The sequence below is a fragment of the Mirounga leonina genome, unplaced genomic scaffold, assembly GCF_011800145.1.
Source record: "Mirounga leonina isolate KUSES-001 unplaced genomic scaffold, KU_Mleo_1.0 Mir_174, whole genome shotgun sequence".
NCBI lineage: Eukaryota > Metazoa > Chordata > Mammalia > Carnivora > Phocidae > Mirounga > Mirounga leonina.
In genome coordinates this window covers 83,940,648-84,010,566 of record NW_023270451.1, presented here as the reverse complement: position 1 = coordinate 84,010,566, position 69,919 = coordinate 83,940,648, and the positions used below count along the sequence as shown (strand labels likewise).

Here is a 69,919-nt window from a genome sequence, read left to right as displayed (position 1 = left end):
CCAAGACCAGAGGCGTGGCTGAGAAATGCACCCCAAACAGCGGCCTCCCTGAGCGAAAAGCGTCCTGGAGTCAGGGGTGCTCAGGCCAAGGCGTAACTCCCAGCCCCTTCACGGCCTGGAAGTGGGGAAGTTTCGGCTGGAGCAGGGTAAGGGTGCGGGACAGCCCCTAGGAGAAGTGGCCAGGCTCGGGACAGCTTCAGCAGGACTGAGCTGATGAAGAAGGTGGTTAGGGGCCCCCCACCTCGGCGCGCTGTGTTCCCCACCCCACAGCTGCTCCTCAAAGGCTCTCTGGCCCCCCGCCATCAGGCTGTTTGGATCCTTGGGCTGGCTGCCGGCCCCAGGCGGCACCGCGGCTGCAAACTGCGGCTCTGCATCTACCCTGGCCGCAGAAGCCATCTGCGGGGGTAAAGCAGTAGGCACTGAAGGGGTGGGGGGACTCCGGTGACCCCCAGTGTGTCCAAGGGAAGCATGCACAGGCACCACGGCACGGCAGCTGCGTGCTGAGAGCGGCTGCTGGGAAGGGCTGGAGTTGGGCCCAGAAGGTTCTGCCGTGGGGGCATCTGGAGGCAGCTGAGATACCGGGCGGAACCTTCGGCAGGAGAGGCCTAAGACGTCACCAGCCCTGCCGCCTTCCGCCTGACCACGCAGGATCTTTGGTTTCGGCCTGGTGGGGCCCTTCTGTCTCCAGTAGGGGAGGTGTCTGTGAGCAGGGCCATGGGCCCAGCGAGGTCCCCGGGAGGGGGCCCACAGCCAGGAAGCCTGGCACTTTGGCCCAGGGCCCCGAGGGCGCCTCCCTAACCGATCCACCTGGGTCCTCATGGTGGCTACTTCCTGAGACAGGCCTGCCAGGGCCGCGGCAAGCCGATCCAGCTTCTCCGAGAGGGCGGCGCCAAGGCTGCGGAGCTCGGGCTGCAAGGAGCTTCCGCAGGGGCACGGCTGGGGGGGCGCCTGCGGCAAAGCCGGGCGGATGGCAGCTGCAGGGGGCGGCTCAGGCAGGCCTCTGGGAAGTGGCTTCCCGGGGGTCCCGGCTACAACCAAAGCAGGCACACAGGATGAGAGTTCACGGGCTGTCCGAACCTTTCTCTCCCGCCAGGGGACCCCTTCAGCATCCTCCCCACCCAATAAGGCCTGGCTTTAGATGGGACAGAAGTGACTCAGGCTTGAGAATATGGATGCCAGTGTTCACGACATCAAAGGTGGCACATCTCTTGGCTGCTCCCCAAATTCATGGACAGGATAAGCCACGGGCTGGTCTCAAGCTTTCCTAGGACAGTGAGTGGCCTTCCCACCTTCTGGGAGAAGGACCACTTTCCAGAGCAAATGGCATCCCAGACCACCTAACGCTGCCCTGCTGCATCAGTAGGCAGGGTCTGGAGAAAGCTCAGCAGACAGCGAGATGCCAAGGCCGTGGACGGCATCCGGGAGAGGGGCCCAAGAGGGCCAGAGCAGCGAGGGGCAGGGATGCTTCTAGTGATGCAGGGGCCTCCTCAGCACATCCATCCTGACCTCTACCCTCCCTATTCTGAGGTCAGAGTCATAGGATCTTAGATCTTAAATTACTTTTTTAAAAAATCACCTAATCCTTCACCGTAAAGCCCCGTGGAACTCGCCTCCATGCCAGACAAACCTCACAAGAAAGCCCGGTTACCGCCCCGGACTGGTGGGGCCGACCTGCTTTCCCCCAGTCCTCTGCACCCCAGCCCAGCTCTGCCCCCTCTTCAACACCTCCAGGTTCCAGACAGAAAGAAGTGACTTGTGGAGCACCGTGGGAACCCCCGATGGGCTAGAACGCTGCCTGGTCAGCTTCTTCAGGAAGGACCTAAGCTAAGGCCTGGCAACCTCTGGCCAGCTCGGTGCTCTCGTACAACGGCTGTGCCTGCAGAGAGGCGGAAGGGGCGAGCCAGCGACGGGCCCCAGCCAAGTGCTCGGGGGAGGGTCTCAGCACAGGCCCTATGGGGAGCCAGGAAGCCCAGCCCCACGCGCTCCCTCCGCGAGCCTCTGATAGGTACAGGAGGAGCTTGCTCAGGGTCGGGTGTGAGGCAGAACCCCGTCTCTCCGGATGCCCTTGGCCAGGTCGCTCAACACTATTGGGCCCGTTTCCTCATCTCTCTGGAAAGACTCCTCAAACCCCAGACTTTGAATCTGGGTGTTATCTACACTGGTAGGCTCGCCTCTAGAAAGTACTTTTATGAAAAAAACAGCTATTTCTGTGAGAAAACAATGAAATAGCAATCTGGAATTCGAGGGGAGACCCTTCCCGCCTATGACCCTATGAAGGCTGCTAGGTACAAGCCTCCCCCAGGCTTCCGGCCAGCCTGCCCCACGGGAAGGAGCTGAGCAGAAGGGAAGGCAGGTAGGGGGCCACCGCAGGCACTTATCCCCTGCCCACCCCATGCCCACAGGGCTCCTGATGACTTGAGGGGACAGGGAAGCCCCATGTTCACCTGCAACACTTGGTCTTCCATTTCCAGACCCTGGACCCCTGGATTCTTCACTGACCCTGGGCTTCCAGGACAGGGGCCCAGGGGCTGATCCAAGAGGCTGGCAGGGCCCCGGACCAGGCCTCTTCTCTGGCTGAGGCGCAGGGCAGGGGTTCCCAGCTGCCCCTGCAAAAAGAGCACAGAGCACCTGGGGCACGGATACCCCTTCTGACATGCGGATATTTGGACATGGCCTAAAAAAATTGAACTTTCAAACAATGGTTAAATGGGATGCAAGACAGATACACTTGGCCTGTCAGGGAGCCCAACCCTGGCTGAATGGCCCGCTGGGGCATGTGTGAGGAGGGCAGACTGGATTCGTTCTGGAGTCCTCTACAGCCAGGGCTGAAGCCTCTGGCTCACCCACAAGGTGAAGGCCGGAGGAAGCAGATGGAGAGGACCATGGTCTGCAGGCCCCACCCTGGTGAGGGGGGCGCCCTATGGGCCATGGGAAACTGGCCCGTGCCCAGCCCGCTCTGCCGTGTCCCACAGGAGGAACACGGGTACAGCCCGGCCAGTGCAGGGGCCAAGGACTGAGTTGGGAGGGAGCTCCCTTCCCCAACTGCTCACCACACCCCTACCTCCTCCAGCACTGCCCAGGGGGCCTTGCCGGCCCGGGGTTTCTGAGTACACGTCTCTCCAGGGCAACTGGGACCTGCCCCCTGTCTTCTCTTCTGCTTTTCCTGCGGGGAGAAATGCCGGGTCAGGCCTGGACTGAGGAGCGAGGCTGCCTGGGGGGGGCAGGCATTTCTTGACAGGATGACCTGGAAGTTCTCAGAAGACATCCATCTTGGGTAAACATACCGTCGGCTGCCCGACACAGCGATGAGCAAATCCTTCAGACATGGAACCAGGCTGCCCTGCCTGAGCCATGAAAGCCCCTTACTCAGAAGGCCCAGTGTCACGGAGATTTAGATAACTAGCCACTTGAGCGACCCCGCTCCCCCCTCCCTGTGCCGTAACTCCCGCTCAGATGCTTTAAACTCCCCAGTGAAGAGTGAACCCGCCGAACCTGGACACCCCCCTGGAGCCAAGTAAAGGCAGAGTCCCGGGCGCGTGCATTACTCTTGCTGTACCTCTCTACTGGGGACCCCACGGTGTGCCCCGCAGGGTCTGGGGTCATACATCCTGTCCCTCCAGGGTCCCTGATGGCTTTTGCTGACATGCGTCCTATGATTCTAAGAACCACAGGATTTACCCCAAGGGGGGGTAAATGTCCACGGGGCTCCCTACGAGTAACATGGGCTGGGAGAGCACCCCAGGCATCCCTCGCTGAGAGCATCACCTCTGATAGGCTGGGGACCAACACAACACTATATATGTATACAGACGTTATTAGCGCATACAACGTGTACGTGTTCGAGAGAGAGCATGTATATGTATTAGGTTCATTGCCCGGCTTTCTAATTCAACACACTTGTTGAACAATGCTGGGGCCCTGTGCCCTACGTTCTCTCTCAGACCTGGCTCAACCTGCAGGGAATTCAAGCATGATGAAAGCAGAGAACTTCCAGCAAGAGTCAGGCAAAGTGAAAATCCAGGCCCCCTCCCAGGAGTCCCCAGGCTCACCTGCACTGAGCCTGCAGTGGTCCGCGGGCTCTGCTCTCCCTGGGCCTTCACCAGGGCTGCTGCCGGTGGGGGCGCTGCCCAGGCGCGGGGACAGAGGGCCAGGAGCCTTGCAGCCAGGAAGACGGTCCCTCTCTGGCAACACAAAGCTGGTGTCAGGGCAGCGGCTGCACCCCGGGACGAGGGAGGGAATGGCTCCCTGGCCTCCTCTGTCCCCTGCAAGCTCACCCTGAGGGAGCAGCTGCCAGAGCTCGTCTCCTTCTGAGCTGCTGAAGCTGGAGCTGGGGCTGGGGCTGGGGCTGGGGCTGGGGCCTGCCAAGCAGGCGAAGCGCAGGGGCCTCCCAGGCAAGATCCCCTTCAGAGAGTTCTCCAGACAGTGGAGTGGGGAGGGCTTTGTGGCTGCGCCTGCACAAATGACAACAAAAGAACACCCCGTCCATCAGCCTGATGGCAGGCAGGAGGACCCTCTACCTTAGTACACAGGCACGCAGAGCTGGTCCCCCTGCAGGTCCACCAACGGCCCCACACAGGCTCTGGGAGACCCTACAGCTCCCACTCTGGCCAAGGAAGGTGGGGAGAAGCAAAGCCAGCGGGGAACTTTCCTGAAGTCTCAAGTCCCTGGTACCAGCCGCCAGCAGTCTGGCTCCAGACAGGCCCCGGGTGTTAGAGCCAGGCGGCCCCTACTTGCTTCACTCGGGACCAGCGGTCCAAGAGTAGAGACTCAGTCCTGTCCACAGGAAGTCCCCCAGAGCCAGTTCTCTTCTGCTGGGAACATTTAGAAATACCACATTTATCCAAATAAGCCAGACCCTTCCAGCCCACTCCAGCAGGGCAAGGAAGGAACACCGCTGTAAGCACAAATGAGCAGTGGCAAGAGCAGAGGGAGATCCCCCCATCCCTGTTACCCACCCCCACTGTGACCCCAGGCAACTACTACAATAAAGGAAATAACCAGTCGGCTCCCAGAGAAACCCCAAGGCCGCTGAAAACCGTCCCCCACCCTTCCTTTCAGCGACCCATTTACGGTCTTCTTCCAGCACACCTCGAGCACTGCAGCCAGGAGTCTGGGGAACGCTCACCCGCCCCAGCACGCGCCCAAGCACACGTCCCAGCCCGCAGCCCGAGGCGTGGGGCAGCCAGCACACTGCCCCAGCCCCAGCCGCCAGCCGGGTGCTGCGCTGGGGTGGAGGGAGCAGAGGAGAGGGAAGCGGGGACCTAGTCCCTCGTGGAAGGTTTTATTGGGAGGGAAGACATGCCACGGAACACCAGGACAGACGTCAGCTCACCATCTTGGGGCCACCTCCACGGCCCCGGCCTGGTGGCCCCATGGTCTTTGAGCCCTCGCTGGTAGCAGATGGGGACGCTGCTGGAGGTGAGCGCCTGGGGGCTGGCCAGCCGGCAGCTCCTGGTGGGTGCTTCCCCCGGACTCTGTCCCAGATGAGCTGGCTCACAGGCCTCGCCTCTCAGCCCTGTTTCGATGAGAAGCCAAGAGGCCTGTCAGCCCTGTGGGGCACTGAGACAAGGAAGTCAACAGACAGAGCACAGCTTCTGCCACTGTTGGCTTCTTGGGCACGTGCGCTCCAGGTATGGGACACACGCTAGGCCTACAGATGTTCCCGGGAGCCGCCCAAATCTTCCAGGACCTCTTTATCCCCAGACCCGGCCACCTGGAGTCCCGGGGCCCCACAGCTCAGAGAATGTGCCGGACACCAAGGTACTCAAAGCCGACACAGGATTGAAATATACTGTGCTGCTAAGGCCCTGGCTCAGGCCTGGACTCGAAGCAGCAGACGGCAGGGCTCGCAATCCACCTGCTTGGCACGTCCCAGCCCCCCAGCCCCGGCTCCAGCCCTGGCCCCGATGCAGCCCTGGGTATCCTGCCCTGACTCCACCCACCACTCAGAGGCTGGCGGCACTGTTTGGCTTCCTGGCCCCACACAAGCTTCTGCCCAGGCCATTTCCACAGCGTCTTCTCCCCTCAGGGCTGGAGGTGGGCCTGCCAACTGCGTGCGGGGACAGGGCCGGGGCTGGCCGTGTGAAAGTCGCCCTTCCCTGCTCTCTGACGCCGGGGCAGCCGTACTTTACCTTCCTTGTCTGCAGTCCAAGTCTTGGGCTCCGCTCTCTGGGACCCCCTGTCCCCTACTGAGGACCAGGACGAGGCTGACTGTGGCCTGAGCACAGGTATCTCTCTGAGACAGTTCTCCAGGCCCTGGAGCGGGGAGCTTCCCACTGGGCTTCCTGTGAAAACCCAACATTTGCAATCTTGGATGGTCAGAGCTCAGTCTCTGCAAAGCCTGGGAGCCTCGCCTCCACCCCTGTGGCCAGGGCAGCTGGGGCCACGGAGGAGGCTCAGAGGACCTGTCATGCCAGGCACCTGGTCCCCAACACGTGTCAGTCCCGGCTCTGGGCAGGCCCACTTGGGCTGGCACTGGAAGAAGCCAGCCTGTCTGAGCCATCTACACAGAACTGGTCAGTGGGCTGTGACAAGGGTGATCAGCCACAGGCATGACACCCTGCTCCACCCCTGGGAGGGAGGCCACCATGCTGCCTCGCCCGCAGACAGCCCTGAGGCTCCCCCCGCTAGGCAGAGGGAAACGCTAAAGGCGCCTTCACCTCCAGATACGATGTAGCAGGTTGAGAAGGCCAACACTAGTGTCGCAACTTGGGGAAAAAAGACAAGCCGCAAATACTGCATTTCTAGTAACAGAGCTGTGGAAGCAGCAGGAAGTAAAGGAGACAAAAGTCCAAAAAGGAAAGGCCCTTCCTGCGTGAGCTGACATCGTGGCCATGCTCTTTCCGGAAGGCATTTGCTGACGCCAGGCCAGGCAGGGCACGGAGAGAGAGTATCAGAGCTTTGGGCTGCCGCGTGGGGCTGGAACAGCAAAGTGCAACTACAAGAACCCCAAATGCAGTTTCCCTGAGTTCTACAGCAACAGAGAGAGCTGGGGAGCTGGGCTGGAAGCTTCTAAAAGGCAGCACCAACTCTCCTGTGGTTTGGGTTCCTTAGAAAGCTAAGTGCACCTACAGAGGCCGCCCAAACAAGCCATGTGCTAACCCCTATGGACGGGTACTGCGCAGTGGTTAGGAGGGATGGGGTGCTGCTAGGCTCCAAGAAACACGCAGACAAAATTCAGGAAGATGCCAGAGGTAGATGGTAAAACAAAAGGCAAGGTGGAAAGCTGCGTACAGAATGCTACCGCCTGTGTGAGGGAACCAGCAGCTGGGCCGCGCAGAGAATGCCCTTGAAAGGTGAGAGAACGCACGTGGGGACTCAGGGAGGGCGGGGGCTTGGGGGGGGTGGAGGGAGACATCATCTCTCCTCCGCAACCTTTTATAGCTTTTGAACAAAACCCTGTGATTGCCTATTAAAAACTAAAACTTAAAAAGAAAAGTTGGCTGCGCTGGGGGAGGAAAGGGCCCCCATAGCCTGGCAGGAATCCAGGCTGCCATGGGCACTGGGAGGCCCCAGAGCCCCACGGGCTCCAGCTAGCCGGGGGCAGAGTGCTGGGACAGCTCTAGGCCTTCCGCAGACAAGAGGATACAAAGGCGAGCCAACGGGGAACCCAGTGTCTGTGGACAAGGCAGACCAAGAGCGCCTGGATGATTCAAGTGAGGACAAAGGTCAAGAGGGGACACTACAGAGTCCTGCAAAATTCCAAAGAGGTGTGACAGCTCACCGTGGCCGCCTCTGCACCAGGCGGGGGGGCGCGGCGGGTGCTTGGAGAGACATAGGTCACCAAAGACACTCCTTAAGGTGCTTTTACATGAACCTCGGGACATTTTTTCTTAAGTCAGAGGTCAGTTTGATATTATAGGCGTTTCTTTGTGGCTGGGATAAGGAAAAAGTTGACACTAAAGGAGACCTCTTTCTATCTTGTAAGGGGTCTTAGCTGTTATCCTGCCCCTTCGGAGCTAAGTACCCCCCCACCCCCCGCCCCGCCCCACCGCCACCCTGCAACAAGTCCCGTGTCTGCTCCTGCCTCAACATCCCCAGCTCTGTTCCAGACAGTTCCATGGCAGCCTGCCCCGGTTGGGTCAGACATGACGGTAGGCAGGGTGCCTCTCATCCTTCCCCAGGACTGAGCCCCAGCCTCAGGCCTGCCAGCTCACCTTTTCCAGGCGGACGCCCCTGGCTGCCCCCAGGGCTCTGGAAATCCAGGTCCCCATCGGTGCTGCTGGATGAGGAGAAGCTGGGAGGGGTGCTGTGGGGACCTGAGGGGAGGGCAGGGCTGCCTCTCACACAGCCCTGCAGACTCAGAGCCAGAAAAGGCCCCCCAGTCACCTCTGCAGGAAACAGCACAGCTGACATCATGAGAAAGCCACCGGACAAGAGGTCCCCTGGGCCCTGGGCTGGGGGTGGGCAACCAGGACACCTACCCTAAAGGATCTCCCACAAGGGTCTCCCCTTAGGTTAGGGGCTCAAGCACTGGTTAAAAAACCCACGTGAACCCAACTGTTGGTCTCATGGGGCTGGAAAGTAAGTAAGAGCCCTCAGAGGGGGCAGTGGGCAGGAAGAGTCGGGCTTCCACCACATTCGGGAACTCTTCAGGGGGAGGCATCAATAAGGGGGCTACAGAAGGGCCTGCACCTCCAGAGGCCCAGGATGAGGAGCAGGGCACCTAACTATGGGCCCCGTCTACCTTCACTGTGTGATCTGCAGGGCTGCAGCTCGGGCCTCGGAGACCCGGGGTCTCCTGGCTGAGGGCTCTGGAATCCAGAGGTGGCCGGCGGCTGGGGAGGTAACGACCCACTCAGGGGAATGCCCTTCAGACAGGCCTCCAGGGCTTCCAGGGGTGAGCTCGAGGCACTGCCGGCTGGGACAGGGGAGATGGCCCTATCACCATCTCAGGCACGTTCCCCTGGCCCGGCCCTAGGCTGGCTGCCCCAACCTGCCTTCTGCAGGGGCGACAAGTCCTGCACCAGGCGTGGAGGCCTGCCAGGCAGGACACCCTGTGGGGGACTCTGATTCACTCCTTGTTCCTACAGCGCAATGACAAATCTGTACCCCAGCCCAGGGGTGGGGTGGAGAGACCCACATGTATGTAGTGACCAGCTTCCTGACAGGCAGGAAATCTCTGTAAACTAAAATCCTTACGATGGAAAGCTCCCAGGCCCTTGGATTAAGGAGGATGTAGGTGAAGAGAGGGGAGTCACTGCCTGAGAAGGACGGCCAGGGCCTCCCCCTGTGGGCTGGACCTGCTCCCTCCCCTGTGGGCTGGCAGAACCTTGCTGGTGGGGCTGAGAATCCCATTGGAGGACTTGAGAGATGCCCCCAGGCCTCACCTTGAGCTACGGGACCCCAGCTGGGCACTCGGGCCCCTCTGGTCTCTCCATTGCCCCCCTGGCTGCTGGCGGCAGAGGGGCTGTGGGTCCACTTGCGGAGCTGACAGGACACAGGCACGGGGGGGCTCTGGGCCCAGCTGTCCTCCATCTTCACCACAGAGGGCACGCTGCCAGCTCCTGGACCAGGCCCGGGAGGAGGGGTCTGCAGGGGTCTGGGCCCTGTGGGAAGCCCCCATGAGCCCGTTATAGGGTCAGGACAGGGCTCCCAAGACCCCTGGCCTCCACAGCAGTCTCTGGCTCCAAGGCGGTCACTGCTCAAACACTAGCCCATGGAGCAGCTCACACTCCCATCTTGGCCCAAGCCCTCTGGGGCGCCTCCAGAGGTTTCCACTGAGGGACGCCACATCAGGCTCCTCGGGGGGCACCAAATCAGGGTCTTTCCTCCAAGGCCAGCAAGTCTGTGTCAATTCGACTTTCTCAGCAGTCTGAGAAGCTACCGAGTATTGGTGAGCTACAGTGTGTGGAAACACTACCCAAGCCCACATGAACATGATGCGAGCACCCAATTCAAAATTATGCCCCAGGTGTCCACGGGCCATCTTCTGTTCTCGGGCCTCCCCCTCCCTACGCTCCATTCCTCCCCTCTGGAACTTTCAGCGCTACTCTAACAGCCAACCTGGATAGTGATCATGGACTGATGAAGCACCTCCTACAGGCCTAACTCCATTTACAGGGATGGTCCCTACCTAACATGTGGCAACTCCGACCTACACACAGAGGCGAGGGCCTAAGGGCCTAATGTGGAGGCCTGCTTGGAGCTGGAAAAGGAAATGGATATTGTCCTGGGGCCCTCCCTGCCCAGTCAGTGGCTTTTACCTCCAGAATTCCTTTGGCAGGCCCCTGGGTCCTCCTGTAGTGGTGGGTCCCCTACTCCCGAGGGGCTAGGATGCCTGTGCTGGGCCTCTGGGATCTCCTTCAGACAGTTCAGCAGACCCTGGAGGGGACAAGCCCCGGAAGCTGCCTCTGTCTTCACTATACAAAAGAGGAACGCATTTTCACCCTGAGCCCAGTCATGACAAACAACAAAAAGTAGACAGTCCAGATAAGGGCCAGAAATCTGGAAATGTGGGTCTTCTTGCAGTTCATTTAGACCCCCACAGGCCACTGTCTCCTTGGGCTTAGTTTACAAATGCCTGTCTTTGGCACCTGGGTGGCGCAGCTGTTGTGGGATGGAGCCCATGTTGGGTTCCGTGCGCAGCATAGAGCCTGCTTAAGACTCTCTCTCCTCCTCCCTCTGCCCCTTCCCCCCCACCTCTCTCTCCCCGCCACCTCTCTAAAAAAAAAAAAGACCTGTCTTCACACCTCCCTGAAGCAGGCGGCTGGAAGGAGGGAGATGAGAAGGAGCAGCATCAAGGTGGGGCACGTCCAGGGGGAAAGAAGCGAGCGGACAGGTTCCTACCTGCCCGTGGTTCCCTGGGCCCCAAGCAAAGCTTCTAAGGACCAAGCTTTTCACAAACACACACACACAAGTACGTTACTGTGTCTGAGACTCACTGTACCTGAAGATGGGAACAGTGATCCCCTTTCACAGATGGGGAAACCAAGGCTCAAAGGCTTCAGGAGGCTCTCACAGTCTTCACAGCTCCTGCCCCCAGCACGCCGCACCCCCCCACCGCCTACTCTAAGCGCCCACTTAAGAGTCAACACAGTGATAACTTGGCAGCTCATCCTCAAGGTCCCGTATTAGGACGAGTAAAAAACAAAAGGATCCAGGCCAAGTCTGTTTTTGAGTTTCCTTCTACCAGCTGACCAAATGTCATTCTCCTAAAAAAGCCACCCGGCTCCAGCAACAGGCCACCAATGACAGTAGGGCAGCCGTGTTGGGAATGGTCCTTTGGGAAGACATTGTATTTGCAGAGAAACAGCTACAGAAAGGCAGTTTGAGCTTTTCTGGGGCTTCAGAAACCTTGGCCTGAGGAGACAGGTCCGCAGGGGACTCACCTGCCCAGGGTGGGCTCTCAGGCCCCAGCTCTGCTCCGGTTAGCTGAGAGGTGCCCTGGCCGGGGACAGGAGGCAGCAAGCCTCGGGACACCTCAGGGTGCTGGGGTCCAGGCACAAGGATTTCCTTCAGGCAGTTGATAAGGCCTTGCAAGGGGCTGCTCCCAGGAGAGATTCCTACAGCACCTGCAAGACCAGCCAAGGTCAGGGCCGCCCTGATGATGGCAGCTATGGGACTCTCAGAAGGTCTGAGATTCCCACCTGTGTGAACAGGGACACCTGCCATGTAGGGCTGTCAGGGGGCCAAGATGAGAGAGCCACCTGACAGGCTTGTGTGAACCGAGCATGCCTCCATTTCCCTCCCCCGCTCAGCTCCAGGGCACACCCCGCTCTCAGCAGAGCCAGCCTCTCACCTGTCCCCAGGGTCCCTCTCTCCTGTCTTCCGTGGCCCTTCTTCCTGCTGGGGCTATAGGTAGGAGGGCTGGGCTCCCCACCTGGGGCTTCTGGGCCTTCCTTCTCTGTAGGTCTTGGTTTGTCAGGAGTTTCTGTTATAGGAGAGACAGAAAGGTCTTTCTAGCCCTGGCTCCTGGCCCTGAGGAACTGCCCCAGATTGGTCCCCATAGAGGACAGGCCCCTCAGCCCCCCACACATCCCTGGGGGGCAGCCAAGTCCTGGAAACTTGGATTTGTGGCAGAGTCAGCTCCTGCAGGCTTGTCCTAGGAATCCGTCCTGGCAAAGGCAGGGCTCCTTTCCCTGTTTCCTTCTGGTATCATTGTAAACACCAAGACTGCTTGCTCTGAATAACACGGAACCCCCCAACTCCAGCCTCTGACTTTGGCTCAATAAGTGAGTCCGGCAGCCTTAACACGCAGGGCCCAATCTTGTACTCATGCTTCTCAAATCTGAGCATGTGGACCCCCAAAGCAAATCTGCCAGGTGATACCTAAAATGGGGTCTGTTTTTCAGGAGAGCCAATTTTAGTCCACATTCATTTAAAATATTTTAAATGAAAGATATTCCAACAAATGCAAAATTTGCAAGAATTTTTAGAAATACAATGAGACCCCAGAGAAATTCTAGTTGCCCTCCTCCGCTCTTAGGGCTGCCTTGGTGAGAAGGTCTGAGACTCAGGTCAGGCGCACACAGGGGTGTCCCTTGCCAACAGGCCGGCATGTTGGAAACTGCCTTCCACTCCCTGTGCATGATCACACAGGACTCTGCAAGCAGGGCTGGGAGAGAGCTGCTCAGGGACCGAGTATCACACTTCCTCTCTGCTCTACAGACAGAGGCCCTTGTCCTGCTCTCTGGGGAGCGAGCCCGCTTTAGCAATAAGAGAAACTGAGTCCTAGAGATAATGAAGAGGGCACAGAGTCCAGTCCCCCTGCCTCCAGGGTCAGAGCCCTGCCCCTGCTGGGTCGCACTCACTGATGGTGACGGGGCTCCCCTGGCCCCCGGCTCCAGGCAGGCTGCTGGACGATGAGCCGCTGCTAGATGTGGTGGCCAGGTGGGGCCAGCCAGTAGGCGTGTTTGGAAGGCAGCCGAGCAGGCCTTGGAGAGGGCAAGTCTCCACAGTCACAGCTGCTATTGGGGAGGAGGGAGAGGACACTCAAAACTAGACTTAAGCCCAGCAGTGGGTAAAATGCCCCCACCATTGTCCCATCCGGGCCCTTCCTTGCCCTGTGCCATTGACAATGACCCGGATGTCAGTATCCTCTGCATTGTCATTCCCGGGCTCTGAAACATACATCCATAGCCCCAGTCTCGTTCTGATAAGATCCTGCCCACCCCACTTTCTGTGCCATTTGCCACTGAGAAGGCTCAAAGGCCAGGGCTGGTGGGGACAGACTTCTTGAGGAAGTATGGTCTGAGCTGAAAGCACCCGGTGAGCAGAGCAGGGGGAAGGACCAAGAGTCTGGGGATGTGGGCAGAGCACAGGCTGGGGGACTGGGCCCCACTGGCCATGCAGACTGGGCAGGGCTTCCTTCTCATCACCAGAACAGGACCTGGCCTCACCCACCACACAGGGCACGATGCGACAGGTAGAAACCAGCATGAGAAAGGCCGGGAGCCCTGTCTCCGCACTACCCATGCCTTCTCAGGGGCAGACGTGCTACCAGGGAATTCGTGACCCAGACCACTCCACCTAGGGTCTAGCAGGGGCTGGGCAGGCCCACGGCACCCAGCTTGAACTTGATATTGTCCGACTTACCCTCGGGGCTCCCCCGCTCCCCGTCCAGGCTGACTGCCCCGCTCCCACTCTCACTCTCCGGGCTGACCTCCCCAAACAGGAACTCCGGAATCTCCTTGACCAGCTGCACCAGGGCAGTGAGGTGCAGGCTGTGCGGGGGTGCGCCTCCTGCCGAAGAGGCCGCAGTGAACCCCCACACCCTCAGCTCAGCACTCACGCTTCTGCACACGACTGCTAACCAGAGTTTCATGTCATCCTCCTACCACGTGGGTAGCAGCCCAGGGGAGACTGACGTCCGGGAAGTAAAAAGAATCTGCCCCAGGCACAGCCGGGACTAGGGGCTGGGGACTCTAGGTAGTGTCCCTCATTACCTGGTACTTCTCCAGGGGAACGCCACGGAGGGCAGCCTCCCCACCCCTCCCACCGGCCGGGCCCTCTGCCCTTCCTGGCACCCCTGCCCTTGCGGCCCCACCCAGGCTGGGCCCGTGGGCCATATCCAGCATCTGAGGTCAGCCCTGTGGCAGCACCCTCGGAAGCTGCAGGCTGGCCCTGCACATTAGTGGCAGGAAGGAGGCTTGAATAGGGGATGCTCTCCACGGGTGACCCCAGGTTTCTTCCTAGCATGGCATACAACAGGCAACAGTGTGCCAGGTTCACAGCCCAGGGGGGCAAAGGGTGAAAGGTCACAGAGAGATTTGGGTATAGAGTGTGGCAAGGGCTGAGGGCACAGTGTTCCCTGAGGAGTAAAGCCAGCGGCTGAGGACTGCATAGTGGAAGGGACTAGAGTGAGTCCACCTGGGCCCCGGACACCCAACGGGGCCTGACCCTCAACTATCAAAATTACTCACCCAGGGGGCCTCCTCCCCTAGGAGGCTCCTGCCCCTCACCAGCGTAGCTCCTGCCTTCCGTGGCTCCTCCAGGCTCCGTAGGAGACAGGAAGGCAGAGAGGGGGAGCAGCTCATCTGTCCCTGTGAAAGAAAAGAGGGAGGGACAGCCCCTGGGAATGGAAGCTGGCCTCCACCTACCACAATCACACATGCACCTGTTTACATGTGTGTTCACGTGATCACCCAAACCCCAAGAACTGCGGGGCCACCGGAGGCTCAGAGACCAGGTTGCTCAGTGTTTTGCCCGTTCTGGGGTGCCCCAAATGAATGTTACTCACAACCCTGGTGCAGACTATGGAAACAACAATGGCATAAAAGATCTGCGAGGCCCTCAGCTCAGCCTGAGGCTCTAGGAACACCACCTCAAACGGTGTTCATTTTGTAGTTAAGACTCAGGCCTGGCGGGCTCAGGGTGACTCAGGACCTACCTGGTCCTGGATCCCACCTCCCTTCACTTTTCCTTGGGGCTGGGGCGGGCTCCTTACCTAGGGAGCGCAGCGTCTCATAGTTCTCCCGCATCACGTCGCGGTAGAGTGTCCTCTGCCCTTCCCCCAGCAGCTGCCACTCCTCCTCGGAGAACCTCACGGCCAGGTCCTGGAAGGCCACGGACACCTGTGGGCACAATCTCCGGGGAGTTGGTGGCTCCCTCCCAGCGCTGCCAGCCTCACTGTGTCTCCAGGGGTACACCAGGGAGTGGGGAGCAGTGAGAGTGTGGCGGGGGCCTGACACATGGGAGTAGGTGAAGGAGTGGCAGGAATCTGCTCACGGGACAGAGATGGGGTTTGGACTGTGTCCACAAAAAGGTATGCTGAAGTCCCTACCCTCGTCCCCCATGAACGTGGCCCTATTTGGAAATAGGGTCCTTGCAGATGTAGTTAGGGTGAGGTCAGACTGGAGTAGGGTGGGCCCCTAACCCGGTATGACCAGTGTCCTCATAAGAAGAGAAGACACATAGTCACACGGGGAGGAGAAGGCCCAGTGACAATGGAGGCAGAGAATGAAGTGACACAGCCACAAGCCAAGGAAACGTGGGACCACCGGAGGCTAGAGGAGAGGAGGAGAGGAGTAGAGCACCCTCTGCCCCTCCCCTAGAGCCTTCAGAGGGGGCATAGCCCCCTACCGCCCTGGTTGGGGTTCCCTCGCCTCCAGCACAGTGAGAGGATCCACCTGCTGGTGAAGCCTGCCAGTTTGTGGTACTTCGTTACAGGTACCCCCCCCCCTCAGAAGCCCTCACAGTCCGTGGCCCTCAGCCTGGGCCTAAGAAAAGGCCAACTCCAGGGGGAAGCCCAGCCAGCTCTAAATTCACCATGGGAGAGTCACTGGAGTTAATAAGCAAACTTCGCCTCGACCGTGCAAGGACCTGAGGTCCTATCGCTACGGCATTTAAACAAGATCATAGATAAAACGGATAGTAAGTACGACAAAGAACAAAACACTCCATACTTTTTAGTGGGGATGACCCAACAGTCAGGAATCAAGCAAGCAAAATGCTTATGTGGCTCCTCCCAGCCCCACCCCAAGAAAGAGAGCAAGAGAGAACACTTCAAACAGCCTGGGACGTCTCAAGGAGGCCAGGCCTCCCATACCAGGGCAGATGACCGTGCAACCGGGAATGAAGAACAGCAGTCGATGCACCCGTGCTCACTGGTGGCCCTTGATCTTCAGACCCCAAATCCTACGGCCACAGTGCTTCTACAGACCCTCTGGCCCGGCTGCTCTGCCAGACTCCAGGCTCGTGCTGGGCTGAGCCTGCCCTCACTTTCCCAGTCTCACTTGACCTTCAGGGCCCCGGCCTGCCACCGTGATCCCCATGGCCATGACCCATGGCATTTACCACCAAGCCCGTGCAGCACGTGGGTACTATGCTCTGCAGGAGCCCTTCCAGGCCACCAGGTAGGCCTCTTTCCCCTGTCCCCACTCCCCCACCCCAGCCCACTCCTGGGCCTCTCCACTCTGCACCCCTGTGGGCTTGCAGCCTGGTACGTTGTGGCCTACTCTGCAGGGAAGGGCTTGGAAGAGACGTGGAATCACCCTTGGACGGCATCCCCTGCTTTGTAAGATACACGAAACATTCTGTCCTAACTTCTTTAAAAATCCTCACTAAGTGGGCTTTAAAATGGCCATCAGACCTCAAAAGATTACCAGCATCTGATAGGCATGTATTTAAAATTACAGCAAAAATTAGCTTTGTGCAAATTAAGCAAACAGAATGTAAAATATGGGAAGGGTCCTTCTGGTGTAGAAACAGATGCTAAACTATTTGTAAGAAAAATGACTGAATAAAATGAAAACACTCCTAATAAAGAAGTTAATCTACTGCCTTGTTTCGTCAACTCAAGTCAGTGACTTTAAAAACCATCACTGCTACCAACTATCAGCATTGTCACCAACGGCATCTGCCCCCCACTCTGCCCGTCCCCCTGACAGCTGGCACCGTATGGTCACGACTGCCCTCCACTGTGCTGCTGAACTGGTCGAGACCCCGTCCACACAGCCGGCTGGAGGCAGCCTCTCCGCGGCCTACTGCCTTTGGTCCAGAGGTTCTCAAGCTCTCTCGGCCAGCCAGCAGACCTTCTGGAAGTCCTCCCCATCCCTCTTAGCCCAAGTACGGTGGCTCCCTTTCAGGAACACGCTCAGACACCCTCAAAAACATCTCTCAAAGAGCCATCCCCATTTCTTGCTGGATTCTGGACAGACACAACACAGCCAACAGTAGGGTCTAGCCGCTGACCCTCTCCCCATGCCCTCTCTATGGGACGAAGGTCATGTCAACTGCAGCCAGCCTGAGCATCTCCCACCTGACGGCCACCGCCGGAGATCAGGGCACGTGGCCGCTCCTCTGCAGACCAGGTTTCCCCGACACAAGCTACCCTGCGCGTGCACCAGGTACGCGAGACACTCAGCCTACCTCGGCCCCATGGGCCTCTCCCCGGCTCGGCTCACCTGAACACTCGCATGTTACGGGCACCCTGCTGGATGCCAAGTGAGCTGTGTCCCGTGCAGGCTCTATTCTCAAGGGACCCAGACATCAGAAGCGGGATCCTTTGTTTCAGAGCATTTCAGACCTCTCATCGATTAACAGAACGGATCTCTGCAGGCAGCTGGTCAGACACCGTTACCCCACGTGTGGGGTGAGGGTTCACACAGTGCCAAGTGGGGAAGCAGTGAGCAGAGCTGGTAGACCACCACAGCGCCAAGTTTAGGACGGGGACCTCTGAGCTGAGATTTGGGTGTTTTTTCTGCTGTGCTTAATTATGACTGTAATAACCAATGACCTTGGTAAACCTTAAGAAAACAAGCATCAAACATCTCATTTTTCAAAATTATTATTTCCCAGGCAAGTTTGTAGTGGCAGATCTTGAGTACAAAGAAATGTTCCTGTAGACGCTGCTGAATGGCAGAGTCCAAATGGCATTGCTCTGGCTGGGGCGGGGAATGTGGGAGAAGGGCCCAGCAGAGCCACGTGACACTGTGGGGTGGGGGGGCTAGTTTACCCCGAGATGTCAGCAGACAAGTTCTCTGTTTAACAAATTGAGTGAAAAATACTCTCTCTTCAGCTTCTCCCATCAGAAGCTTTTTCCAGGGGCGCCTGGGTGGCTTAGTCGTTAAGCGTCTGCCTTCAGTTCAGGTCATGATCCCGGGGTCCTGGGATTGAGCCCTGCGTCGGGCTCCCTGCTCGGCGGGAAGCCTGCTTCTCCCTCTCCCGCTCCCCCTGCTTGTGTTCCCTCTCTCGCTGTGTCTCTCTCTGTCATATAAATAAATAAAATCTTTAAAAAAAAAAAGCTTTTTCCAACATAATGACTGAAAAAACAAAAGCGCTCTTAGGGTCAAACGATTTACTTCAGGTTCCTTTTAATTAGGGCTGATTTCCCTGCCTCGTCCTTGATTTACTAAATCAGGAGTAAGCCCAGAAATCTACGTTTTCAAGCCTCCCGTGATTCTGACACATTCTCAGTTTAGAGCCACAGGGCAGGGGATAGTCATAGGCTGGAGTCCTGCCCAACCCTGCTGGAAATGAAAAGTATGCTGGGGAACAGACACCTGAAAACAGACTCAGCCCTCTTTCTTCCCAGGAGCCAGCTCTCAAACGTCATGCGTTTGCGAACCAGAAATCAGACAATTGCCTAGACCTTTAAGGAGCAAGGATCATTTAATGCCAATTTCCACCCAAAATGGGATGTCTCTTCAATTTCTCCTTGAATGCCTTCGGTAATGGGTGGCTCACCACATTCCCAGCAGCTGGTCCTATCACTGGCCCAATCTGGCATTTAAGAAGTCCTGGACACAGGGGCGCCTGGGTGGCTTGTCAGTTAACTGTCGGCCTTTGGCTCAGGTCATGATCCCAAGGTCCTGGGATGGACTCCCGCATCGGGGCTCCTTGCTCAGTGGGGAGCCTGCTTCTCCCTCTCCCTGTGCCCCTCCCCCCTGCTCGTGCATTCTCTCTCTCTCTCTCAAATAAATAAATAAAATCTTTAAAAAAAAAAAAAGCAGCAGCCGTCCTGGGCACACAGATGAGGCACCACGTGGGAGTTAGGGCTGGCTCTCAGGAGCCAGGAGCCAGGCTGCCAGAATTCCAATCCCTGTTTTGCTTCATATCAGCTATGGGACCTTGCCAAATACTTAACCTACATGGGCCTTGGTGAACTCATTTATAAAATCAGGATCATAACGACCTGCAGCATGGGGATGTTGTGAAGAGTAAATGAATTAATACAGGAAAAGTGCCTGGAACAAAGGCTGGGATGTCGTAAGCGCTGTGATTAGTGTTAGAGGCCCCTGCACCTGTTTGGTCCACCTGCAGGTCAGAGCCCGGAAGCCCCAGCTACACAGAATGGGCTCTTCCTCGCATATTACTTCTGACTTCCAGTGCCTCTTTATCTCCTCGCTAAATATACCCAACTCTTTTAGACATCTGGAAGAGATGGTTTCCAGGTCTTTCACCATCTCGGCCTCAAGACACATTCTTCAAGACAAAGTTCTTATAAAATGGAAATGGGACCTGACTGTGGCCAGTACAGAGAGTTCAATCAATGGCCTCCCTCTGCCCAGAAAAAGTGGAGGAAAAGTGAGGAGTGCGTGTGTGAGTGAGCAAGCATGAGTGTGGAAACACGTAAGGCACCAATGCTTGCCTCAGGGGAGGGAAATACACTGCTGGCTTGCATCTGGACCGATTGTCTCCTTGGGCCCTGCTTCACCTCCTCTGTGGCTCAGGCCTCGCTCCCTCAACCAACAGGAGAAAAGCTTTCTGGATCGACCCAGGACTATTGTAACTGTGCAGCCTCCTAACTCGCTGCTGCCATGCCGGTCCTCCTAGAACACTCCTTCTACCCTGTCATTAGCCCAACACGAAAACCACAGCTTCTGTGCCCACGGGACCCGACCATCTTTCCACAGTCCTTCCCAGCCTAGACCCATTCTCCCAGCATGCCTCAGCCTTGGGTTCCCAGTTTGGAGCCTGCACCCTGCTGCCCCCCACTTATGGGCTGTGCTCACACATCCCTGGGCTTTTGGGAATCACAAGGGACAGAAGGACAAGAGGCGTTCCCTGTAACTATCCATCTGACTGTTATCTACTGCCCCCCAAAGCCACTCCTAGCCACCTTCTCTGGGAAGCTACACAGTGTGAGGATGCATCCTTCTTGGAACATCAGACCTGAAAGACTGGTGGTCCAAACCCCTCATTTTGTAGAAGAGGAACTGCAGCCTGAGGAGAGCCTAGCACAGGACCAGCGGGCATACCCGAGCAAGGGTGTCCTTGGGCTCCTTCATTGCGCGCAGCCAGAGCCGCAAGGAAGGCTGCCCCTGCTCCCACAACAACCACTTTTCCTGGCTTCTCCCAAGAGCTTGTGGGCCATGAATGACTGGAGGTTCTGGTTCCGGTTGGCTAGATCTGGCCACAAAATGCCCAGGCCGCTATCCCAATACCCACCCACCTTCAAACCACGGAGTCTACAATTGACTGAGGTTGGCCCAAGTTCACCGCCACGAAAGCGACAGAACTGGCTCCCTGCACCCACCCTGAGGAACCGCAACAACTCCCCATTGGTATCATCATATTTTTCTGGCATCTTCCCAGCCCCGCACACTACTCGCCCGAATTGCCCAGGCTGCGACAGATGGGGGCTCTTCCTCCAGCTCTAGAATCTACACACCCTACCAGGTAGATAAAACCTGGGGCCTTGATTCATGCCCCCTCCCCCAAGGGTCCAGGATCCTACCAAGAATAAAAGCATCAGATCTACTCATTCCCCTGAGGCCTTCATTCATGCCCACGACTCCCAGGATAACTAACAATTAAGAGAGGCCACGCCGAGGGAGGGCGATGCGTAACCCAAAGGAACGAGAGTTTCCGAAGGTGGAGGCAGGCTCCACGTACAGGGTACTGGGGAACGAAGCTCGGGGAGGGGGTCCGGGGTCGTCCAGGGACCTCGACTTCTCCGCACGAAATCCTGCGCGCCAGGCCCGCCCGGCCGAGCACAGCCCGATACCAAAGTTGGCGGACCCCCGGGTCTTTGTCCCTCTACCACGAGACCGCACCACGCCGCGCCTAGTTGGCCGGCCGAGGCGTCCGTCGGTCCGTCTGTCCTCCCGGTTCGCCTCACCTGGCGCGCCATCCCGGGACTCAGCCTCCGCTCTCAGCTTCCGGCGCGGCCCGCGGCGCCCGCAACCCGGCCGCAGACTGTGCCGCGACCCTCGGCGACAGCGGCGACCGAGGTCGGCGCGGGAGAAAGCGGGACTGGGGCCGCGGGCGGTGGGGGAAAGGCGAGGCCGAGCACGCCCCGGCCTCCCGGCGCCCCCCACTCCCAGAGGGGTGGTCGGGCTTCCGCCCGGAGACCCCCAGCCTCGGCGGCCCGCTGGGCGCAGGCGCGAACTACACGTCCCAGAGGGCGCCGCGGCGCGGGCCGGGGGGCGGTGCCGCGGGCCGCCTCCTTGAAGCCCCCTCCCCACCTGCTTCGCTGAAGACCTCAGGAAGCTGCCGCGAGGGGTTCCGCGCGGGGTCCCGCCTGGCGGCCAGCTTGCGGATGTGCTTTCCCGAGGTACGCGTCCATCCGTCACCACCCATCCATCATCTGTTCTTGCATCCAACATTTACTGAGCGCATCCTCTGTGCCAGGTGGAGGTGCTCGGATGAAACGGGACCCGCCTCTCCTAGAGGTCACATCCCGTAAACCGACCGTTTCCGAGGCCGCGGGGAGGTGTCTGTGTTGGGGGGCGGGGGGGGGGGGGGGGGGGGCCGCGGGGGGGGGGGGGGGTCTGCAGGCCAGACTGCGCGGGCCGCGGTCGGGGTGGGTCTGAGTGGCTGCCCAACCCCCGCGCATCCTCAGATCTGCCACCCCGTCCCCTCGCTCAGCAGAGCATCGAGCCGGGTCATGACATCTCGTGTGACCAATTGCTGGTCTATTTGGTTGATTTAGGTGACCCCAGAAGCTCCTGGAACGTAGGACGCCCTCAAATAAATGTGTGATGACTGAAAGAAGCGTGGGCCCCACCATTGTCCTGGTCTGGACGCGGCGGCTGGGGGGGGGGGGGGGGGTCTCGGCTGAGGACTAGGAGCCTCATTCCCGCTCTGGAGGACCACCCCCCGTTAGAACAGCTCAGGGAAGGTGGGCGTGTGGAGCCAAACCGGCTCTGCGAGACAGAAGCAGGGGTCCAGCGAAGCGGAGAGGCCCGCCGCCGGGGGAGCCCGCTTCCCCCGCTTCCCTCCGCGGTAGGTTCTCTTCCTCTGGAATATTTGGGGGGAAGAGAATTTCTCGCCCAGCAGTCCCAGTGTTGGTCCCCGAAGCAGCTCTGGCCTGCCATGGGTCTCCGCTGGCCTTGCTGCTGGTCGCCTCCCAGAACTCTGGGGTACCGTGTTGACATCCTTGGCCCGGCCTCCAAGGAAAGGCGTGGGGGGAGACCACTCTCAGTCACTGCCCAGCTTCATCACCCGGGCCAAGCCCCCTCCTTCAGACCTAAAGAATCGCTGACACAGGACCAGTGTGTGTCTGTGTAGCCGGCTGTGGGAGGATTTAAAGATACCACAAGCGTTTCAGGGCACGGGAAAGGAAAGCTTCGAGCTCAGCACCTGATCTCGGGATCCCTAAAGGCCGTAGAGCCTTGTGGTGAGCCCCTTGCCTGTGCTGTGACCCACATTCTTGCTGAAGTGGACTTCCTCCCACTAGCCAGCGTGTACCTGCTCCCACACCCGCCCTCGGTCTCAGGATCCCTAAACTTTAAAATCCCTTAATTTAGAAAAAAGTAGTATCTCCACCCAAGACACACCTTTATTGTAGCCTATACAGAGTCCTGGCACCTCTTCGACTCAACCTCTCCCTACCTGACCAGGCTTAGACCCCATTTGTAGACTCTGGGTCAGCCGTGGCTAAGGTTAATTCACCAACAGCCAATTTGCTGAATGTCCAGTTTGCCAAAACTCAGTTTGCTGAATGCCCAGTTCTCCCAGTGATTGAGAAACCTTCCCACCCCTCTACCCCCAAAGTTTTATTTGTACCTCTGACCCCATTCCTGCATCCCCCCTGCCTCTGTATCTGCAGTGCAAGATGATTGTGGAGAACGGTCTTAAATTCCATTTAAAGTGTTTATTTGGCAGTTCTGGACAGGGACAAAGGCAGGAGTGCAGATGGAACAGACTTTTTTAAATGCTCAATAATTCAGATGGGTTTGCAGCAAATCAATATCCAGTGGTTTACTTTTCATCATATTTGGCTTTTGGCTACCTGGACATTCTGTGAATTGGCTTTTGGTGAATTAGCCAGCTATAGTTTTCCCAAGCAAATTGGCTAGCTTTCTCTTAAAGATAAATGGTGCTGTCCACTCCTCCATGTGAAAATGGCTCAATTTAAAAATATTTTCTAGTTTTCATTATTTCTTTTTCTATCCATGAGGTTATTTAAAAGTACTTTTTAGTTTCAAAATGTATGAGTCCTTTTTAAAGTTATCTTTTTGTTATTGAGTTTTACTTCATACAAGAGAATATAGTATATGATGTTGCTTTTTGTTAAGGATTTTCTGAGACTTGCTTTGTAATCAAGTATGTAATAAATGTTTGAAACTTTTCCATGTTTTCTTTGAAAGAGCATGTATATTCTAATGTTGGTTGTAGGGATCTAGTTAGGTCTATTAAATCAAGATTATTGATTGTGTTGTGTCCTCTCCATCTTACCATTTTTTGCCTTTTGATGTATCAGTTACTAGGAAGGATGTATTAAAATCTATTAATGTGCATTTGTCAATTTCTCCCTGTATTTCCGACAATTTTTGCTTTATATATCTTGACACTGTGTATACAAGTATAGAATTGTATTTTTCTGGGAAAGTTCATTTTATTATTATGAAGTAACACTCTTTGCCCTAATAATACTTTTAATCTATAATTCATTTTATCTGATATTGATATAGCGAAACTAACTTTATTTTGGTTAGTATTCGTTTGGTATATCTTTTCCCATCCTTTCACTTTCAAGCCTTCTGAGTATTTATGTTTCAGGAGTGTGTTTTATAAGAGCATATAGCTAGAGTTTGTTGTTGAATCCAGTATGACAATATCTCAATTGGCAAATAGTCCATTTCCATTTATTGTGATTAGTAACATATTTTTATTCATTTCTACCATCTTTTTTGTGCTTTCTATTTATTTTGATTTTTTCTATGCCTTTCTTTCCATTCTTCTATTGGATCGGTCACTTTTTCTTTATTCACCTTTGAGGAATTCACCTTGATTCACCTCTTTCTACTAATTTGAAAATGAATTAGTCTTCCTTTTCTATACTTTTAGGGGTTACTCTTTAAATTTTTACACACACATCTGATTTGATATGGTCTAACAATAATTAGTATTTCTACCCTTCTGCCACACAAAAGAAGAACTTTAAACTTTAATGTATTAGTTCAACCACATCATTGTCCTTGTCTTCTGTGTAATTGTTCTCTTTGGTTAAATCTTATTTTTAAGCCCTTCCCAACTCATTTTTTTTTGTCTTGTATAACCAGTGCTGTTTAGATTTACCAGTATGCTCACTAGTATTTTTGTTCACCATTTTTTCTTTTGTCTTTCTCCCTTCTGGGTTCAGTGTTCTTCTTTCAAAATTACATGTTTTAAAAGTTCTTTCAGCAAGGATATCTTAGAAGTAAATGCTTTCAGTTATATTTCTGTCACTTCTGAATGATAGTTGAACTGAGTAGAGAATTCTAACGTATGTTACTGTCTTTCACTCAGAATACTTTATTCCATTGTCTTCCACCCATCATTGCTCCTGTTGAAAAGTCTGCTGTCATTCTAATTATTATTCCTTTGTACATGATTTGTCTTTTCTGTTTGGCTGCTTTTAAGATCATCCCTTTGTCTGTGGTATTAAAGCTCTGCCATGTGCCTAAGTGTGGATTTATCTTTTTTGGAACTCATTCCTAATATGAGGTCATTGTACAAGTCAGGAAATTTCTCAGGTATTATATCATTATATTCCATACTTGTACAATTCATATTTGACATTTATCAGAACTCTATTCTATCCTGCACCTCTCTTAGCCACTCTTTTTGTTTTGCATTTTTTTAGACCTTTGTGCTTCATTCTTGGTAGTTTTTTAAGATTTATATTCTATTTCATTCACAAATCTCTCCTCTTTCTGTCTAATCTGCTATTATACTATTAATTTCAATTATTGTATTTTTCATTTTAGATGAGGTTGCTTCCTCTTTTTGAAAGTCATATATTCTCATACATTCGATTTCCTATGTCTTTAATAATTTTCACCACACTTACTTCATAGTATCTATATGACATAGTATCTATATGGCATTCCTCCTATCTGACATTCTTTATTTTGTCTGATGGTTTTCATTCATGGTTGGCTGATTCCTTGTTAATTTTATTATTTTGAATTGTGAACCCATTTTAAGCCAGGTTTCATCCATAGGAATTCTGTGTGGCCTGGCTTGCAGATGTGCCCTTCAGTGTTTGTGTCTGCTTCTTCTGGGTACTCCACAATCATTAGCCTAGGCACACTTTTTATGTCAACTTTTAGCTTGGGGAATTTCTGAACCATGCAAGGAGTGTAAATTCTAAGTTCTAACAAGTGTGAAGATCTGTGGTTATGAATTTTCAGGGGAGATACCCCCCTGCCCAAGAGAAAGACCTCTTGTCTGCTTGTGCTGATGTCTCATTAGCCCACCCTTTTACTAATGGTGTGGCTCTCTGGGAGTCTGACTTTACATGCGGGAAGGGCATTTCAAGCCTAGACCTAATCTCCTGGATCCACATGGCTGTTAAAACTCAACACCTCAGCTGTCTCACCATAACCACAGGCATTCTTGGGGTCAGACCCCACCCCACCCCCAAGATAATCCTTTATTGTCATGCAAGATCAGCTGTACCTGTGATTGGATATTTGTTTGATATCATTTGATAAAATGATATTTTATGTTTTAATTCTGGGTGTTTTGAGGTAGAAGGAGTTTTAGGTGATCTAGTCTACCATATTTCTGGTAACAGAAATCCTTTTATTTTAAAATAGCCCTTTCTTTTGTCTAGCTGTCCTTATCACTCACATGACCATTTCTTCGTTTGACTGTTTGCCCACCACAGACAGTTCTTGCTCAGCTCTGTCTTTCCTAAGTCTGGTATCAAGTGGGAATCAAATATGTCTTGAGTGAATGGATGATTCCGTGGATGAACAGATGAATGTCAGCCACTGCTCTGATGTCAGACAGTATTGTTAGGATGGAGTAGGGGTCAAAAAGCCCATCCATGCCTCTTTGGGGAAGATGGATTAGGGACAGTGGTGTGCTAGAGCTGGCTCGCACCAGAGAGTCACTTGTTAGCATATCTTCCCCATTCCATGTTCGGTGGTCTTATGTTTGTAGCTTGAAGTTGACCACGATGAGATTATTTACACCATGGAACTGGGAAACACTAAAAATCAGCAATGCCCTTCCCCCAAGAGCTGGTTGTTAAATATTTAGCAGCACACCACTGATGTGGAGCAATGAAAATGCGTAGAAAAAGTAAGCCTAAGCCTATGTAGAACAAGACCTGTGGTAAGTGAAATACGAAGTCAGAGTTGCAGGAACCTATCACTCTGGGGCTGTGGTGCCCAGTGACAGGGTGTGAAGTTACCCATGACTTTTTTCCCCCCAGATTTGGGAAGTCTCAATATCCTGAGGCTCAGTATTAGGGAAAGGAGCTGAATCTTTAGTGAACAAAAGTGAGAGACAGGAGGGGGCACCTGGACTTGAACCAGGGACCTCTTGATCTGCAGTCAAATGCTCTACCCCTGAGCTATACCCCCAGATATAGGTGTGGGCCTAAGTAATACCTTTACCTGTGCACCCAACACCCCTATAAGTTTTTATACCAAATATTCATTGGCTGGGCCTCCCGGAAGCTGCCAAGCCTACCTCACTACAATTTTCTCTCTCTGATGCAAAACAAGCAACAGGTTCCCCTCCCTGTAGCTGGAAGAGCACTGACACCAACATTTAAAGCTGGAAGGGCCTTCAGAGTCACTAGTCTGTGCCGTTCACAGTGGGCATCTGAATACAGACATTCAAGATTACTAGTCTTCCACCACACAAAGCCCTTTACTAAAGGGATCAGAACCTGAATCCACTCTTCCTGATCCTTGGGTTTAGAACCCTGTTACTGAACCAATGACTCTCTTATCTTCCTCTTGTCCCTATCTTCCATCTGTCAAAAAATGTAAAGGCCACATAATTGGAGCCGTCTGAATAGATTTATACAGACCTGAGACCATCACGGGGACTAGAATGCAGGCTTCATAGAGCATGAATGTGCCACACAGCTCAAAGACCACAAGGGGAAAGCTAGTGGGGGACACCAGGATTTGATGTGGTGCATGAACTGCAACCCTTGGGCCAGTCTCAGATTTTTGTACTTAGGAATCATCTCGGGAGCTTGTCAAACATGCATATACGATCTGGGGTTAGGAACAAGCTCCTTATGGAAAGTCAGGAGACCGACCCACTTTGAGAAACACCTGCCACAGGTCTCTCTCAGCTTCCTTTTGCACCACCTTCAGGAAGACTCGGGTACTGCAACACCTAAAAAAAGGAATGGGTTTGAATTCCAGCACCCGCTGGGATCAGCCAGGATTAAAACCAAAGACGATGGTCAAACTGCTCATCTTCTGAATTCTGCTCTAGACAGTGATTCTTAATTTTAGGGTGCCTCAGAATCATCTGGAGGGCTTGTTAAAACAAAGATGGCTGGGCCCCCACGCCAAAGGTTTGTGATGACGCGTTCTCAGGTAATGCTGATGTTGCTGGTCTGGGGCCACACCTTGAGAAGCACTGCTCTAGACCTCCACACATCTGTGACCAGGCCCTTGTCATACTTGCAGCCACACCCAAGACACCTGTCCACCGTTACCTCTTCTGCATGTTCACCAGGCACTGGTGCCTTCACTCCCCCAAAGACAGTGTCCTGAGGTCCCTCTCCTTTCCTCCCAATGCTTGCCTGGGACCGACTGGGGTGCTCATAGTTGTCAGCTAGCCCTCTTCCCATTTTCCCATTTAGCAAACTAACACCCAAAAAGGCTTCTACCCCTCCCCAGTATGGGGAGACCTTGTTCAAGCAAGTAAAGGCAGACATGCACCTGTTCTCTCTGGAGCAGCCCAGGATGAGTTCAAAGGCCTAGTTTGTCTCAGCAAACTCAGGCTTGAGGGGGTTGCAAAATTATTCCTGTCTACAAATGAAGCAGAAGACGAGAAGGTATCTTTGGACCCGCAAAGGAAAGTATCCAGGTTAGAACGTGGAAATATGGCGTTCTCCTCCAGAGATGCAGCCGAACTTTCTTGTCTGGAGATTTCCTTCATAGAAATGTACTTCTTTCTTAATTTGCTATGAGTCATTTTTTTAAGCCATGAGTAGTGAGAAAGACAGATAATTAACAAAAATCTATCTTACTATAATGCAGACTGTGAGGAAAACAAAAACAGAGCAAGGGGATAAAAATGATGGGGTACAATTTAGACAGAACCACCAGAGACAGAACTCACCAGGCCTTGCTGATGAGCTGACGGTGGGCAGAGCCCTGAGCGAAGAGAAGGAGCACTGGGAGGTTCTGGAGGGGCGCCCTTGGAAGAACAGCAAAGACCAGTGTGGCTGGAGGCAAAAAGGGAAGGAGTTAGGGGAGGAAGCAGCCAGGGCCAGCTCCTGCAGGTCCATAGGCTGCAGCATGGACTTAGATTTTGTTCTCAGGGGAGCGGAAAGCTACTGAACAGAGCGGGAAACATGATCTGACCCCCCTCTGAAACGGTCGTCTCAGTGGAAATAGAAGTAGGGGCAAAAGGCAGGGGGAGACCTGCCAAGAGAGTATGACGATGGGTCAGGTGGGCCTGGACCGCAGCTCATGACCACAAGAACTGCTGAGATGCAAATACGTCTCACAGCAGAGTCAACAGGACTTGCTGCGGGCTTCGGATGCCAAAGAAAGAAGTGACCCAATAGTGGCTGGCAGGGGTTTGGCCCGAGTCGCCGGGAGAATCATACCACTTAGGTGGGCAACACGGAGTGCGGCGGGGAGCTGGCTAGGGGTGAGAAGTAATAATTCTCTTCCTCCCATCTTTGGTTTGAGGGGCCTATTAGATCTTGAATGAGGATGTCCAGTATGAGGCGCTGGCTGCAAAAGGAGGCTGCAGGTCCCAGTGGAAGGCCCATCATCCATGGGCTCTTCGTGTCCCTGTTTCTCCCCAGGGTTCATCTCTGTTCTCCGTCGGCTGTGGATTCAGTGAGATTCTGCTCTAATAAATGCTTTCAGATCTTGTTCATCTGAAATGTCCTTCCTTTGCCCTCATGCTTAAATATTAGTTTACCTGGGTCCAGAATGCAGGCTTGGAGGTTATTTTTCTTCATATGTAAAAAATACTTATTTTATAATAGTATAAAATATCAATAAAGACAACTTTATTATTCAATTATTCATCTCACCAAAGCATCAAAATTTTTTTAATTTCAAAATGCCATGGTTCAAGATCTACACAGCTAAAAGGTCATGTATATCAGTGCTTAATACTTTGGATTATAATTCTCAACTACAACTTATTTTTTTTAAATAACATGCACAGTAAAGGAAGGAATTACATGATTTAGAAAATATGCATTTTAAACAACCCTTAATAATTATGACCATCCTGGGTTTAATGTGAGCATATTTATGTCAACAAACAGTGCAAACTCTACATTTGAGGCTGTGGCGATTTGAGTTATGGTTTGAATTTTTTACTTTGGGGGAAAATGTGGGGGGTGGAGGGGGTTCCTACTAAAATATAGATTTGCCTGTTAGATCTATTTAATTTTACTTTATTTATGTATATATTTTCATTTAAATATACAATTTTTTAAAATCAGAATGTTTTCCTGATTATAATAAAGCAATAAAGATGGTATAGACCCACGGGACAAAATGGATGACTGCTAACTAGTTTCGCAGAGACGAAAAAAAAAAATCAGTGCTGCTGAAATATAGTCTGTAGAGAAGTTTGTAGGGGAGGTTGATGGCCAGAGGGATGCCGTTCCGCAGGCTCATTGAGAATGAATGACAGTTAGCATACCGGAGAATAGCCGGCTATTGCAACATAGTAAAAAGGTGCTAGTTAGGAGCGTATAGCGTGTGTGGGGGTATAGCTCAGGGGTAGAGCATTTGACTGCAGATCAAGAGGTCCCCGGTTCAAATCCGGGTGCCCCCTGTTGGTTTTCTTTCCACCGAGGGCTCTGCTGACAGATAGTGGAAGGCGGGGGAAAGGCCATCTTCTGCTTCAGGAGATGGTCCAGAATCGGAGGTTTTGTCCTGACCCTCTGACCTACGTGTATGTTTGGTGATCTCTCCTAAGTCCACAGGAGGCTGGGGGCGCACCCAGAAGCAGCAGCGGCGAGACCTCATAGGTTCAGCCGCGGGGGGGCGCTGTTCGTGCGCATGTGCCCTGGAACCTCAGCCCCGGGGACCCGGAAGCAGGAGGCCGGGGAGGGCGCTCTTACTGTAAAAACGACGCATACCTCTACCCTTGCTCCTTACCCCCTCCACCCCGATGCGCACTAGATCCGACAGGCGCATTTGGGGGAGGACTACGCTGGGTGATTCTGAAGGGCGCTTGGCCTAAACGTGTTTGGTTCTCAAAGCGGGTGCCCTCGGCAGGGGCCCGAGAAGCTGCCAGGTGCGGACGGAGGCCTGGTAGCCAAGGGGTCCGTCCCGGCGCCGCAGACCCCGCGGGTCTCAGGCAAGCCCACGGAAGACGTCGGCGACTTGCTGTGTAGAGCTCGGGATACGGCAGCTGGGGGGAAGGCGCCGTGGCCCCTAGGCTGGCCATTTGAACACAGATCACGCGGTCTCTGATCCGTAATCCAGGGAGCCCCCACCGGCTGCCATTAAAAATACGTATGTCGTAGACTTTATTTCTCAGAGCAGTTTAAGGTCACAGAAAAGCTGAGCAGAAAGTACAGAGTTCTCATATACCCCCTCCCCCCCCCCACACAGTTTCCCTGTGCTTAAGATCTTGCACTAGTGTTAAAACTGGTGATCGAATATCGATCGATACGTTATTATTAACTGACACCTATAGTTTACATTAAGTTCCCAACAATTTAATGGGTTTTGACAAATGCATAATGTCACGTATCCACAATTAACTAACATCGCAGGGATAGTCCCACTGTTGTAAAAATCCGGCCTGCTATACCTAGTCATTCCTCTCCCCTCCCTGCCAATCCCTGGCCACCGCTGATCTTTTTACTGTCCCTAGTTTTGCCTTTCCTAGAATGTCATAGAGTTGGAAACATACTATATGTAGCCTTTCCAGATCAGCTTCTCTCACTTAGCTATAGGCTTTTAAGGTCCCTCCATATCTTTTTGTGGCTTTATAGCTCATTTCTTTTTATGGCTGAATAATATTCCATGGTATGCACCTGCTGCCGTATTTATTTAGACTTGTTGGCATTCCAGATAACTGCCTCTTCCTGCAAGAAGGGAAGAGAGAAATTAAGAGTACACTTATCTTGGGGCACCTGGGTGGCTCTGTCGTTAAGCGTCTGCCTTCGGCTCAGGTCATGATCCCAGGGTCCTGGGATCGAGCCCCGCATCAGGCTCCCTGCTCGGCGGGAAGCCTGCTTCTCCCTCTCCCACTCCCTCTGCTTGTGTTCCCTCTCGCTGTCTCTTTCTCTGTCAAATAAATAAATAAAATCTTAAAAAAAAAAAAAAAAGGAGTACACTTATCTTGATGAGCACTGAGTAATATATATATAATACTGAGTAATATACATATAATATATGGAAGTGTTGAATCACTATACATCTGAAACTAATATAATGCTGGATGTTAACTACACTGGAACTGAAGAAGAAGAAGGAGGAGAGGGAGCAGGAGAAGGAGGAGAAGGGAGGGGGTAGGGGGAGGCGGAGGAGAGAAGAAGCAGATCAGGCCTTTTCCAGAAAACCTCCCCAGGCTCTGGCAGCACTATACAATTTCCCCCTTCCTTATTCTGGCATTGATCCAGTCTCACTTATGAGACTTGCGGTAGATAATATGCAACTATCTTTCTTACACCCCCAACATTTGAAATTCCTTTCCATTTGGGGGGATCCACACCTGTGCATGACTGGTGGAAACCAGGACCTACCTGCACTACCAAAGGCAAAAGTACCAGACTTTGCCCTCCCACCAGCCCCAGCAATGCCCTCAGCTTAGCCAGTCACACACACATGATTGAGACTTGGAACATGGAATGAGGCAGGAAGAGTTTGGAATTTATTCCAGGGGAGCTCTGACATTTGGCAGTGGGGCTGAGGGCTGCAGCCAGTGTGCAGTGGGAGCATCACCAACCCCCTAACCAGGATGCTGTTTGGGGGCAAAGGATCCTGACCCCCTGGCTGTCCTTTAATTCTGGCCGTTTTCTGAGTGTAGATCGCTAGGTTTCCTTGAGTGGTCTGAGATTTTTGTCTTCGTGCCAGTCATTTCCTTGTTTGCTTCAGTTAGCCATTATCAGTTTCTATTTTTGAGACGGAATGCTGGCAGTGTGAAAACTGATCCTAGAAGTCACGTGCAGGAAGTGAGGGGAACATGGCGTTGGTTATCTGGTCTGGTTGGGGCTAAAAGCAGTGACCATCCGGCCAGTTATTCAGGAATTGGAACCTGGCAGTCATCAGTCACTGACACACAGTGACAAAGCAGGGAAGTTGACTATTGACTGGGTCACCTGGAACGACGTGCCCAGGGAGGGCCAGGCCCTGATGTACTAAGTTACCATAGAACACCAGCAAGCACCGTACAGTAGAGTGGCTAACTCTGTCGGCACGGGAACTTAGAGAAAACGAAGTTCAAATGTGTAAACCCTCTCCTCTAGCCAGCGCCAAGTGCGGAGAGCCTTAACTCTTACCCCGGAATAACTGAAAAGGCCTCCCACCAAAAGTGGGTTACTGACTTACAATGTCAGTTAAAGGAATAGTATCCTTGTCTCATGTGTGAAAGATAGGACACTAATCAGAAAAGAGTGGGATCTTTGCACCCACTCGGCACTTATTCAATGGACTCAGAAATAAAGGTCAAAACCAGGCATGGAGGCCAGGAGCCAGCTCCACCAAATGGATTTCACACACCCCGCCCCCCAAACCTGGCCATGCCAGGGAAGGGCGCCCAACATTCCAATTACATCCCCTAATAAAAAGATGGTGTTTTAGAGGCCAGGCAAGCAGCCAGCAACATGGAAGCAGGTGGATTATGTTAGAAACATCAGGGATGGGGCACTGCTTTGTTCTCACTGGAACACTTATCTTGAGTTTACACTGTTTTTGAAGTGAAACAGGTTACCTGTGTACAAAGGAATGCTATAGGTAAGCTGCACAGGAATGAGGAAAGAATCTCCCCTCCTCTACCCTATCTTCCATCGCATAGCTCAGTGTCCTCTGCGGTCTCTGGAAAGTGGATCTCCCCAGTCTCTGATGCCCCATAACATCCCCTTCAGTTACTGCCCTGATGCCTGGTCGGAAGGACTGGTGGGTGTCCCCACTGTGTGAATGAAGGTCTGTGAGCTGGGAGGGAGGGAGGGCGTGGGGGTGGGGGGCACATGCAGGGCCTGGGCTCTCCTGCTATGGGGCAGAGGAAAGAGAGATCTCTGACCTTATAGCAGGGACCCTTGGGCCGGGGCTGTGGGCCCCCAAACAGCAGCCTTCTAGCTTCCTCGGTTATGCTGCCGGAAGGATTCAGGGGCTACTGTCTCGCTGGCGCTGTCTCTCCTGGGTTCAACCAAGCCCCTCGGAGACCGCCTCAGGAGGGGACTGGGCCGGGGAGAAGGGTGGGGGGGAGATGTGAAGGAAAACAGAGGGCCAGCAAGGGTGAGGCTGGGGAGGATGGGGTAGAGCCGGTGGAGCTGAGGGAGGAGGGAGGGAAAGAAGGGTGGGGGGCGGGGTCCCGCAGAAACCCGGTGCCTCCCGCAGGTCAGGCGCGGCTGCCGCGGAAAAGCGCCTAGTAGACAGCGAGGGGTCTCTGGGGAACGGGAAGGCGGCCTCATGGCCACAGAGTGGTCCCTGGTGAGTTTGTGCTGGGCCTGCTACTTTCATAGGCCTACCAGCAACGAACAGAACTCACCGGGCGCTATGGAATGCTTGGGTGTGGCCTCACAGGTGAAGTAACACAAAGAGGAGCCAACCTGACGCAAGGGGGTATAGCTCAGGGGTAGAGCATTTGACTGCAGATCAAGAGGTCCCCGGTTCAAATCCGGGTGCCCCCTGCTGGGCCTCTGCTTTATTGCCGAACACGGAGGAATGGCTTCCCAGATACCACAATCTATTTAATGTCATCAGGTGCCCTCCCTGCCACTTTTCCCCAGACCCTGTCCCGTGCCTCTTCTCCCCTGGCATTTTGAAGTGTGGTTGACCCATTGGCTGCAATTCTTCACCTCGCGGTGTCTGTGGCTTTTGCTTGTGACTTTTCCGTTTCTCCCCCACAGGTGAGTGCGCCCTGCACCCCCTTGCTCTGGGCTCGGCCATAGGTATCAGTCTGGACCAACCAGGAGACAGAACCCACACAGTAACTCAAGTGGGAAGTTTAATATAAAGAATTACTGTGTTATGAAAAGAGTAACTACAAAGGTGCAAAGAAAACTCTAAAGTTATCCGCGGGGAGAGGAACCCAAAGAAGGACAAATTCAGAAGGGGGACCCCTCCCCAAAGCTGGGATTAGACCCCGGGGGGAGGTGTGGTTGCAGCCCACTCGCCAGGTTGCCACAACCTGACCTATTCAGTCTCCGGGCAAGCAGCAAGCAAACCTCTTGGGCACAGGAGAGGCACCTGGGGGTGCGAGGTCTGGAGCGTGCAGCATCTGCACCTGGAGGGCTCGGGGGACCAAACCTCTGCGCGGCAGAGACAAGCGGGGCTGGCGGGCGCACGCAGGTGCGTAGGCGGAGTTGGGAGGGCCCAGGGAGGTGGTCGCCGGCCCCGCTGGGGTGCGAGGTCGCCGCGGGACTTCCTTCTCTGGGGGCCTGGCTGGCCCCCACCCACACCTCTGACCGACCATGCAACAGAGGCCAAGGGGAAGGGGAAAAAAACAAAACGAAACAAACCACCACCACCACCAACACGCAGCAGAAATTGGGGAGACAATTTCCTTTTCTCCAGCAACGTCCCCCCAGCGCCCTCTACTGACAGCTGTTCATATTACAGGAGAAACGCTTACAGAAACCGGTCGGTTATTGCCCGGCAGGTATGGGGGCGTGAATTTGGACCCGAGAGTCAAAAAATTGATAGCTGGCACATCGTGTGACTTGTTTTGGCCAACAGGATGTTAGCAGGTTATGCAGGAAGGGGCTTGAGATCAACTTGAAAGGTTGGGTTTGTCCTCTGGCGCTTCTGCTATTACCATGAGATGTGTTCATCCTGTGAGCTGCTGCCCCTTCAGCCTGGACCCCAGCGTGGACACACAAGGCCCAATCTTCAGCCCAACTCATCAAGAGGAGCCAAGGCCGGCTGGACCCGCAGCCTGAAGCGGCCTTACCCAGACAAGCCCAGCCCCGATCAATTGATTCACATTCAATATTCTGACCCCCGGGCATGAGGATAAATGCTTATTGTTGTGGGTCACCGGTTTGGGGTGGCTTGTTTTGCGACACTATTGTGGATTCGACTGGCAAATACTAAAAGTGACATACAGAAGGGGGCTCCTGCTATAACAAAAGCCTGAAGTACATGGCATGCCTTGGCAATGAAGCAATGGGGTGGCAAGAGAGCTGTTAACAATCAGCTGGGAAAATAGGAAACTATTATTGGCAGGGACATCAGAGGCTCATGATAACCTGGAAGGCAGAAAATATGCTTGAACTTGTAGTGTTAGGGGTAGGATATTTCAAGGAAAAACATTGAATGCATGAGCTATTTTGTTACAGGCTGTTTTTGATAAGGTACTACAAAAAAAGATTTGAGTCCAGAAGAGAACTTACTGGTTTGCAGTCAGAATTTAGAGGCAATCTAGATAGCTCAAAATAGCAGAGCCAGAAAAATGAAACCATTCTCTCCAAAACAAAGGTGAGGCCATTCTTACATCACTTTAGGAAAAAGACTAACTCCAGAGCCTTCCCGTAAGACATAGCCTCAAACCAAGTCAAGCTTAATGCACTCATAGTCTGAATGCACTTTATTAAGAGCACTGAAGAATTAAACTGGTACCAAGGATATCCTCTCAGTTGGACAAAAGTATTCCGAGAAAGACTAAGGGTGTGCCCAAATACTTATAATTGAGCCGGAGGGAGAGCCTATGTCAAAAAGAATTGTGATCGTATGGCTTTGGGCACATGGAGTCTAATAAAAAGAAAACCCACATGTTGCTTGAGAGAACTGTACTGTCAAAAGCATTACTAGCTTGGACGAAAAGACGCGAAGACTGGGAAGTTAAAAGGACCTGGGCTTCCAGCATTCTACAGGAGGAAGCAAGCTGAGAAGAAAGCTCAGCCACCAGAAAGGACATATTTTCCAATGATCTCTTTAAAAAATTGCAGAGGGGGTGCCTGGGTGGTTCAGTTGTTAAGCATCTGCCTTCGGCTCAGGTCATGATCCCAGGGTCCCGGAATCGAGCCCCGCATCGGGCTCCCTGCTCCGCAGGAAGCCTGCTTCTCCCTCTCCCACTCCCCCTGCTTGTGTTCCCTTTCTCGCTGTGTCTCTCTCTGTCAAATAAATAAAATCTTAAAAATAAATAAATAAATAATTGCGGGGAAGGCTGAAGGAAAAGGAAGACTTCTCAGAGTCATGCAAAAACAGTGGACGGGGAGCTCTCCCGAGGCAGCAGAACCAGAATCTAATCATACTGAGTTTTGGGGTGGTTTGTTATATGATATTATTGTGAAAAGCCTGACAAATACTGACATTGGGATCCAGAAGGGGGCTCTGGCTGGAACAAAAGGTAAAAGCTGAGTTTATTATGCATGCAGGAGAGAGGTAAGTAATTATGACCAAGAGGGCAGACCACAGTGGATTAAAATATTGGCCCCAGTTCTGAGCTTATTCTGTGTGCACCCTTTGCCATGAGACTTTTCAGATGCTCCCATGTTCCCAAGGAACAGATTTCCCTGCCCTTGTTGTAGGGCTTGGTCCTGAGACTCGCTTTCACCGATGGGATGTTAGCACATGGATTACAAGCTGAGGCTTGAAACCTGCTCACATAGTTGGGCGGGACGTTTTTGCATTTCCGCCATTGCCAGGAGAAAAGTTCCCCTGCTAGCTGTCACTCTTCCAACTTGGACCCAGGAATAAACGGCCTTGCAGGAAACCTGAGCCCAACTCACATCAAGGATCCGAGCACAGATGGACCCCCACCTTGAAGCAGGGCCACCAGGTCAAGTCCAGACTAGATCCACTGCTTGCCATGCATGAAAATAAATGTTTATTGTTGCATTCATCTGAATTTAGGGATGATTTGTTAGGAAGCATTATTGTGGACATAGCTAATCCAGGCATGATTCTTACACTTCCTCTCCCTTCCCCTCCCACCAGGTACTGAGTGAGGTGAAGAGAGGAGACTGCAGTTTATCCAAGGAGTTCAGGTTGTGGCTACAGAGTAGAAAGGGGCTATTAGACAAGGGAGGGTCTCTGGGGAATGGAAGGGCCAACTCCTGGCCAGAGTGTGATCTCCAGCTGGTTTGTGGTGGGCTTGCCAGTTTCATAGGTGGACCAAGAGAAAATAGAATGTCCAGTGCACTAGGGAATGCTTGGGTGTGGCAGTGCAGGTGAACTATGCTAAAGAGAAACATAATTCTAGCAAGGGGATGTAGCTCAGGGGTAGAGCATTTGGCTGCAGATTAAGAGGTCCCTGGTTCAAGTCCGGGTGCCCCCTGCAGGTGGCTTACCTTATTGCCAAGTGCAAATGAATGACCTCATTTAGGGTCCTGCTCATTGTAAAGTCACCTACATCAGCACCCTCCCTGAGTCTGTGTCAGTTTCCCCAAGTGAATTCTGGGGCGAGGCACATGTCACGGTGCTGTTGTTAATGATGTGTGTGTGGTAGAAGTTTCTTACTTCCCTCTTAAAGTTTACGTTATGATCAGCTGTTACCCAGCCTGTCTGCACCGGAATTACTTAGGGACCATAGTAAAAATATAGATCAGCCCTAGGAATTAGGATTTAGTAGAACTGAGGAGGTGCCTGGGAGCTTCTGTTTTGGGGAGGCACACCCCCCCCTGCTAACTTCGATGGTAACATCCAGTCATTCCGGGTGGCTGGAAAATTATTTTGGAACTTACAACGCTATGGCATTTTAAACATTTTGGTGATAAACATCAATGATTTTTCAAGTTAGTGCCTTCAGCCCAGGACCGAGGGAATTGTAAGAGGTAGGCTTTAAGCACAGAGAGTGGCCAGGGGTGCAGACGTAAGAGAATGCGACCGTGGTAGCATGGTGACAGATCACGCTGGCACAGTCCTGTGAGGCGTGGTGACAGCCCATAACTAATAACTTGACTCCGCATTGAGGTTCAAAACTGAAACACGCTTATTAGACAAGACCGAGTAAAGCATTTGATTGACAACCTGGAGGTCCCTGATTCCAATTCAGATGTGTTCTTTTTCCCTCCCAACCTTTGAGCCCTCTTTCCATCTCTTGAGGAGCCCCAATTATGTGAGCCCTGGTGGAAGAAATGGCTCTGCTTGCAGCTGCAGAATTAAAGGCTATTTCCCGTTTTCTCCCCCTAGCACTTCTGGCCAAACAGGTGTTCCTGACTCACACTACACTCAGACCGAGTGACACAAATTCCAGGGTTGGCAGAGCTCAAGCACCGCCCAACAGCTCCCTAACTGGTGCCCGAGAGCCTAGCAGGCTGAGTCCCCTTGGATCGACCCTGCCTCGCGAACCTACAAGCCCCAACCTTCCCTTCAGTGCTGCGGGCTCCCTGCCACCTGGACAATGATTGTCTCATCTTTTCCCGTAGACAGAACCAGTTTCTGTTTCTGTAACAACGTGCCTAGGCTGATACAGCATTTGGAGTCGGTTGCAGGCAAAAGACCTTAAAGAAAATGGGGTGGATGTAGGATTTCTTTTCTGCCCTACTCGGGATAGAAGAAAGTGGAAATCCAGTGGATTCTTCAGGGCTGGAAATCTGAGAACCCAAGGGCTCTCAGTGGTAAATGAGCTGATAAATCAATCACATAGATTCAACTGACCAATGGATTGGTGGCAACTTATCCACCTGGGAGGCATTTAATGGCTGTTTATGGTTGACGTCCATTCTGGTCAATGTCCGTGCTGTAGAGATGGCTAAATATTTTGAGTATCAGCCCTTCTTGGAATAAAGTTCCCACTGGAGCACAAAACCTTCAGGGACCAGCTGTTGTTATAGAACAGGATGAAGGGCCAAGCCAAGGCTGATATCTAGGGAAGCTCAATGTCATACAATGGAAAGCTCAAGTCTATATTCTCTTCCGACAAGGACAGACACGGCAGACTTCCTGACCACTGCGCTAAAAACTCAGCTCGTGCTGCTGAATGACTGAGATCCTGAAACACAACGACAAGATCATCAATGGCGAGCCCAGTTGGGTTCACAGTTGCACCCGCCTCTTGGAGGCATTGCTGCTTTACTGAAGCTTCCCGGGATGTCAGGGCACCTCCTCAAGTTCCACAAGCAAGTTGCTACATCTTGCTTTCACCTTAGGCCTTATTGGGGCTTTTCCTGTTACCCAGGTAATGGTGCTGGGGAAGACAAAATACTCAGGCGCAAAGGATCTCCCTGAATGGTCAGGTAGAACAAGGGGGATGGTTACTCCTTGCCAAGTTCTACCTACGTGTATGTATGTTTTTATACTTTATAATCCTCAAAGCTTTTCTCTAATATTTAACTCACGTGCACCTGTGCGCATGCGCACGCACGCACAAACTTTGGTATCTCGCATTTGAATGAATGTGATGGCCTAGCCTTTCTGCTTTTTAGTCAGTAATGACCTGAGCTTTGTAATAAGAGAAACAGCCCTGTTACTTAGTCAAGGGGGTATTTGGCAGACGCGTCAGCAAAAGGTAAAGAACAGGAAAACGCTGAGCTCCTAAAGTCCCTTTCTCTCCTATGTCCAGATGTGACAACTATTTCCATCGTCAAGCACAGCGGCCATTCCTACATACCTGCTGATGCACGTGTCTCAAAAAAACTGGTGTTGTGGGCATGTAGGAATTGCTTTTGGCTTCCCAACACCCATCTCCCGTCCTAGGAACATCCCAGTTTTGCTTGGATGCAGGCTGGTAGAACGGGAATCTAGGACCTTCTATACCTTGGGAGTAGGCGTGCCCTTATGCTAGCTGTCTCATGTAGATGCTGTCCTCGGGATTCCAGCCACGGACAAGAGACAAAGCGCCCAGAGTGGCTGGTTCTGGATCGTGCACATGGAGGTCCCTGACCATGCTGGCCTCTTGCCCTGAGTCTCTGAGGCCCACGTGGCCATGCCTCTCCCAAGCTTTATTTTCTGCCTCCTAGCAATTCTGTGATGGGTTTCCGCTCAGTTCTTTTCTTAAATTAAAAAAGGCAGTTTGCTGAAAAATACCACCTGATACAACTGCCTTCACCTTCTTCTTGCTTTCGGCGTGATGACATACTTGGACTGGCCCAGTGGATGAGGGACAGAAGCTTTGTAAGAAAAATCCATCTGGGGGGCGCCTGGGTGGCTCAGTTGGTTGGGCGACTGCCTTCGGCTCGGGTCGTGATCCTGGAGTCCTGGGATCGAGCCCCGCATCGGGCTCCCTGCTCGGCGGGGAGCCTGCTTCTCCCTCCGACCCTCCCCCCTCTCATGTGCTCTCTCTCTCTCTCATTCTCTCTGTCTCAAATAAATAAATAAAATCTTTAAAAAAAAAAAAAAAGAAAAGAAAAATCCATCTGGTTCTACAGAAATGCAAAAACTCTCCCACATAATAAGACCATCGGAGCCACCAAAACAAGGTCAGAGATCCCGAATCTGGGTGGCCCCGTGCCCTGAGACCACCAGCTTGGACACTGGGTCCTTGATGCAATATCATCAGGAAGAGAGCAGGTGGGATCGGGGCAGTTGGGACCTGTCTCCACTGACCCATTTTGAATCTTGCTGGAATCAGCCTCTTTTCAGACAAAAGCATCTCTTGTTTAAGGGACACAGACAATTGGAATTGTTGCCTTTTTTTTTTTTTTAAGCAAAACTAACTTGTGTGGAGAAAAGCAAATAGGTCATTTCAGAGATAATACATTTAAAATGTGCATATCACTTCTTACAAGGATGAAACTATTCTTCTATGATGTTTTCAACATAAAAAAGAACTGATTACTTTTTCATGCCAATAAAAAAAAAGCTTTTAAGACACCTTTCCTAGTGGCTAGAGAGGATGCTTCTGTATGACTGCTATGACTGCAATTGATTTAGCCAACTGCCTTTGTTGGTCACCTAGGCAGTTTCTGACTTCCACCATACGGACAAATCTGCAAAGGGTCTTGTTAAAGATGCATCTGTTTCTTACCTAGCCTCTACATGCCATGCCCATTTGGATGATTGTCCTTTCTATGCATCCTTGGGGGTCTCTGTGGTCTTTTAGTGTCAGAGGGGTAACTTCCAGGGGAAACATCCACAGAGGAAGGGATCCCTGGTCACAGCCCAGGAGGTAGTAGAGGCCTGAGTCTGGTGCTCAAATAGCCAGTCCTTGTATCTGGTCCCAAATCATCCAGCTGTGCTGAGCTGATGGTGGGGGGCCAGCATGGTGCCATGACCTCTCTGGTGAGGCATCTTCCCTTAAAGCCAAGGGGTAAGGGATGAGAAGAGCAAGGGGAGCAGAGGAAGCAATGTAAGGCAGCCCAGAGAACCCCATTGTGCCGAGGATGAGCATCAGAGTGGGACCAGGGGGAGTGGGGCTGGTGAAGTAAAACCTGAGTGGGAGGGAAGAAAAGAGGGAAGATTCCAGCTCTAAACGATGATTTGTGCCCCCTCACGGAGACTGAGGAGGTGGCAGTGCTGTGGGCAGGAAAGAATTCCAGAAGTCTCTGGAGAAGGACAGAGTAAGTTCAGAGTCAGACAGGGGTCTGTCTGGATGAGGTTAGTCAGTCAGTTCCCCTTAGTTCACCAGAGATGAGGAGTTACAGTGCACGATGGCCCACAGGTGACATGGGGCCCATCAGCAACACCCAAACCGATAAGGGGGCATAGTTCGGGGGCAGAGCATCTGGCCACATATCAGGTAGTCCCTGGTTCAAGTCTATGTGTCACCTGTTGGCCCTTCCTTTTGTCCTGACCACATGTTTGCAATCACCCTGTCCTGTGTCTGGGCTCCAATGACCATAAATCTCTCATTCCCACTTCACTGCCTTTCCATGCATTACACCCTCTCTTCAGGTTATGTCTTCCGTCCCACACATGGAAGCATGCAACAAACAGAATAAGGGGACAAAAGAAGATAGATGAAGGGGTAGTTCATCTCCTGCCCAGTTTAGCGCAAAGAGGCCTTTAATCATAAATGTGGATTCTAGGGGTAACTTGGTCATTAAACCAAGTGTGTTTTGTTTGGGCATGATTTTAATTGCTGTCATTTTTCCCCCAGATCTATACTATGTAGGGCAAAAAGTAAATCGATAGCTCCAAAATCATCAAGAGCTTGTTAGAAGCTCCCGTCGTCCCTTGTCCCCTTCCCAGAGAGTCTGGTTTAGGGGTCCCAAGAACCTTGACTTTTCCCAGCCCTCCCCAACCCTAACTTCAGAGGGTCTGTTGAGCAGCCAGTTCTGAGCCCTGCTCTTTCTAAATGAGTCCAGAGGATGTTCAAGCTGCAAGCCTCAATGTTTTCAAGGCCGGGGCCTACGGCTAGGGGCTCAGGGGAGGAAGAACGCTAGTTCTAAGTAGAGGTAAGAGGCAAGGGTGGGCATAGCAGGTGGGGCATGCTTACAGGGCTGTAGGACGGCAGAGCACTACCAAGAACACATCACAAGGTGGAGGCGGTCAGGGTGTGGCTCCGCAGGATTAGAGTGCTTATTAGACATGCATATATAAGTGGGGGTATAGCTCAGGGGTAGAGCATTTGACTGCAGATCAAGAGGTCCCTGGTTCAAATCCAGGTGCCCCCTATTTTGCCAGCTTTTACCCCCTCTAACAGCTGTTGTGCCCCCGACATTGAAACCTCTATGAGGAAAGAAGAGATGGCCCAGGACCCCTCGGTTTCACCTCCTGTGTTTCTCAGACTCAAGTGGGCTCTGCCACCCAACCCCACGGTGCTGTGCTGGTCAGGCCCTCTCTGGTGGCTGCAGGTAGGGCTTTGTGTTATTCTTGGACTGCCCAGTACCTGAACCCCAAACCAAAATAGTGAGTCTTGGTGGAAAGCCCAGCTCTGCAACCTGCTATACCAAACAGATGTGCCAAATACTGTCAACCCCTATCCCCCTGACTGCTGGCGGGGGGCCCAGCTCAGACTTTCCAGAGTGAGCTTCATTCCAGGACCTAGGGCTCGGCGCAGCTGTTGGTTCATCCAGCGCCCCCTGGGGGCCACAGTGCCTCCTGCCCCGCATGCCACTCCGCGGTGGCTCTGGCTGAGATTCGGGCCACTGCGGTCCCTTGGAGCCTGACTCTCCCACCGTCCCTCCAGGGCCATGGGCTCCTGACAGCCTGCCAGGGACTGTCTGGTCTGTTTCCATCAGACAGAGGCACATTCTGGGTTTGCACCTGTGTGTGTGACTAGTATGGGAACTGGTACCCAGAGTAATTTGCAAGCAAGAGATCCTCAGAAAAAAAGCAGATATGTGGGGATCGGGGGTTAACTGCCCGATCTCGTTGTACTGAAGGCAGGAAAAGTCCCGGTTGGTCCCTCCTGGCTAGGAAGCTAGCAGACCAGGGTTAACAGATGCATTGTTGCCTGCAGTCAGCTGAAATCAAGTGCCCACAAAGAGCAAGAGCCCCGGTGGCTGACTCTAACTCCCCAGGAATAACTAGATCATACTACATCCAGTTCTCAGAAGGACACACGGGGCTTCCGACGACCGTGCCAAGAAAATCTGCCCAAGGCACCACGTGGCAGAGCCGAACACCAGAGGCAAACTTTGATCCAGCCGTTGCTAAATTCCCTGAAATGCTTGGTCTCTTGGGTGAATGTTGGGGCATTTATCAGGGAAGAACAGTCCTCCCAAAATTATAAAGGGGATTTATGAGAGGATATGGAGAAATCAATCCCAACTCCAAATGCCACCAATTGCCATGGATTTCCTCTTATATCTGGACTGATGGAACGGCTCACAGAGGGTCCAGCACCCCTGCCCCTGCCCACTGAATGCAGAAGCTGTCCACTCACTGTGGAAACTGAAAACACCCAGGGGGGCTTGCTTTCCTGTCCATCAGAATCTTTGCACTTTGGAATCCAAATAGCCTGTGGCTCCAGGAGGGGACAGTGTGGGGTCCCCTCCCAGGGAGAGGCAGGTGTGGTCTGACTGTCCTAGGCAGTGGCTCAGCCAGCAATGTCAGGGTCTCCAGGCCAGTTCAGAAGGTTTTTAGGCTTTGGTACCCCAAACAGGCAGCCTTAAAGCCCATCCCTGCCCCCTCCAGATGTGCAAAGCCCCAGACATGAGGCCTTTCAAGGCAGATGGGGCTGCTTAGCAGGATGGTGACGTTAGCCTTCCTGACCAGATGTCTCCCCCAGGCTCAGCCCCAGGATTCGGCCTTGGGATGAAGAAGGGGAAAAAGAAGAACCATCCAGCCAGTAGTCGAACAGGTGAAGCTGAGGGAGAGGGGAGCAGGGGTTAGAACAAATGAGCCCAGGGGAGGTGGAGTGAAGAGGGAAGGTGGGGGAGGCAAGAAAGTGTACCAGCGAGAGACAGAAGGAGGGGAGGGACTGGGCAGGGCAGAGGGGGCTTCGGGCACTCAAATGAGGGTCAGTGGGAAAGGGGAGGGAGCTTATGACCAGGAGACGGTGAGTCAGCCGGGACATGGGGCCGGCAGAAATAAACAGAAACTATTGGGTCCTGGGGGAGGAGGGTCCCTCCTTGGGGGAGGTCACAACCATGAAATGATGTCAATTAGGAAACAATGTGAAGTAAGCTCTGGGTCCGGGGAAAAGATCTGACTGCGGGTCGGGAGGGCCACAGTTCAGATTCCCAGGCTGCTGTGAGCTCATCCTGTTTAGTCCTAGATGTGGGGTGGACATCATTCGGATCATTATTTGGGAAGGCCTATCTCCTCCAGCCCAGGCCAGCCTCGGCTACGGGGGGAAGGAAGCAGCTGAAGGCAGTGGGCCCCGTCGCGTCTTGTCCCAGGTTAGGGAAGTGGAAAGAACCCAAGACCAGTCACGTGGGATCTGGCCCCAACCCTATGATTAATCAGGTGTGTGTGCTTGGGCACATCTCTTAATTATGGCCTCTTTTCAAGCCTGTAACATGGGGCACCAAACTAAATTGGTGGTTTCCAATTCTGACTTTCCACTGGGATCATCCCATGAGCTTGTTAAAAATAGAGTCCCTTGGCCCTGCACCCAATTATGCTGATCCAGGCAGTCTGACCTGGAGCCTGTGAGCTGTATTTCCATGAAAGCACACGCCATGGCTCTTACCATCTCACACGCCAGGTGCTGTGATGGGCCATCCAGCTGGGGACCCTTGGCCTTAGAGAAGTCCAGAGCCCTCCACTGACACAGCCCTGCTTTGACACTGACGTCCTTGGCCAAGGACGGCTGGCGTAGGCAGAGGATGGTGCAGAAGGGGATGGTGGGCAGGAATGCCTTCCACCTGAAGCAGAGCAGGTCTCGGGGACTGACAAGACATGAGGGGGTAGGTCAGTGTCTGAAGGAGTTCTGGAATTAATGACAGAGGCCAGAGGTCTTCCTGTCAGAGTGAGGTGAGCTTTTAAGGACAGATGTTGCTTACCTGTTCTTGATTTTTGGAATGCGACTCCAGCTTCCTTTCCCTCACTGGAGCCCGTGATTCTACACCAAGGACAGAGAGAAAAGAGGCCCCGGAAGGTCTCTCTCCTTCAGCGTTTCCCTCCCTGGAGTCAGTCCCACAGCACCAAGCACAATCCTGCTCTTCCCTGGGGGCGTGGGTCTGTGAGTCCTGAGCAGGCCTCAGGGGGCGCTCTACAACCTGAGTCAGGGATCCTCAAGCCAGAGCCTCTGGCGGGCGGCCAGCATGCTGGGTTCAGAAAACTAAGCAGCTACCCTACTGCAGGGCTCCTGCTGGCTCAGCTACTCCTGTAGGACAGGGAACCCACTTGTGATTAAAAGTTAAAGAAGGTAGCACCTGGATTTGAACCGGGGACCTCTGTGATCTGCAGTCAAACGCTCTGCCCCTGAGCTATACCCCCCCAGCTAAGAAGATGGTATAAGTAACACCTTTTACCTGTGTTGCTACATCAGGATTCAGTTTTGCTGGTTGGAATGTCCTGGCCAGCTCTGCTTCTCTCAGCTCTGGCCTTCCTCCTGCAGGAACCCAGCCCTTCCTCTTCCTGTGTCTCTACTATATGCACCTGGCTGAGGATGCGCCTGGTCGTGCTCGCACTCTCTCCCTCTCTCAAATAAATAAATAAAATCTTAAAAAAAAAAAAAAAAGAATATCGATGATAATTTGTCAAGTGAAAAAGCAGGTTACAAAACTGTGGGTCTGAATGAAATTGTTGATGATCTCAGCTTTTTTCTGTGCTTTTATTTATCTTTCAAGTTTTCCATGTTGAGTTTGTGGCCTTTGTAAAAAAAAAAAAAAAGTTACTTAGGAAAAATTATACTCTAGGAGAGTTCCACTCCTGGGAATTTATCCCTCAGAATTACTCATGTGAGTGCACAAAGACGCGATAGGTGGAGACTCGTTGCAGCTTTTACCTTTTTTGTTAGAAATAAACTGGAAACCACCTAACTCTCCACTGACAGGGAATAGGTTACAAAGCAGTCAGAGGATAGGATATGATGCAAGAGAAAAAGATTAACACAGGTCCAGAGTACGATGATGAGAAGACTCTTAAACAATATCATTAAGGGCAAAAAGCAAATTGCGTGGCATGTGTATGATATGAACTCATTTGGACTTTTTAAAAGATACCAGGTATATATATTATTATATAATAAGGGGCGCCTCGGTGGCTCAGTTGGTTAAGCGTCTGCCTTCGGCTCAGGTCATGATCTCGGGGTGCTGGGATGGAGGCCGTTGTAGGGCTCCCTGCTCAGGGGGAAGTCTGCCTCTCCCTCTCCCTCTGCCCCTCCCCCCGTTCATGCTCTGTCTCTGTCTCTGTCTCTCTCTGCAATAAATAAATAAAATCTGTTTAAAAAAGATTATATACACATACAAAGGTATTTACGTATAAACACATATTAAATTTTTATATATATAAAACAATTTTTTGAGAGGGAGAGAGAGAGAGGTGGGGAGGGGCACAGGGAGAGGAAGAGGGAGCCTGACACAGGGCTTGATTCCCCCCACCCAGAGATCGCGAACTGAGCCGAAACCAAGTCGGACACCCAACCAACTGTGCCACCCAGGCGCCCCTAAAAATATAAATTTAAATATAAATTTTTATATTTATTTATATGTTATATACTATAGATAACATATCTATAAAATATATATATCATCTCCTATGGGAGAAAATAAACCAGACAGCTACTGCCAACAAGGGGGTGGGGGATTCTTTTATTTTCCGATTTACACACGTAATAACCCAAATGTCTACACACTCCAGCCTTGCAGGTACTGAGTGGTTAAAAATAACTGAGAGATGGGGCACCTGGGTGGCTCAGTCATTAAGCGTCTGCCTTCAGCTCAGGTCATGATCCCGGAGTCCTGGGATCGAGTCCTGGGATCGAGCCCCGCATCGGGCTCCCTGCTTGGTGGGAAGCCTGCTTCTCCCTCTCCCACTTCCCCTGCTGTGTTCCCTCTCTCGCTGTGTCTCTCTCTATCAAATAAATAAAATCTTGAAAAAAAAAATAACTGAGAGAAAGCACTACGAATATTCTTTCCTTTCCTGCCTTCCGCAGCTGCCCGCGTCCTGATTCCTCCTCTTCCCTAGATCCCAGCCGGCCCCAAGCCCCTCCTGGTCTGCCCCTCCCCCACCACCTCTGCCCCCGTGGTGGTGACAGGCATTTGTCCTTTCTGCTGGTTTTCTGCCCCCTCCCCTCCAGCCCTGTCATCGTGGTTCCACACACCGGGCGTCCACTGTCCACCCAGTCAGGAGGCACGGTGGTTGGTGTGAGGACAAAGGGCCAGCCCACTGCCCCCTGGGGACCCCAGCACCGCCCGGCCCCTCAGCCACACACCGCCTCTTCCACGCCTGCCTTCTCCGCCCGGACCTCTCAGCCTCCCCAGAGGCCTCTCGGACTCCAGGCTCTGATGCCAAGGGTATAGGGAGGGCGCACCCGATGGGCACACAGACCGTGTAGGAGTCTGAAAATCGTGAGAGCAAAGCTCGCCTCCCAGGTCAGTGGAGACTCACAATAAAGTCAAAGGGTGACATTTCCAAAGGTAGAGAAAGGTTTTCGTATTCACACTCGGAGCAAGACAATCGAGGAAGGGACAGGCCCCGGCTCAGCGATGAAAATCGTACACACAGCCTCATTTACGCAGGCTCTCTCCCATAAGAGGGAGATGGTTAAATCAGGGGGCGGGGGCCACTAGGGAGCCCTCGGAAAGGGCAAGAAACAGAGACAGCTCCTGCACAAATCCGGAGGGCCCCACGGGGAGGAGGAGGACATGGACGGAGGCTGCCACCAGAAGTCATTTTCAATATCAGAAGGTGTCGTGGGAGGGCAGGGACAGGAAAGGGACAAGCCACCCGGCTCTCAGCCAAAGTTCCAAGTGTTTACGAAACTGGAAAAAAGAAGCACTGAGTCAGAAATTTGAGTCTCTCGCTAACAAAAAGGAGTCAGCTTCAATGAAAGGGAAACTCCAAAGCACATCCCTGAGAATAAAAGAAGTTTTGTTTTTTCAGGCACTCATGTTGTATGCTGATAACGGAACTCAGGATAGAGAACCTTTGCAACCCGGGGTGTCAGACGGAGAGCTCTGGGCCAGCTTACCGAGTTAGACCAAGTCTGACCATGCTGTTTCTATGCTGCTCTTTCCCGCCGTCCGGTGTAAGGGGGTTGAGGCTTTCTTGCTGTCAAATAATTTATTATGAGAACCTGTTTTTAGCCCATCAAAAGTGTAGATTTCTGTTGTTGATCGAAGCCTGGAGGGTGGGGAAATGGGAGAAAGGTCCTAAAAGATGATGGGTGTAAAGCATAACAGAAATCACGGCTTGCGCTTGTGAATTCCATGCCATATCTCGGAACTCACAATGAATTCTGAGACTGTCTACCAACATGCTCAGCTGCTCCTTCTCCGAACCACAGAAAGTCATTACACACTTTAGTTTTGAGATGGGTGATATAATTCACCGGTCCCTTATGCAGAAGTTTACTTGTAAAGCTTGAATAAGATATACGATTGTCTTTAATAATTCCTCAATGTGCACTTGAACACGTGGAGAGGGGCCCACGCTCTGAGCCACAGATCCCAGCGCTTTGGCTTGGAAAGAGAAGACCCCTTCCACCCTGTTCACAGAATGCCTGAATGGAGAAGGGAGAGTATTGAGGACACAAGGCAGAGACAGTGACTGTCCCTGGAAGATACTGTTAACATCGGGTCACCGATGATGGCCACTTAGGGATGAATCCGAGGAGATCCAGAACACAAGGTGCTGGGCAGAGCGAGCAACTATGGTATTAAGCTTCAGCATTTGATGGTTTGGGTGGGGGAAAACAACTTCACATTGACATCTAATAAGGAAGAGGAAGTTATAAAAAAAAAAAAAAAGCAGCATCAATTTAAGTTAGGGATAAATAGGGGGCACCCAGATTTGAACTGGGGACCTCTTGATCTGCAGTCAAATGCTCTACCCCTGAGCTATACCCCCTCCTGCTATGGTGTGACTTAATTAATATTCTTCATCTGTGTAGCCACACCCAGACCACCTGTAAAGTGATGAGTAACCCTTCGGAAGGACCTCTCTCGGGAACCGCCGGGCCTGCTTCAGTGAAAACTCTCCAACATGCTGCATAACAAGCAACAGGCTCCTTCCTCAAAAGCCCCACAGCCTGTGTCCTCCTGGCCTACAGCCCGTAGGAAGGTGGGAGCAGTAAAAGGGTGAGGGGGGCCATCCCAGGGACAGAGTCTCAGGCCCCACACGTGGTGGGCAATCTGAAACAAGACAGTCGTGCCTAAAGACAGCACTTAGCAAGGGCTAAGCTCTTAAGGAGCAAGTGATCTGAAGACAAGAAAGAGAAAAGCAACCCCGAGCATCCACAGCCCCTGGCAGGCTGACTTGGCGTGGGCCCTGAGTGAGCACTCTTCATCTGGTCTGGAAAGCTACAGGGAGTTATTTTAATTCTTGTTGGACTCAGGTGGATGGTGCCCTGGGCTCCTGGTCAAATGAAAATCCTCCCTGAAGGAATGCACCAGGAAACAAGCTTCCTAGAACTCCCACGGGTCGGGTTTTAACAAATCTAAGTGTGCGAGAAGCAGCGCAGCATGGAGACCCACAGCATAGACTCTGAAGGCAGAGAGCCTGGATCCAAGTCCTGCCCCAGCTGTGGGACCTCTGGCCAGTTACTTCCCCTCTCTGTGCCTCGATGCATATGCTGTAAAATGATAATAGCATATACTTGATGGACTGGTGGGTAGATTAAATGAGTTAATCTACATAAAACACTTGAACCAGGACTGGCACATAGGAAGCTCTATGTCACTGTTTGCTGAGAAAATTTAAAAACGCACGAGGAAACTAGCTAACATTCGTGAGAGTCGACAGAGTAGGAAACATGGGAACTGGACCTGCAAAGACTCCACCTATGACATTATTTGAATAAATCGAAGAGTATCTTAGAGAAATGAAATCTAAACTGAGGAGCAAAAGACTCAGAAATGGTCACATATATTTGAAAAACTAATCAAGACATTCTCGAAATGAAAGATGTAATTAACTTGTTTTTACTTTTTTTTTTTTAAAGATTTTATTTATTTATTTGAGAGAGAGAGAATGAGAGACAGAGAGCATGAGAAGGAGGAAGGTCAGAGGGAGAAGCAGACTCCCCGCCGAGCAGGGAGCCCGATGCGGGACTCGATCCCGGGACTCCAGGATCATGACCTGAGCCGAAGGCAGTCGCCCAACCAACTGAGCCACCCAGGCGCCCTAACTTGTTTTTACTTCTTATTGCAGTGTAATTTACACAAAGCACACAAATCTTAAATGTACAGCACAATGAATGTTGGCATATACACACACCCAAAACCACCACCCAAATCAAGACAGAAAATTTCTAGCACCTCATAGGGTTCCCTTGCACCCCTTCCCAACTGCCCCCTCTCCCCAAAGATAACCGCCATTTTGTCGCCATGGATTAGTTTTGCCTGTTCTTGGATTTATTCTTTTGAGTCTGCTTCTTTCACCCAACCTCAGGTTTCTAAGACTCATGCCTGTTTAGCCTCTGTGACAGTAATGTGTTCTGTTTGATTCCTGTTTAGCATTCCATTGCGTGACTGTACCATGATTTATTTATCTATGCTACTGCTGGTGGACATTCGGGCTGTCTCCAGTTGGGAGCTCTTAAGAGAAATGCTGGTATGAACCTTCTTATATGTACATGTGCACTCTAAAGTATATAGCTCGGAATAGATTTACTGATTAAGAGAGCATTCACATTTTCAACTCTTAACTGATAATGCCAGACAGTTTTCTGAAGTGGTTATATCAGATTGTACTACCACGATGGCGTAGGAGAGTTACCACTGCTCCATAGCCTCACAATGCTCAGGACCATCAGTCTTCTCCATTTTAACCATCCTGGTGAGAATCTAGTGGTATCTCCTTGTGGCTCTAATTGCATGTCCCGAAGGACTAATGACGTTTGAGCATCTTCTCACATCCTGATTGGTCATTTGAGAGTCTGCTTTTGTGGAGGGCCTGTTCAAATCTCTTGTTCATCTTTCTACTGGGTTGTCTGTACTCTTCTTATTGTTTTGCCCAAGTTCATTGTGTGTTTTGGATATGAACCCTTCATCGGTGATATGTATACATGTATATCATGTATTTACAAGGAAGTTTGGAGGGACCATGTAAGAGTAGAAGGTTTGGTGAAGGAAATGACCTTGTTGGGAGACAGGAGAGTGAAGAGCTTTGCCCTTCATTGACTAGGAAGTTGGTATACTGCCACCTTTATCAGCTAAAATCGTGGATTTTTCCACTGACCCAGCTCAGTCCTGCTAAACTCACTTACTCTATCTGTGTAAGTTGTATTGTCCTAGAAAATTTTCCATGCCATCTGAATATTACATTTTATTGGCACAAAGTCATTCATAATATAGTCCCATGATCTTTTTAATGTCTTTGGAAATTGTAGTAAGGTATCCTTTCAAATATCTCTTTTATTGGTTATTAGTGTTTTCTCTTTTTCCTTTGTCAGTCTTGTCTGGGTTAACATTTTTTATTTGTTTCAATGAACTTTGGCTTCATTGGTCCTATCTCTTACGCATTTGTTTTCTATATAATCAATTTATGCTTTCATTAATTCATCTTTATTACTTTCTTCTTTATTTTTCCTTTGGCTTTATTGTCCCTTTCATTTTTTAAAATTTTTTATTTTTTAGAGAGGGTGGGGCAGGTGCAGAGGGAAACCGAGAGAGAATCCCAAGCAGACTCCATGCCCACCTAGCATGTGAGTTCAACACGGGGCTCGATCTCACAACCCCAAGATCATGACCTGAGCTGAAATCAGGAGTCAGTCACTCAACCGACTGAGCCACTCAGGCGCCGCTTTACTGTTCCTTTTATATCTTTTTTGGGATAGATGCAGAGCTAGTTAATTTTCACCTTGTCTCTTCATAATGCTGTGGATGCAAGAATTGCCTTCTGCACACTGCTATGGTTACAACTGACAAGTTTCAATATCTGGTATTTTCATCATCATGTAGTTCAAATATTTTCTAACTTCTAACTCAATTGCAATTTCCCTTTTGGCCCCTGGATTATTTAGAAGTATAATTTTTAATTTCTAAGAAGGTGGGAATTTTCTAATTATTTGTTAGGTTTTCTTGTTATTTATTGTTACTTGAATTTTAATTTAATTTGGTCAGGATACATACTCATTGTGATTGAGATACTTTGGAATTTGTTAAGACTTGCTTTACACTCAGAATATGGTCAATTTGTGTGAATGTTCCATGAGTGAATGGGGGAAAAAAATGCATGTTCTCTAACTGCTGAATGTAAGGTTCTTTATGTGTTAATTAGGTCCTATTTGTTAATCATGTTGTTCAAGTCTTTTATATCCTTCTGATATTATCTCTGCTGTCCTATCAATTCACAAAAGAGGGTTTTAAAGATCTCTCGCACGCTTGGAGGGTCGTCCATTTCTCCTTTATAATCTGTGAATTTCTGCTTCTTATGTTTTGAGGCTTTTTTTTAAGTGCATCAAATTTAGAATTGTGGTACTTAACTGGTGAGTTGAACATTTTATCAATACAAAATGACCATCTTTATCCCTGGTAATGATTTTTGCCTCAGCAACTATTTTGTCCGGTATTAATATAGCTACAAGGCATATAGTTGTCATAGTTACATCTCTTTCTGTCCTTTTATTTTCAATATATTTATATCCTTATGTTTTCTACCTATCTCTTGTGACCATCCTATAGTTGTTGTTTTTTATCCAGTTACATTCTCTGTCTTTTTACTGTGGTATTTTATATATTTATATTTAATGTTAATACTGATAATATTTTGGTTTAAGCCATCTATCTTCTTTGTCCTTCAAGTTCTAGGTTCTTTTGCCTCCTTTACTGTCTTCTTTTGGCAACTATAGGAAGAGACAGTGGGAGTTGAGAGGAGATCCCTGCACCGTGGAATGGAACTGGTAAAAATCCACAAGAGTCCAGGGAGCTAACAGATTTCTCTTGCTGATAGGATCACACAAAAGATGGTTAGTGTGGGGCTGACAGATCTGGGAACCAGAGTGTAGGCAAGGGAACCAGCAACCTTGTCTGCTATTGAGAGTGACCTAGACTCCTTGGATTGGCATTTGCCTAGAATAAAAAAGAAGGAGCTAGAGAATAAAATCATTAGCACTTTTCCTGTGCTGACCTGGGTGGCGACAAGTGTCTCTAGGGGACAGCAGTTTTCTCACTGTCCACAAAAGGTGGACTCACAGCGGTGCAGAACTCGACCACAGCTCCAATAAAGCTACACCCCTCCCCACAGCAGACCCTCTGACTCCTTTGTTTCCATTACAGGCTCATCGAGGACATACTTCCCTCCCTCACTTCTTTCTTCTCACTCTAGCACAAAAGCTCGTGGCAGAAGCAGCCAGACGGCAGCTGCTTGGTTTCCCGCCACACCTCAGAGACCCCTCTCTTCACCTCTCTTCTTTCCCATTCTTCTCAAAGAAAACATGCCTCTCCTCCCATCTCTACTCTGGTCCCCACAACTGAACTGACTCAATTCTTTCTCCATCTTATTCCTTCCCCTAACCAAAAGCCTGCTCCCATCTCTAGCCTAAATTAGATTAGGCTTCCCACCTTCCCTATAGCTACTCTGTATTTCTCTCTGGACAAAAGTAATCCTCATTATCTGATACTTTCTCGCACTATTGCCCATCCCATACATCTCATCAGCCACTAAGTCCTGTATATTTTATCCTGAAAGGATCTCTGGAATTCCTTTTCTCCCCTGCTTCTTCTTCTTTTTTTTTTTTTAAGATCTTATTTATTTATTCATGAGAGACAGAGAGAGAGAGAGAGAGAGGCAGAGGGAGAAGCAGGCTCCCAAGGAGCAGAGAGCCCGACGTGGGGCTCGATCCCAGGACCCTGGGATCATGACCTGAGCCGAAGGCAGACGCTTAACCATCTGAGCCACCCAGGCACCCTTTTCTCCCCTGCTTCTGCTTCCTTATTCTGTCTGTGTCACTGGGCGAGTTCTTTAACTCCGTTAGCTTCAGTTTCCTCGTCTTAAACAGGGATGAGTTTCTTGTGACAAATACGGTTCACTTCAGATAAACTGCCCCATATGGTACTAGCACATAGTAGGTGCTCAAAAAAAATAATACCCGTTAAGGAAGGGTCTTTGGGCAAACTCGGTCGCGTAAGCATTCTCTGTAATGTCTCCTAAGCGATGTCCTGAAATAAAGGGACTGGCAAAGAAGTCCTGCTTCTTTGCAGTCTGAAGGACTCCCTGTGACCCACAGAACAAAGTCTGAATTCCGAAACCTCCCTTACAAACAGACTCTCCTTTGTTGAACGTCCGCATCTGACATTAGGTCACGGTCACGAGCCCTCCACCCTGTCCCCTGCATAGTCGTCGTGCTCACATACACACTTCCAACCTCCCGCAGGTACACACACACCCCTGCACGCATGGTCACGCACACAGGTGCACCCACCCTGCACACACAGGTACGTACAAACATGCATACCTTCTAGACCCAGAAAAACACTCCAAACACATGGCGCCTTTGTTTCCTTGTGCATGTGCTGCCCACACACCGCCTGACGTTCACTGTCCAGACCCAGCTGACCCCACCATCTCCGTAGAGCCCTCACCGAGTCAGCCCGGAGGCGCCAGGCTCCTTTCTAGCCAATATATTTTATGTTGCAAATCACTCTTCCCCACAAGAAGGAGAGCCTCTGAAAAGAGCGAGGAAGGAAAATGTCTGACTAGATTTGGCTCACCTCTGGACCCCCAGGCCTGGCCTCTTGCTCAGCACCAGAGGCATTTGAGGAATTTAACTGAGAGGGCTGATTGCTCTCTGGGGTTTGGTCCTGCCCAGGGAGAGAGAGAGATGGGGGAGGGGAGGCGGCAGGGCTGCGGGCAGAGGGCTCACAGGTGGCCCGGGGGGACCCAGGGGTAAGGGGGAGTATGCGGCAGAAAGACAGACGCATTTTCAGCGGGCAGGCTGCCTGCTGCCTACAGGTCACCCCTGCTTATTCAGGAGGCAAAATCACCGCATGGCTTGAACACAGAAAAGGTACCTGCTGGGAAGATACACTCATTCCTCTGTGGGTGACAGGACATCTAATAGCTTAGATCTAGTACACTAGACAGGGCACTGAGAGGTCTCTGGGTCACATCTCCATGCCCACTACTCACTCTCCATTCTATTCATTGAACTCTTGTTAAATGTCAAGATCCCTCTTGTGGGTGAGCAGTGGAGATCAGGAACCTTCTGGACCAAGGCAAGCTTCCAGCTCTGAGTCCTTGTCTGACTCAGCAGTCCATGGCCTCTTCAACACCAGGCGACTTTTCTCCCAACTCCACGGCTCTCCCAGGTGGGCAGAGGATCTGTTTGAGACATCTGCCCACAATTATTCCCACAGGCTAACAGACTCAGAAGGTCCCGCAGGAGGTAGCTGAGTCTTTGGCTTTGGAAACAGGAGAAAGAGCAGCAAAAAGAGAAAAAGAGGATCATTGGAAGTGTGTTATCAGTTGACTGGGTAGGTGTGAGGCTCAGCGGAGAGAGCATGGCCCTGTACCGCAGCTGTGTGAAGCCAAGACCTCTCTCACCTGGTCTCTCCCCGAACACACCAGGCCCTAAGAGTCCTGGTCTCTCCCCGAACACACCAGGCCCGAAGAGTCCTAAGTGACAGGAACCTAAGCCTCTGCAGGAACCCTGAAGGGATGCAGGATGCCATAGCCCACTGCAATCCAGTTGCAATGCAAAGCCTTGGCACATAAATAAGGGGGCACCTGGATTTGAACCAGGGACCTCTTGATCTGCAGTCAAATGCTCTACCCCTGAGCTATACCCCCAGCCTATACATGCTACATAATTAATACCTTTCATCTGTTTGGTAACACTCAGCTCTGCAAAATGAAGTCATGGCCCCTTTCCAGGACTGTCTTTCTAGAAGTTGCCAGACCTGGTTCATGGTAAGACATCCTCCCTCAGCCCTGCAGCTTCCCAGGCCTCAGTCCCTGGTGGGGTCATTAGCGAGCAAAAGAGGAGAGAAGCCGCCTGAAGAACGCCAACCCATTGCCTTTTTGGTTTAGCCCAAGAGCTGACCAACCTGGCACCAAGGACAGGTTCTGATTTGCTTCCTTGGTTTTCACCAGTCACCAGAAGATTACCCTTTCTCCATCAAAACTGCAGACCCAGGCCTCCCTAGCCACTTTGATTCGAGGGGAGCAGGCAAGGTCAGGTATAACCACATGCTTCCGTTCCCTTACTGTTTATAGGAAGCTGTAGAGGGTGGTCTCTATCTTTCGCTCGCCCTGGAGTCCACAGACAGAAATGGGCTGTTGGTTCAAATGTTATGAGCACAACAGAGATTCAGGGGGTTTACTACATAAATTGGGCTTATAGGAACAATTCTTTATAGACTGGAAAGAAATTCAAGTAGTATAAGAAGCCCCATGGAATCCCTCCTAGTCAGGAATCATCTTATACCTATCATAACATCTCTGCCACAGGGAACAGAGACAAGCGCCCCCCTCGCCCCTGGTGGCCCGGTTTTATGAACTTCTCCAGAGGACATTGGTCCTAGGGTTTCATATCCACTGGAAAGAATAACTCAACATCCACTAAGACCAAAATCATTGCCTTTAGCAGACAGTCTCCAAAATAGTTCAATAATGAAAGGACTCACAACCACCATCTGTTCATTTACCTGAGGGCAGATTTGCAGCTAATAATAACAACTGACATCTGTGTACTAGGTGTTGTTCTAAATACTTTAAATTCTCTCTCTCTCACATACACACACCCTGTGAGGTGGTACTATTATTATCCTCCATTTTATAAATGCAAAATCTGAGGCACAAGGGAGACTGAGCAACTTAACTTAGGGTTACTGCCCTAACCTCACCCAGTGACCCTTAGAATCAACCAGACTTCCCACAGGAACTTGAGGTCTTCCTATTGCTGCTAGATGTATGCAAGGAACAACTTATCTTCACAACTCTGAAGCATGGAGAAGTGCTTGGCACTGACCAATAGTTGGTGTTCGGTGAGTCAATGAGTATAACTGGGCACTTTTCTTTTTAACTGGGAGCCTAGGATGGAAGGGGGACTGGGAGGCAGGGGGAAGGACTCTCCGAACTTGCACATAAATAAGGGGGCACCTGGATTTGAACCAGGGACCTCTTGATCTGCAGTCAAATGCTCTACCCCTGAGCTATACCCCCAGCCTATACATGCTACATAATTAATACCTTTCATCTGTTTGGTAACACTCAGTTCTGCAAAAGGAAGTCATGGCCTCTTTTCAGGACTGACTTTCTGGAAATTGCCAGACCTGGTTCATGGTGAGACATCCTCCCTCAGCCCTGCAGCTTCCCAGGCCTCAGTCCCTGGTGGGTCATTGGCGAGGAAAAGAAGAGAGAAGCCGCCTGAAGAACCCCTAGTCCATCTCCCATTGCCTTTTTGATTTAGCCCAGGACCTGGCCAACTGTCTCCAAAACTACCCCCCCCCCCCAATCGGGGATCCCAGCCCTTCGCATTTCTCCCTTCAGTGAAGACAGAAATGGACTCTAACTCAGACAGTGTTGCAGAGCTCCAATAGTTGGGGGAGCAACACTGTCTGTCTCCCTTGTCAGAGTAGCTAAGCCAGGCTTTAGACCCCGAAGTTTGAAGCAAGTATGTGAGTGAGCTCTGGTGTGGGAAAAACCAGATCCCCAGAGGGAAATGTATATCCCACATGGAGAGAACCTAGATGCTATGATTTGTCTCCATAGGTCTCACCACGACTCCACTGTGCCAAACTGTTTTTGCCAGGAAGGAGGGGTGAGGGTGATGATTTAAGGTTACCATTTACTGTCTGATCCTGGGAAGTCTGTTGTATCTACTCTGGTCTGCCCTGGAAAAGCCCAGCAGAATTCCCAGCATGCGACCCTGCCTTCTCTTTGAAGACCCAATAGAGTGGAATAAATTAGATATATGCAGAAAGGGGAAAAGCTAGATGCCAAGAGAAGGAGGGATACCCAGAGCATTAGTATAGGCAAACATGCAAGGGGCAATCCGCCCAGATTGCCATTGTGCAAGGGCTGACCAGTGGCTTCCGATTTCAGGAAGGATCATAATTAGCATGGATGAAAGGAAATTGGAATATGGGCAACAGCTGTGAATAGGAAAACCAATAGGGCAGGGGGCACCCGGATTTGAACCAGGGACCTCTTGATCTGCAGTCAAATGCTCTACCCCTGAGCTATACCCCCCTGCTTGCTATGGGTGTCTAATAAACACCTTTCACCTTCTTAGTCACACCCAGAACTCCTGTAACACATTGGGAGTTTCTACTTGTCTCTAGAGAGCTGATAAAACCAGCAATTTATTCCTCCACAAACTCACCCCAAAGAGGTCCTCCCCAGAGCCCCCAGCCTTACCCCTTCGTGCCTGTATCTCCCCCTGTTCTTCAGTCTGTGGTAACTGCAGCAACCAGAAGGAGCATTGACTTTAACTACTGGAAGGGCTTTTAAAATTTATTTGTCTGTGTTTCTCTTACTCTACACCACAAAACAGCAACTTGAAGAGCTCCTGCCTAACCTCTTTGGAGATGCATGCAGTACTTACATCTGAAGATGTCTGTCCAGTGTCTGCATCTATTCATCAAACCTGGGGGGTGGGGGTGGGGGCAGCTGGGGAGGTTAGTGAAATTTCCAGTCCCTGACCTGGATCAAGGCATTGTCCTAGAACCATCATGGAGACATGAGGACTACACATAGCTTCTGGATTCCAGCCAGGGAACTCTTGAGCTACAGTGAAAAGCTCTACCCTGAGTTACACCTCCACCCACAGAACATGGATGTTTTTAATATTATATTTTGTGTTTTTTACTGAAGTATCTTGTGCAATTATTTTTAAAAGTCAAATATTGTTTTTAAAGCTTATCAGAACAAACTCAATCCTTTGTATCTCCCTCCTGCCACCCAGAGGCAACCACCCTCTACTGTTTTGTCTGTTTCTTTTAGTCTATTTGCTGCCATGATTTCAAATAATATAAATATCTCATGATATGCAATATCAAACTTAATCAAGTTTAGACATCAACTGTCGTACTTTTATGATGAAGATTATAATTTATGTGCCTCCTTCCCTTCTCAGTTTTCTCTTATAACTATATCTCAACTTTTGGTTAAATAATTTTCTATGTTTCTATGTTTAATATTTTCATTGGTATTAGTTAATAGTGTTCATAGTGCTAAGTGGAACTAAGAATTCTGGTAAAACTTTTGGTTTTTCCTGAAGTTAGTAATAACCTCATGTTTCAACTGCTTAGTTTTCTTTGAATAGCTAAGATTTTCCACAAACTTTAATCACTCCCTAGCTACCAGAAGAGCCAAAATGAACTCCGAAGAAGCAATTCTAGTTTCTCCATCCCCACTCCCTCCTGGCTGATGGGGATGTCAGGGATGAGGAGGGCCGCTGAAGGCCAAGCTGGGGCCTGGGGCGGGGGTGGCGTGGGGCAGGCAAGGAGGCTGCCTAGCAATGGAACAGGCCTGCTGGTGAGCTGGGAGGCACGCTGAGAACAAAGGAAAAGCAACAGAACAACAAGACCCTGAGTCTCAGCTTCTAGGGGAAGAGTGTGGACCAAGAGGTCTGCTTCAATTCCTAGTGCCCCTCTTGGGTCTGGCTTAACATCCACATAGACGGTTCTGAACTTCTCATTACTTTGCACCTGCTAGGTCCTGAATCTGTGAAGTCTACAAATAAAAACCATACTGGTTGGAACCTTGACAAAGCCCACTTCAGCCTCAGAAGGATGAGCTCCTCATGGCAAACTCCCTCAGCTCCCTCCTGGCCCCACTCACGGGCCCTCATCACAAACCATCTCTCACTCTAAAGTCCTGATGAATGCAGCTTCTCAGAGACTCCTGGCTTGCTTACCTTGAAAAGACACGTTTATGCATTGGGCCTCAGGAAATAATGTTGATTAAATAGTACCACCTGGTGTTCCTCTGGAGGAGAAAGACCCAGAATGGTCTGGGGTACAATGCAGTGTCTTTCCCACCAGAACAGAGTGACCTGACCTCAGTGAGAGATGCAAATTGATGCAGAGAGCAGAGGGGGAAAAGAAAAGTCTAGAGGGCTGAGAAATGATAGAGGGTTTCAGTGGACTAAAACCAAATTCTGAGTCCTGAATATAAAGCCCTTCAACCCCTGGCCCCTGCTTCCCTTGGAGCTCTAACCCACTCCCTCTGCTCTTTGTCCCCAGGCACTTAGGACACCTCTGGGGGCACTTTATGTCCCACCTTTGTTTATGCTCTTTCTCCTGCCCTGATTGCCCCTGCCTGCATCTCTGCAAGAACCAAGGAGGCTTCCTGGAAGAGGCACCAGCTTCCTTCCATAGTCTTCAAAACATGCAAAGAAACCGCCTTACCCCTTACAGCATAATGGTATTTGTTTCTTAGACTAATATTTTATGTGAGTAAGCAGATTGTAGCTACAATGATATTATTATTGACTATTATTATTCCTTTGTTTGCGGGGGGAGCCTGCCAGGGACTTTGCAGGACTGGCTTTAGATTTTTACTTTTAGCCTTTGAGTCTATGGAGAGGTCAAACAGAGTGAGAGGTTTCCTGATGTCCTGAATAAGAATTTCAAGTGGAATAAAACAGCAGTAAATTGACACATTGAAGTCTGATACAGCTTGCAGGAATGACTGGGCGAGAAGCACCCCCTGCCATATGATCATGATGTGGGCATATTGACCTGAAATGTGAACACCCTCAAGGGACAACTGGTCCACCATCTAGATGCTGGCACAGAGTATAACTGGGCACTAATTAGAACACAACTGAAACCACTGCCTTTCCAGTCTGGCTCCGAAATTCTACCAGCCAGCATTAAAGAACTCCCTAACCAGGTTACCTTGTTCATCTTCCTGAAAAACATGTTGCAGCATACTGACCCCCGTGGGCCCTGCCTGTCTCTGCTGCTCAGATGGAAAGCAGGCGTCCCACAGTGCATTCCCGGGGTCCCTGTTCAAGGCAGGTGACTGGGGTCCCTGTGTGAATGCAGGGGACAGAGAAGTAGCCCCAGGGTGGCACAGGGCCTCATGAGCGAAGTGGCTTGCAGCCCGTCATATGTAGAAGCCAGCTCCTGGCAGTCAGCGTGCTTCCCAAAGGGCCCCCTCGCCACCCTTCCTTTAGACCCTCTGCTCTGCACTCCCCGCAGACGCAGCTCAGGGCAGAGCGACTAGAGCCCCAGGGGTCTGCTGCGGGCACAGCCCCGCGCTAAGGGGGGATGGAGTGCATGTGAGAGGAGTCAAAGCTCCATTCTCCCCGCCACGGAGGTGGCCCTGTGTGGTAGAGGTGGGACAACTCTCAGGAAGGGTGACATCTGCAAGGCTCTAAGGGTGTTAGCAGGGGGCCTCGGTCAGTCCTGGAGAAGTTCACCTGCAGCCCCAAGAAGCTGGAGAGACTTTCTGGCAAAGATCTACACCGTCTGGGCTCCCTTCTCTCCTTGCAGGGAGACTCAGCTCTGCAGGACCCAGCGGCAACAAGGCAGTCCTTCGTAAATAAAAACCTGAAAGGGGGTACAAGGCATGTGGTTTGAATGAGAGACCACTTGATCTGCAGGTAGACCCCCTGCCTCCTCTTGTGTCCCTACTTGTTCTAGCTGGCTCCTAAACACCTATGTTGCCCCATCAACACCTCTCTTTATTTTTAGTCAGCCCACAAGACCAGCTCTGCCAAAGACTGGATCCATTCCTGCTCACCTTCTCCTTCTCTGCCCCAACCTCCTTCCACCTGGCAGTCCTGCAGTTTCTCCTCCCCCCCCCCCCCCCCCCCCCCCGCCCACCCCCCCTTTCCCCCCCCCCCCCCCCCCCCAGTGCATGATCAAGACATCTAAAGCCCCTGATGTTACCCTAGAAAGGCATTTAGAATGCTCCAGAACAGCAGTTGCTAAATGTGGCAGCCCAGGAGAATCATCTAGTGTTGCTGTGATGTGGGTGGATGAAAAGAAAGAAGGGTTTTATTGAGAAATAAAGCTCTTCAGGCCCCAGCTTAGACCAGTAAACCAGACTCTCTGGATTGGGGGCCTGGGAAATGGATGTTTAACCACGTTCCCTGGTAATTCTCCTGCTCAGACACACCTTGGGTCCATATATCACCTTAACAACACAACGTGGTCATGGCTCGAACTACATTCCTGGTTCTGGAACTTTCCATTGTCCCAATCGGCCAAACATCAAGCGCCAGCCTGAAGGTGCCATTTGGTGTAGGTACAAAAACTAAACTTGGGTCAGGGGGCACCCGGATTCGAACTGGGGACCTCTTGATCTGCAGTCAAATGCTCTATCCCTGAGCTATACCCCCTGCTCTGTTAGGTGTCTAATAAATACCTTTTCACCCATTCTGCTACACCCAGCTCCCCTGTACACTGAAATTTCTATTCACTTTTAGAAAGTCTGGAAATGTGGAAAGTTTCCCTTCAGGAAATCGGCACCTTTTGGCCCTGTTCCTCCACTTAGATCCCCCCACCTAACTCTGGCTCCCAGAAATGTCTTCGCTCACAATCTTGCAGCCTCGTTTTTCTTAGCACCACTTGGAAGACACTGCTCGAAAACTCATTGCTAAGAGCTGGACCACTTCTGCCTTCCTTGCTCTCCTCAACAAGCTGCACCGCCTTGCAACTTGCCTTCTGCACCCTCCCTTCCCACCCTCATCCCCCACACCGCTGGATGGATCCGGGGCTTTGTTGCGCATCTCCTCTCTGCTTTGCCCTCTCGCCACAGCGACCTCCTGGATTTTGGCAGCATCCCGACTGAACCCAGACAAATTACTGGAAGTATTTAGCCAGAGAGGTTGCAACCCCCATCCTGGGGCCCAGGAAGCTGCCCCAACTGTCCCAAGGAGCCTCCGACCAGAAAGGCAGCTCAGCTGGAACAGCAGAGACTGCGCCCGAGAACCAGGACCAGAGATGCCTCTGCTAGACAGACCCCTGCCCTGAGACACAGCGTTGCAGCCTTAGCAAGTGAACCTGGCTGGCCCCTGGCCAACACACGGCCAAGATCAAAAGGCCCTGATCTCAAAAGTGTAGAGAAAAGACACCCACCCAGAGGCCGTGAGAGTGCCTGGCATGTGTGTGTCAGGGAAACCAACGCTCACGGTGCACAGAGATTTGCAAAGGAAAACCTGGGGAAGGGGAGTATCTCCCCATCATTCCTCCAATCTAGTTCAGTGCCTTGGGTTTAGTCCACAGGCAGTAAGTCCTCCTTGTTGAAAAAATACAAAGCAATGTCTCCGCATCTTTGTACAGTGCCCACCACGACGTTAAGCATAAAAGTTAACAGGCGATAGATTTGTTGGACGGCAGTACAGATAACAAACTTCACAACGGCGTCTACGGGTGGAGTAAATACAGATTATCTGAGGTGCCATCAGCCAGATGAACACCGCTGGTGTTATGGTGTCTGTTCCTTCAAACTTCGGCACCCCCGTCCCCCCGAATTGGGGCGCTCCTCTCTGTTGCCAGAGATGAGCCGGTTCATGGCCACGCGATGCCCTTCAGCTCTCCCTTGCTGGTCTCCTGGCTCTCTTAGCAATATTCTCCTCTCTTACTGAGAAGGGAAAAGGCAGGGAAGGAATCTGAGAAATCCCCAAACTAAAATTTCTCTTGTTAAAAACAAACAAACAAACAAACAAAAAAAGAAAACCCATTAGGAGGGCATCAACAACAACAACAAGAAAAACCCACCTCCACGAATCATGATACTCAGTGGGGCAATGTTGGAAACCTTCCTCAGATAATCTGTCAACTAATAAATGTAAAAGGACTGATAGAAATATCAAATCACCATTTTATAAGCATCAGTGTAATAATTGATTTTGGTAAGAATCATTAATGGATGCTAAATTTGCAAGGTGAGGATGGCTGGGGAACAGGATATAGAAAAATCTGTCAAACATCATTTTAACTAAATAACCAAATTCAATCTCATCAGTAGCGGAGCCAAGTGACATCATTGCCTCTTGTTGTCATTCATGGACATAAGATAAACATATATAACACACACATATATAACACATAAACATAGACGTAAAACCTGAAAAGGACATAGTATCACTTATGTAGTCATTTTGCCAAAATATTGAACTTCAAATAATGAGGAAACAATCAGACAAATCCTTCTCTCCAAAAGTAAACCGCTATCCTAACTGCTAACACATTTTGGGGCCTATTTATGGACTTCACATACTCTTGGTGAGATCCAGCATACTGTCATGCGTATGTTGACCGCAGGGACGGTTCTGCCAATCACCCAGCATGAAGTCTTCAAAGCTGTCAATTTCACGAAAGAAAATAGAAGACTGGAGAAGTATTCTGGATAAAGCAATCTAAAAACACGTGACCACCACATACAATGCACGAGCCTTGACTGGATGGACCCTATGTTGGAAATAAAAGACAACTAACAATGACATTATTGGGAGAACTGAGAAATATAGAATACAGATTGCATAATAAATGACTGAATCATATCATTGATAAGCCTCCTTCGTGTGTTATGGTTATGTAGAATGCCTTTGTTCTTAGAAAATCCATGTTGGAATACTGAAGAGTGCCAGGATGTCCTCAACAAACTTTCTAATGAGTCAGGAAAAACCTCACACACACACACACACACACACACACACACACACACACACAGAGTGCGCGCAAATGTAGCAAAATGTTAGCAACTTGTGACCCCAGTAGAGTATAAAAATTTTCATTGTACCATTTTTATAACTTTTCTATAGATTTGATATTTTTTGACATAAAAAGTTAGATTATGTTTACAATTTCCTTTATAAACAAAAAGAAGAAACATTACCAGCAACCCAAACCCCATGCCTGTGCCTCCTCCCAGTTGTTAACATCCTCTCTCCAAAGTAACCACTATTCTAACTTCTGACCCCATCTGTGTCCTATTTTTGGATTTTACATATCTGTCTCCCTTTACTGTTTGCCATATCCAGCCACACTATTGTATGTAAGAAGGGTTTGTTTCCTTCCATAGCTGTATAGTATTCTGCTACATGAATACTCATTATTTATCTAAGCTACAGTTGAAGATTTAGGTTGTTGCCAGGTTGGGGCTATTATGAATAAGCAGCTATGAAAATTCTTGTGCCCGTCTTTGATAAACTCATATATGCACTTCTGTTAGGAGCACAATTGCTGGATCATAGGTGTGCAACCATTCTGTTTCATAGTTAATGACATACAATTTTCCAGGGTGGTTGTATGTACCAATTTATTGGCCATTTGGACAATGTCTTCCGTGAAATGCCTGCTCCGCTCCCATTTTTCTCTGGGGTTGTCTGTCTTTTTTCTCACTGATTGGTAGGCATCACTTTTATATTTGGATATAAGTCCTTTGTTAATTATATGCATTGCAAATATCTTCTCTTTGACCCTCCGCTCTCTTAAAGCTGTCCTTTGATGAACTGAATCCTTAACTACAATGGTCTGATTTATCAGGATTCCCCTTTATGTTTAGTGCTTTCAGCATTCTCATTAGTAAATCGTTACATTTTCACCAAATCACAAAGATATTCTTTAAAGGTTTCTTTCAGAAACATATTGTTTTATTTTTTACATTCAGAGCTACGGTCTACCAGGAATTGATTTTGGTGTGTGGGGTGAGAGTCTAGACCTTTATCCACATGTTTTATCCAACTAACCCAGCCTCGCACACTGGAAAAACCATTCTTTCCCTCACTACTCTGTGCACCAAGTTTGTCATAAATCGCATCCCCATATATGTGTAGATCTGTTTCCGGACTTTCTCTTTTGCTCCATTGGTCTACATACTTACTCGCCCATCATTACCACCCCATCTGATTACTTTATACAGTATATCTGGTGGTGCAATTCACCCAACTTCGTCCCCCTTCATGTGTGTATTGCTGTTCCTGGCCTTTTGCATGCCATAAAATTTTTGGAATCAGCGTGTCAATACCCACACAAAAAAATTATATGATTTTGGTTGAGATTATTCAAATCTATAAAGATGGGAGGAGAACTGTTATTGTTGCTATATTAGCCCTTCATTCTACTAACTTAGTATATCCCACTACTTTTTAGGTCTTTAATTTTTCTCAGGGATGGTTTATAGGTTTCTGTAGAGAGATATTGTACATCTTTGATTATTTTTATTCCTCAGTAGTCGGTTTTTTGTATGTTATTGGAAATAGAACTGTTCACAGTTTTTCTACCTTTTAAATTTCTGTCATGTAGAAATAGAATTGATTTTTGTATTGTCATCTTGTATCTAGCAACCTGGCAGATCCACTTAATACCAATGGTTCATCTGTATATAATATTCTTTTTTCTTAATTTTATTTATTTATTTGTCAGAGAGAGAGAGAGCGAGCACAAGCAGGGGGAGTGGTAGGCAGAGGGAGAAGCAGGCTCCCCACTGAGCAAGGAGCCCAATGCAGGACTCCATCCCAGGACCCTGGGCTCATGACCTCAGCAGAAGGCAGACACTTAACCGACTGAGCCACCCACGCGTCCTCATCTGTATATTCTTTTGGATTTTCTGCACACACAATACTATCATCTGTGATTAATGGCAATCTTATTTCTTCCTTTCTTATTATTTGTGCTTTTTATCCTTTTTTCTTTCTCCTGACTGCACTAGCCAGGGCCTTGGAAACATAGTTGAATAGAAGTGGTAACTCTGGATGTCTTTTCCTCTTTCCCAGTCTCAAAGGAAAACCTTCCAGTATCTCATTAAATGTGATGCTTATGGGATCCCTGGGTGGCTCAGTCGTTAAGCGTCTGCCTTCGGCTCGGGTTGTGATCCCAGGACCCTAGGATGGAGCCCCGCATCGGGCTCCCTGCTCCGCGGGAAGCCTGCTTCTCCCTCTCCCACTCCCCCTGCTTGTGTTCCCTCTCTCGCTGTCTCTCTCTCTCTCTGTCAAATAAATAAATAAAATCTTTAAAAAAAATAAATGTGATGCTTACTATGAAAGTCTTCTAACCCCCTTTATCAGGTTAATAACATTGCCTTCCACGGAGGGCTGAATAATGGCCCCCAAAGATATCAAGCCCTAATCCTTGAAACCTGTAAATGTTACCTTATATGGAAAAAAGGGTCTTGGCAGAGGTGATTAAGTTAAGGATATTGAACTGGGAGATTATCCTGGACAATCTGGGTGGCCCTAAATGCAATCGCAAGTGTACTTATAAGAGAGAGGCGGAAGAGGATTTGCGTGGACAAAAGAGGAGAAGGCAATATGACATGGAGGCCAGGACTGGAGGGATGCGGCCACAAACCGAGGAATGCTGGGCAGCCACCAGAAGCTAGAAGGGGCAAGGAATGGATTCTCCCTCCGGGGGCCCTGCTAACACCTTCATGTCAGCAAAGTGAAACTGATTTTGTACTTCCAGCCTACAGAAGCATAAAATAATAAATGTGGGTTGTTTTAAGCCCCCAAGTCTGAGGTTATCTGTTACAGTGGCCAGAAGAACCTACAGTCTCCATGAATAGTATGCTAAGTGTTTCTAAATCATGAAGAGATGCTGAGTTTTTCAAATGCTGTTTCTGCATCTATGAAAATGATCGTGTGATTCTCCTCCTTTATTCTATTAATGTGATGAATTATATTGATCAGTGTTAAATCAATCCTGATTTATTCCTGGAATAAATCTGATTGGTCACGATGTTTTCTCCATTAAGATATTCTCAGATGCATCTAGTTCATAAGAAAGATTTTCCTATACTAGTCCATTCTTACCTCGTCAGGTTTAAATACCAATGTTACATTGGCCTCATAAAACATGTCGGAAGTAACCCAAATTTTTCTAATTCTCTGGAAGCTGTATATGTGTTTAGTATTAGTTCTTCCTTACGTTTGGGAGAATTCGCCAGTGAAGCCATCTGAGCCTCAAGCTTTCCTTCTGGGAAGGTTTCTAGTTCATGAGTCTATTTAATAGATGTGAAAATATTCAATTTTCTATTTCTTCTTGGTCAATTTTAATAAATTATGTTTTTCAGGGAATTCGACCTTTCCTTGAAAATTACATCTAATTTTTCAGATGTCTTGGTATCGAGTTGTTCATAATATTCCTCTTATATCTCTTTGGTGTCTCTGGGACCTGAAGGCTAGTCAGCTGAACAAAACCTCCAGGGTTTTTAGTACCACAGAGGATTTTTACGTCACTTACTGGTGGTAAGAGATAGTCTGGGAAATGTAATTTGGACCCTAGCTCAAGAAAAATCTGGGACAATTTAACAGATTCCTGTGGATAAGAGGAAATATCTGAAATTAAAACTGTCCAAGGGGGACGCCTGGGTGGCTCAGTGGGTTTCTCTCATTTGTCATTCCTTTTTTTTTTTTTTTTAAGTAGGCTCCACCCCCAACGTGCTCCTTGAGCCTGACTCTGAGATCTATTGACTGAGCCAGCCAGGGACTCCTCATTTGTCAGCCTTCATATTATCCATATGTATTTTCTCTTAATCACTCTTGCTAATGGCTTATCGATTTTGTTAGTTTATTCACTGACAAATTTTGGCTTTGCTGATCCTATCTATGAACACTTGTTTTCTGTTCTTTATGATTTCATTCCTTCTACATTTGGGGGGTTCATTTATTGTTCTTTTTCTAATTTCTTGAAATGGTAATTTAGATTATTGATTTCTCAGCCTTTCTTCTTTTTCTAATATGTGAATTTAAGGATTTAAATTTCTATCTAAATGTGATTTGAGCTGTAACATGAAAACTTTTCGTATGTTCTAGTTACATTATCATTCATTTCAAAGTATTTTCTAATTTCTATGAGTTATTTAGAAGTGTGTTGTTTATTTTTCCACCTCACCCCATGCTTCAGACCTTCTGCTTCCTGTCTGGAATGTTCCTTCCTTAACCTTGTCTGCCTAGCAAACTCCTGCTGACCCTTCACTGTTGGGTTCAAGTTGTGTGATTCTCCTCCTTTATTCTATTAATGTGATGAATTATATTGATCAATATTAAATCAACCCCGATTTATTCCTGGAATCAAGAAGCCTTTCCTGCACCCGCCCCAGGCAAAACATAGCACTCCTTCCCTCTACTGGGTTTGTCTCCATATTCATCCTCTTTTCACTGAACAGGGAGCTCCTTTTAGGCAGTTATGCAT

At 50.5% G+C, this 69,919-nt stretch overlaps 1 protein-coding gene and 9 non-coding genes across 10 annotated transcripts; 3 read left to right on the top strand and 7 right to left on the bottom strand.

The window, feature by feature from the left end:
* Window positions 1-108: 108 nt before the first annotated feature.
* On the bottom strand, window positions 109-15,020 carry KRBA1 (KRAB-A domain containing 1). The gene is made up of 17 exons (XM_035020326.1): window positions 14,888-15,020; window positions 14,364-14,483; window positions 13,537-13,683; window positions 12,753-12,905; window positions 11,741-11,872; window positions 11,331-11,504; window positions 10,206-10,361; window positions 9,330-9,548; window positions 8,687-8,860; window positions 8,157-8,330; window positions 6,132-6,284; window positions 5,333-5,515; window positions 4,275-4,451; window positions 4,050-4,181; window positions 3,062-3,163; window positions 2,445-2,606; window positions 109-1,028 (listed from the first exon to the last, which is right to left on the bottom strand). The coding sequence occupies exons 1-17, from the start codon at window positions 14,919-14,921 to the stop codon at window positions 109-111; spliced, it is 3,312 nt and encodes a 1,103-aa protein (XP_034876217.1). The 5' UTR covers window positions 14,922-15,020.
* An 11,595-nt stretch (window positions 15,021-26,615) lies between these two features.
* Window positions 26,616-26,687, bottom strand: TRNAC-GCA. Its single transcript has one exon. It is a non-coding gene; the product is annotated as a tRNA-Cys (tRNA).
* A 3,346-nt stretch (window positions 26,688-30,033) lies between these two features.
* On the top strand, window positions 30,034-30,105 carry TRNAC-GCA. The gene has a single exon. It is a non-coding gene; the product is annotated as a tRNA-Cys (tRNA).
* A 3,958-nt stretch (window positions 30,106-34,063) lies between these two features.
* On the top strand, window positions 34,064-34,135 carry TRNAC-GCA. Its single transcript has one exon. It is a non-coding gene; the product is annotated as a tRNA-Cys (tRNA).
* An 8,736-nt stretch (window positions 34,136-42,871) lies between these two features.
* Window positions 42,872-42,943, top strand: TRNAC-GCA. Its single transcript has one exon. It is a non-coding gene; the product is annotated as a tRNA-Cys (tRNA).
* Window positions 42,944-49,661: 6,718 nt separating this feature from the next.
* On the bottom strand, window positions 49,662-49,733 carry TRNAC-GCA. Its single transcript has one exon. It is a non-coding gene; the product is annotated as a tRNA-Cys (tRNA).
* A 6,810-nt stretch (window positions 49,734-56,543) lies between these two features.
* TRNAC-GCA lies at window positions 56,544-56,615 on the bottom strand. Its single transcript has one exon. It is a non-coding gene; the product is annotated as a tRNA-Cys (tRNA).
* Window positions 56,616-57,917: 1,302 nt separating this feature from the next.
* On the bottom strand, window positions 57,918-57,989 carry TRNAC-GCA. Its single transcript has one exon. It is a non-coding gene; the product is annotated as a tRNA-Cys (tRNA).
* A 957-nt stretch (window positions 57,990-58,946) lies between these two features.
* Window positions 58,947-59,018, bottom strand: TRNAC-GCA. Its single transcript has one exon. It is a non-coding gene; the product is annotated as a tRNA-Cys (tRNA).
* Window positions 59,019-63,051: 4,033 nt separating this feature from the next.
* Window positions 63,052-63,123, bottom strand: TRNAC-GCA. The gene has a single exon. It is a non-coding gene; the product is annotated as a tRNA-Cys (tRNA).
* Window positions 63,124-69,919: the final 6,796 nt, after the last annotated feature.

Coding starts and splice junctions, on each gene's coding strand:
- KRBA1 (XM_035020326.1), bottom strand. CDS start 14,921: ATGCGGGAGAACTATGAGACGCTGCGCTCCCTAG. Junction 14,484..14,887: donor TGAGACGCTGCGCTCCCTAG/GTAAGGAGCCCG, acceptor TTTCTTTCACAG/GGACAGATGAGCTGCTCCCC. Junction 4,452..5,332: donor GTGGAGGTGGCCCCAAGATG/GTGAGCTGACGT, acceptor TCATTTGTGCAG/GCGCAGCCACAAAGCCCTCC.